At 41.0% G+C, this 72089-nt stretch overlaps 2 protein-coding genes across 4 annotated transcripts in view; one reads left to right on the forward strand and one right to left on the reverse strand.

The window, feature by feature from the left end:
- The window catches only part of NPHS2 (NPHS2 stomatin family member, podocin), a 16121-nt gene extending 14515 nt beyond the window's left edge, over positions 1-1606 (reverse strand). Inside the window, exon 1 of the mRNA XM_087726497.1 lies at positions 1301-1606. Within this exon, the coding sequence (XP_087582623.1) occupies positions 1301-1583 (283 nt within the window). The 5' untranslated portion in view covers positions 1584-1606. The remainder of the gene's footprint in view (positions 1-1300) is intronic.
- A 5997-nt stretch (positions 1607-7603) lies between these two features.
- On the forward strand, positions 7604-42609 carry TDRD5 (tudor domain containing 5). Of its 3 annotated transcripts, XM_087726845.1 has the most exons (18): positions 7604-7700; positions 9141-9265; positions 10689-10927; positions 11407-11835; positions 12373-12554; positions 15089-15172; positions 16737-16793; positions 17260-17413; positions 21048-21199; positions 23611-23831; positions 25949-26161; positions 29379-29445; positions 32771-32971; positions 34162-34320; positions 36979-37206; positions 39721-39810; positions 41079-41250; positions 42330-42609. In XM_087726845.1, the coding sequence occupies exons 3-18, from the start codon at positions 10696-10698 to the stop codon at positions 42587-42589; spliced, it is 2901 nt and encodes a 966-aa protein (XP_087582971.1). In that variant the 5' UTR covers positions 7604-7700; positions 9141-9265; positions 10689-10695; the 3' UTR covers positions 42590-42609. The 3 variants fall into 3 exon arrangements, 2 of the variants coding, with proteins under 2 accessions (XP_087582971.1, XP_087582970.1); XM_087726844.1 differs by lacking the exons at positions 7604-7700; positions 9141-9265 and adding an exon at positions 9453-9492; XR_015698240.1 differs by lacking the exons at positions 7604-7700; positions 9141-9265; positions 42330-42609 and adding an exon at positions 9453-9492 and having other exon boundaries at positions 36979-37192; positions 41079-41206.
- Positions 42610-72089: the final 29480 nt, after the last annotated feature.

Here is a 72089-nt window from a genome sequence, read left to right on the forward strand (position 1 = left end):
AGTCTAACTGCTATTGCTATTGCTATTGATATAGATAAGCGCTTGTTTATTGCTCTGCTAAGCCAAATTCATTTTGGAAAACAGAAACCAATGGCAGGTTACCAGGACCCAATCTGCTTAATCTAGGGCCTTCATTAGGCACAAAAAAATTCAGCCGCAATTTCAGTGGGGAACCTGTTGATATTAAATGATTTGAAATGTCAGCAGGAAATTCCTGGAAGCTTGACCTTCTAACAAATCAACTATTAACACATAGGTAAATCCTATTTTCAAATCATTTAAAACCAACCCAGATTGGTATTATAAGAGAGAGACAGATAAACAACCAGCAAACCACACTCTTCCACATGCTGGTGGTGTTATCTACCTTAATAATGAAACAAATGCAGGAATACAAGCAAAGTCAGAAAACACCAATAACCTAATTATTAGGCTTCTTCTGAATCTCTAGTGAATGTCTAATAGCTAGGTCCCACTGATGTCTAATTTCCTGAGGTTTCCAAGAAAAAGATTCCAGAAGAAAAATTAAACTAGAAGCGGAGACTTATCAACCTGAAGCTTTGCACTGTCTTCTCAATAGAAGCAGCATATCACAGATTGAATGGCTATCACTTGAATTTGAAGTCCGAATCCTTCATACATGCCCCATTTTAAACTCACACTAAATTTAACGTTCACTGAAAGAACTCTTCAGAACTTCTGCTTGTGCTGTATGCTACACTAATATCTGCCCATGGGAGGCTAACTATTAATATTTCTAGGTAGCTTTTGTATTTTCTCTGCAAACTGTTTGCTTTGAGGATGCTCATCTTAATAACTTTGCAATAAATTTTGTTGATTTCTTTTGGTCATGCTGTCTTAAAACGCAAAGCAACTAGGAAGTGATGATGTTTGCTACAAGATCTCCTCCCTTGGCTACATTCTCATGATGTATGACAGAATTTAATCCTTTTGCATTTTGCCACTACCCAGAGCTGGTTGCTATCTGCAAGAGAGAGGACAGAAATTTGATGTATTTAAATCACCCTGCTGTCTTTAATTAAATGTGACTTACAGGATAAGTCTACCAGGTCAGAAAACATGCAAGTGATAGACAACATTTAATTCCTCGCTGTCTTCTAATCCTTCCTGGATTTTAACAACCCAGATTGGTTTGCTTGTCTTCGTTCCTTTTTCCTCATAAGAGATAGTGTTGACTTTAAGGATTGTAGATCTAAGATCTCTTAAACTAGGCTCTCTTCAGGAGATGGACCTGTCCAGGAGATGAGTCACTGGTGTTGTGCCCAATTTCTTCCCTTACCTTCCTCCTGCTTCTCGCTTTCAAGCAAGGCCATCATCTCCATTTCTTCATCAAATGACACCACGTCATCCACATCAACCACTGTGGAGGTATGGATTTGGTTGCCTGCTTGAAGGGTGCTTTTGGTGTCCTTCTTTAATTTCTTCTGATAGGATTCCTGCCGCTCTTTGCTGGTTTTCTGTCTGTGTGTCATCTTCTCCTTTTTGTTCCCCGGAGATGACTTCTCTCTGCTTCTCGCCTGCTTTTCCCTAGAAGAGCTGCGAGGCCTTTTTTCATCACTCATTGTGTTGTGTGTGAACTGCAGAAAGCAGCTCCAGATCAGAAGGTGGGAGACTCTGCTGCCTAGAAATTTATGTTGCCAAAGGGGAGGGAGAGAGGGAGGGGAAGTCCAATGCAAGAGAAGAATTTTCATTCTCAGGCAGGGAGTTACCGGACAGTCACGCCAGTCCTGAATTTCAGAAAGTATGGGGAGAATGGAAAGGTAGACTGCAGCAATGCGCCATGATATGGAGCAAACTGAGAATGCCAGCTTACTATTGCAAGGAAAAATCATGGCCAAATTACTCTTCCCTTTATTTGTATGCAGGACATCCAGATCTCACGTGATGAGGAGTGATATGGAAGCAAAATTCTCTATAAAGAGCAGCTGACCAGATCTCCTTCTGGAGCAATTCCCAAATCAATGAATGCCAGTGTTGCTAGCATAACATAGACTCCAGAATATACTTTGGTTCCACCACAAATGCGCGAATGACAAAAGCACGCCTGACTAAACCGCGGTGACAAAACCGCGCTGACAAAACCACGCCGACAAATGAGCGCTGAAGCGCGGCGACAACAGCGCGCCGACAGAAGCGTGCTGTAACCAAACCCTAAACCTAACCCTAAACCTAACGCTAAACCTAACGCTAAACCTAACGCTAAACCAAACCCTAAACCTAACCCTAAACCTAACCCTAAACCTAACCCTAAACCTAACCCTAAATGTAACCCTAAACCTAACCCTAAACCTAACCCTAAACCTTACCTTAACTTAAATCGCGCTTCTGTCGGCGCGGTTTTGTCGGCGCGGTGTTGTCGGCGCGCTTTTGACATCGCGGTTTTAGCGCCGCGGTGTTGTCGGCGCGCTTTTGATGTTCGCGCATTTGTCGGGTCACGTATACTTTAGGAAATGAACTAAGTGTAATCACTCATAATGTACTCACAGGCATCATATACCCTTCCCTCCAAAGGAATGCAATACCATTTAACAGATATCATCATTTAGCTCATTATCTCTTTCAGGTGTGGCTTTAGGACTTCTCTCTTGTAATTATCTTACCTCTTGTAAATATCCTGATTCGATGGATCTTGATGTTAATACAGGTAAATTACCTGTATCAGGTAATTACCTAACTCACAACAATAATGGAGCCTGCCCGTCATAGTCACGATGGTTGTGAAATGGATCCCCAATTGACTGATCCAATTATACTCTCTTTTTTGTGGTGGGTCACTTCACGAGTGTGGCAGTCACAACATGGCAGCTGTGGTCATTAAGCAAACACCGTGGTCATTAAGCTATCATTTGCAATGGGCCAGTTTTATTAAAAACTGGAAGTAAAAACTGGTTTTCAGTAAAAGCATTGTAAAACAGTCACAGCAGTGCTGAATACTGCAAATGGCAATAAATATGGACTGGCTGCTGAGCAACCAACATGTGGTGAGGATGTTGCATTGCTGGAACTTCAGAACCAAGTTGTGAAAACCCTGGCAAGGACCATCATAACTTTGAAGTCGCCAAGGAACCATTGTAAGTCCAAGACTACCTGTAATGCAGGGGTGGGTTCCTGCCAGTTCTAACCTCTTCTATAGAAGCAGTTCCACAAATCTACAGTGCCGTTTAGAACCGGTTCCAGCTCCCTTCCCCCCTGGCCCGTCCGCACATCATCAAGATGAAGAGCGAGAGGAGGAATTCTGGGAGTTGAAGTCCACAAGTCTTAAAGCTCTCAAGTTTGAACACCCCTGGTTTTTTTTTTTCTAAATGGTTAAGGGTGCAAGGGTTTTGTAACTTGACCGCTTTAAGACTTGCGTGCTTCAAATGCCAGAGTTTCTGAGCCAACATTTTGGTTGCTAAGCAAGAGTTAAGTGAGTTTCACCACATTTTACAAGCTGGCCACGCCCACCCAGTCACATGGCCGGCAAGCCACTCCCACAAAGCAGGCCACACCTACAGAAGAGGTTCTAAAAATTTTTGAAACCCAGCACTGCTGTAATGTTCCAAATGACAGTTCCACCATTGTCTAGATGGAAAACCAAAAATGTTACACTTGTTTTCACACCAGTGCTTCTGTGAATATAGTCATGTATTTCATTTTTCCTGCTAAATTTGTTATCTAAAATAGCACCAGTTAATACACTGGTTTTACAATGTGTATTTAATTTAAAACTCTTGATATTTGAAAGAGCTATTCGTCTTTTGTATTTTATTAACAAGTAAATCCTCCTATTATGGGATTACATATGACTACCTGGTGTACATAAACACACTAATACTTTTCTCTGTTCTTGATACCAAATACGTTTCTCAGACAATTATATACTAAACCAATGGTGAGAAAATCTGCTAGAAATTGCTGAATAGTAACTCCAAGATATCCCAGTCAGTATGACCAGGATGTTGGGAGCAACACTCCTGTGCAAAATATTTGAGGGGGATGAAGTCTCTGTTCAGGATTAGAACTACAATTCATTCATTCTTGCTATTTCCATTACATCAAGATTCCACCGTCCATGTGTAAGATTAGGGTTTCTTTAAAAAATAATAATGCTGTTATTACTACTCATTCTGAAATGCTGATGTGAGAAGGAAGAAAAAGTGAATTTAAGGAGGCAATAATCCATGTTTTTCTTCCTCACTTGGATTCCTTTGTAATTAGAAATCTGTGCCACTAGGCTATTGTAAGCATAAGCACAAACGATTCACTTTTTAACTACCTCAAGTACTTTGTTTAAAAGCGAGTAAAAAGATACTGTTTTGCTGATATTTTTTTTATTTAGTAAACAATTAAATTGGTACTCCTTTCATGAATCTAGGCTTAATTTAATATCTGAATATCTATTTAAATGCACTAAGGAATTATTTACAAATACAGTATGGTGTACATACATATACATACTGTTCTGACCCCCCCCTCCTCCATCCAGGAACGAAAGCCGAAACCAACGTAAATGAGAAGGTTTCTTTTAATCAGTCCAGACTCTCGTTGGCTGCAAGCCACATAAACTAAGAGATAAGCACTCTGGCAGCAAGTCCTACAAAACTTGGCAGCAATGCAAACAAACTCTGGCAGCAATCCAGCCTGCCAAATTTGTTTCTTGTTAGTCCTTAACGTTGACTTCTGCAAGAAGGGCATGGCACAAGCAGTCTCTTTTATAATCAGGAGAGGATCTTAATGAGCATCAGCTGAGCGTAATCACCTCTTGTAATTACGCTGTTGTTCTTGACGCGAGTAGCCCTTCAATGGCGTGCATCCCGGAACAACTCACAGGTGTTTTCTGGATCACTCACTCTTGTCTCCTCCCCACTGATCCAAGGCTCAGATGCCACCTGGTGGCCAACCAGTTTCTCCTCGCCCTGCTCGGAGTCAGAACCCTGTCTAGGGTCCTCCACCTCCTCCAGGGCCGAGTCGTAAGACCCCTCGCTGTCGGAGTCTGGCGGCAGCTCCAACGGCTCCTGCCGGGCCAGAACACATACATACACACAAACCTCCATACAAATTATACTTTGGTAGGGCTCTTTCTCTTTTGGTGACTACTACATCAATTATTATTATTACAATAATTTTAAAGGAAAAATGAATAGATACACTGGGAAATTCCAAGGGATGAAAGCTGCCCTTGTTCTGATCATGAAGCTGGCGTTTCTCATGCTTCTTTACATGGTTGACTGTATTAGAATGTCGAGCTCTGCTATATTTTCATTTTGCTGCACAGTTACGTAGCAGGAATTTTAGAGTTGTTTACATTCACAACAGCTTTTGCATGTCACCTACTTCTAATCGTTACATCCCACCAAGCTGTCTAAATGCAACTCCAGAGTGGAACTCAGCTGTTTTCAGGAAAGAGAAACAGTATAAAGAGTAATCTAACACCCAGAAAGAGAGTTCTTGGTAAAAAATCAACATTTTCCTATGTAGTACTTATAACACCGATTGGCAATTTTGAAAAGGATTTGCAGGTGGAAACTATGTGCATTGCATTTATTTGCTGAATTATTGGAAAAAATGAATCTTAAAGGTCAGCTTTGAGATCCATAATTGGATAAAGAGCCGAGGTGGCGCAGTGGTTAGAGTGCTGTACTGCAGCCACTTCAGCTGACTGTTATCTGCAGTTCGGCAGTTCAAATCTCACCGGCTCAGGGTTGACTCAGCCTTCCATCCTTCCAAGGTGGGTAAAATGAGGACCCGGATTGTTGGGGGCAATATGCTGACTCTGTAAACCGCTTAGAGAGGGCTGAAAGCCCTATGAAGCGGTATATAAGTCTAACTGCTATTGCTATAAACATGACAAAGCAGCCATGAGGATGGTTTTTCCTTCTTCACTCTTTAACTGCGATAGAGAAAAGGTTACTCTGCAATGGCTCACAATTCCTTTAACCCAATGGTAGTCAACCTTTTTCTATCTACCGCCACTAATGGATCTTTCTTGATGGAAAAATTTCCTTACCGCCAACCAGTTTTTGTGCAGTGAGCCGAGGTGGTGCAGTGGTTAAATGCAGCACTGCAGGCTACTTCAGCTGACTGCAGTTCTGCAGTTCGGCTGTTCAAATCTCACCGGCTCAGGATTGACTCAGCCTTCCATCCTTCCGAGGTGGGTAAAATGAAGACGCGGATTGTTGTTGGGGGCAATATGCTGACTCTGTAAACCGCTTAGAGAGGGCTGAAAGCCCTATGAAGCGGTATATAAGTCTTGATATAATTTAGATGTGCTTGGTAAATAACTACATAAATATCACTTTTTAGCATTTTGTTTGTTTCATTTCACAGGTTCAGCTGTCTTTCTCTTCTTTGTTAAATGCTATTTTGTCTTGAGTGTTAATACTGTTGGCCTTGTTTCCTGTGTTTGTGATAACTGATCTATAATGGCTTCTAAAAACGGAACGAGACTGAGAACACAAGCAAGCTAATTTGGACTGGCAGAGACTTGTTGCTGTCTGAAATCCCAACACGGCAAGACATTCTCAGATATGGCCTACTGTTAAAGAGAACGAAGGAGTGATGATGCTAGAAATTATATTGACAAAAGACAGCTGAGCTGATTTTCTTTGGAAAATCCTTCCAGTAGCTAGAAAGGACTGAACTAAAAAGACTACCTGACCCATTGAACACATGGGCTGTTTAGCAATATAGAATATATCTATATATCTATATCTCTATATATCTCTATATCTCTACATATGTAGGTCTTTGGTTAAAAGACCAAACAAATATCTATATCTATCTATCTTATCTATCAATCTAATCTATCAATCAATCTATCTATATCTATTCTATATTTATAGAATATAAAAATCTATGTTCAAAATTTCTTTGTTAAGAATCAGGTTTTTTTACAAGACTGTTTTATAACTATGCAGAACATTTCCAAGGTATAATTCCTCCCTCCAGGTAAAAGCTTCAAATCATATTTAAAAAGAAAAAAGAAATATCATACTACACAGACACAAATTAGGGCTACAATGAACAGAGATCTGTTTATCTCTCAGTCAGACCACAACATTTTATATCCTTCGTCCAGCATGTCAGTGTCTTATGTCTTATCTCTTTCGAGTATACAGAATTTTTTTCCTTGCTGCTCTATTGCATTTCTCCCCCCCCACTCCGCCCCAGCGCGAGCCTTTAACAGCTGAGCCAAATGCGCATGCGACGCTCCCCCCGCCCTCCCAGGTGTCCCCTGATTGGTATTCACGGACCGGACTCTCTGGTTGAAAGAAAAGTATAGAAGGGCAAAAGCTGCACCCTTCCACTTGTTCCCCCCCACCCTCAGCGCGAGCCTTTAACAGCTGAGGCCAAATGCGCACGCGACGCTCCCCCCTCCCTCCCAGGTGTCCCCTGATTGGTATTCACGGAGCGGACTCGCTGGTTAAAAAGAAATATAGAAGGGCAAAAGCTTCACCCTTCCACTTGTTTCCCCCCAACTCCCCCCGCCCCCCGCCCCTTCAGAAGGGAAGCTGAGCGCACGTGCGGCGGCGTGAAGGCCGGGCGCGCGCGCGCTCTCGAACTGAGCCTGCGCAAGCTGGGCTTTTGGGCGCTAGTCGAAGCCCTTGCGGGAGCGAGCGAGCGAGGCCCTTTTCGGAGCGAGGCGGCGTGTTTGTTTTGTGGAGGTTCTTTCAGACTCCTTTAAAGCCAAAGGGAGCCAGGTGGGAAATCTCTTTTGGGAGAGAGGAAGGGTTGGAAGTGCTGGACCGCAAAGCAAACGACGTTCGTAGGTGGAAGCTGGCTGGGCTGAATATCCCCCCGCAGCCAGAGACACCCTCACAGATAATACCCCCCCCCCCCCAAAGGGCAGAACTGGCTTGTTTGCAGGAAGTTGTTGGCTACAATCCGAAAAGAAAACAAACGCCATTGACTTCAGTTGGGGTTGCTCGCAGATAAAATGCAGAATTGCATAAAGAGGCTTTTTGGGGGGGGGGTCAGTTATGTGGACTGAACAAACAAACCCACTTGCAGGTTTGAAAAGCAGCCTGCCAGTGCCACAGTTACGAATTCCCCCACCTCAGTAAAGAAACTCAATTATAGCCGCCTAAATATGAGCTTAGTCCGCCTAAATATGAGCTTAGTTTATCATATGAATGATTCACTTCAGAGTTTTTAGCTCACTTGGTTGTGCAAAGAACAGAAAATTAGTAAATGGGACCTAACGTGGCTGAATGGGGACACACACTTGTATTTTTTTGGCTGGAATTAAATCAGTGCAAAGTGAGGTGATTTGAACCTGAACAGGTAATTTTTTTAAAAAAAACTTTCATCTATCCTAAGTAGAAGAGTAGAAGATGAATTCAGTTAAAACTGAATTCAGGTGATTTGAACCTGAACAGGTAATTTAAAAAAAAACACTTTCATCTATCCTAAGTAGAAGAGTAGAAGATAAATTCAGTTAAAAGGGACGCGCGGGATTTCTTTTCCTAAGCATACACATAAATATAAAAAGTGTTACAAGTACAGGTTTAGGAGTAATTGTTCAGAAGGAGTGTAGCTAGTGCAGAAAAGTTAAATCAGATTTTGCTTAGGATTCCTTGTCCTTGTATTTTGTAATTTCTGTATTGCTGAAGCTTTTAAAAATTTTATTCGTCCATTTAATATAGCTGCCAATCTCACAAATGAGTCATTAGTGGTGGCTCCCAAAAGTATATGTATGCTCAGTTTAAGATAACTGAGTGATCTGCAACTTTAGACTTTTAATACATTTGTTGCATTTTTTAATAAATGATTTGGAGTCCTCTCTGAGCTTGGTTGTGCATACAGGCATTTTCATTACCTGACAAGGATTAATATCTACAAACAAACATCCAAGCATTAAAGAGCATTAAAGACGTAACAATTTAATCCTGAGTCATATACATTCTATTCTATTGGTATATATATATTTTAGATTTCTGGTTGGCAGGCAGAATGGCCAATCATTTCAGGTATGGTTGTAAAAATGGTAGTTAATATAGTGGAGATCAAAGAGCGATGTCGTCTATTTACATGGAATTTTGTGTAAAACCTTTTCTTCAGTCTATGGTCAGCTCATAGACCGCTGTGCTTGCAAACAATGTAAATAAGTTTTTTTGTTAAATATTGCCTCTCTATACCAGGCTTGTCAAACTCGAGGCCTGCGAGCCGGATGCATCACGTGCTGGCCACGCCCACATCCAGTTTAGCACTGGGGGGAAAAGTTTTGATACCTCAGGTGACACTGCCGGGACGACGACGTGAGGATGTGAGTTTGACACCCCTGCTCTCTACCAATCAACAGTGAATCAATCATGTTTTATTGCATAGCATACTATGGTAGTACAGTAATAGAGTATTAGTGTTCTAGAACCTTTATACTAATTGTTAAAGGTATTTAGAATGTACTTTTAATGGGAATATTCAACACAAATAAAAATATTTATTTTCAGAAGGAGAGAACTAAAATTTCTGAACTATGGGTGGATTGCACTCGTAAGTACTGAAAAAATAAAATGAACTTTTTTGAAGCAAATTTGGATATATTTTTTAATGGGACTTTTTCTTTAGAGTTGAGGTGGGCTTCAAAAAGATATTACTATCTTTTTGATTACTATCAAAAAGATATTACTATCTTCTGGCGTTCCTCTATTATAGTTTTGGTTTATACCAGTGGTGGGATTCAAATAATTTAACAACTGGTTCTCTGGCCTAATGACCAGCTGGGTAGGCGTGGCTCTGTGGTAATGTGACTAGGTGGCCATGGCCCTGTGGTCATGTGACTGGGTGGGAATGGCCAACTCAACATCACTCAGGTCGATAGGCACTTCGCCTTAGCTGTTACAATGTAATGAGGGTTAACCCGAGAGGCAGTTTCCGTAAGCAAAGCAATAAATATTAGGCTAGAAACAACACCAGAATGTTTCCTTCCTGCCTTCCTTACAGGATTAGCCCTGTAAAGTGGGAAAAAACAAAATGAGATTTCTTCCAACAACTGGTTCTCCGAACTGCTTAGAAAGTTAACAACCTGTTCTCCCGAATAGGTGCGAACTGGCTGAATCCCACCACTGGCTTATACTAAGAACTACTGCTTACTAGTATAGATAGTTTTCGGTTAACAATGTTAATTGGGATGAGAATTTCCATTGCTAAGCAATATGGTTGTAACTTATTAAGGGCAATCCTGGACTTCTCCTTGCCATTGTTAAGTGAAGAAAATGGGTTATTAGGTGAGTTCTAGGCAGCTTGCATGCAGACTAGCAACAGAGCTGTTGTCAGGTGTGGGCAGGTGTGCAGCTGGCTGTTGTGAGCATGGAAAGGCTGGGTGTGACTTTATTGAGTGACCTGTGACCATCCTTGCTGACTTCTCTTTTGACTTTGCTTGTGAAAGTCAGCAGAGAAGATTGGAAGTGGCCGTTGACTGGGATGCTGCAATTTAGACATGTAAGCTGGTTGCCAAGCACACAGATCATTTCACTTGAATGCAGAACAGACTGTATCTCAAGGACCAGTTCTAAGCACCATTCATTTAGCCCCATCTGTAACATTGAACAGTTGGTGAATGAGTGTTTGTTAAATTAAGGCTGTATGTATTTGTATTCTTCCATTGCTTCTTGACCACAAGTAAAGCTCTATGGCATTTTTGATTCTGCTGTCCTAGGAAATACTATTTTGTTTTTTCATTTTGTTAGTGTAAACATGACCGATCAAGAACAGCGAATGAACTCACTGAAGAAAGAAGTGCGGTCACTATTGACACCTATCAAGGAAGGTCTTACCCCTTGCCAATTAGAACAAGAATACAAGTTTATGATAGGAAAAATGCTTCCATTGCGTATGCTGGGTTACCATTCTGTTATGGAACTAGTGAAGGACATGCCTGATACTGTTAACATATCTCCACAAAGAGATGGTACTGTTATTCTCAAAGGTGGGTTTGATTTTAATCTGGTAAAAGTGATGTTTAAAAAGTATGTGAATATTTTAAAATATGTACAGTGTTTTAGACTTGTGATATCTTGCAAGCCTTGGTCATTATGACCAGCAAACAGTAGCAGGGTTCTTACCAAACTCTGTTGTACATCTATTAGATTGAAAATAGTTTGCATTTTCCTTTACACTTTTTAAAAAAATCATAATTTTACCTTCAGCTAATAAGAGCTTTCAGAGCAGCCCAAAATGTGAAACATGACTTGTAAAGGTCAAAAGCCCAAAAAGGTGGGAGAGAAAATTGCAAATGAAACAGAGTTGAAAGCTGTGGGAGTGTTTGTTTTAAAAAGTTCAATAATGCTAGACTTAAGAGTGGGAGATGATGACCTGCAAAAATTAGAAAAATATCTGTGCCCACAGAATGCAAACCGTAGGAATTAGTACTGTGATAATAAACGTTATTTTTTTTCTGTCTTTCAGCGATTGCTGATGAATCTACCAGAAGCATTGCAAGCTTGGTTGCCAGACAAAAGAGCAGATCTAAGCCACAACATTCCAAACATAACCCGAACTTCTCTTTGCCTTCCACCTTTTGCTCCCAAGTGCCTTTGCACCCCCAGCATTCTCTAAATTTGCCTCGGCATGGGGGAGGTCCTCCTATTCTGCCCCCTGTTATAAAAAGTGAGCTGAAGGAAATGCTCAGATTTTCCCCCGTTTTGCTCTCAGATTTTGACAAAGCCTTTACTCAACGGTTTGGACGCAAATTTGAATTTGTGCGTTATGGATTCTTCTCAATGTTTGAAGTGCTGAATGCAGCTTCGGATATTATCCAAATTGTGCAAACAAGAGCAGGCTCTCTGTTGATGTTAAAAGTACACCCTCTTACGAAGCAAGCAGAAATGTCCGAGTGTAAGACAGCGTTTGTTTATATTCAACTGAAATGTGAATGCTTATATTCAACTGGAATATATTTATCACACTTTGCTTATAAAGACTTTGAGAATCGCTGGAAAATATATGCTGTAGTGATTGAGGCTGGTGTTTTACCTTCTGAGAGGATGTACTTTTTTGAGATGATAAATACAAGCACTCTCGGCTGTATCTAGAGGAGAAATAGTAATAGTAGAATTGCTCAGTGCTTCTTTAGGTTGAAGCTTACAGCAGCTGGTTGGATTCACAGTAGGAAAATTAACTTACTGAGGTTAAGGCAAAGAAAGGTATATTTATTACAGTAGTCTTTGTCGGAAGGTTGATTGGTTAGATTTATGCATATCATTACAGGTTACATATATTGATACAGATGTGAATCTGCATATGTTTATTGTCCCAACTGCTTCTGGTAAAAGATTAATTTTGCTGCTTAGAACTTTTAACATTGACTGGCTTGAAATAGAAAATGGAGTTATGTGTAATTACTGCTGACATTTTTATCCTGGCTTTCTTAAGGCAAAATGGCAGTCCAGTCATGTGAAACAGAGCAAACTTTGCCTTCTGCTGTACCAGAACCTGTGGCAGAGATGCCTTCTCCAATCCTGCCAATGGATGCTCTGTGTTCAACCGCAGACCAGAAATCTGATGATTTGCAAATACAGATGAAACTAGTTGAAAGTCCAAAAGAGAGAACTGAGGTGAGGATGAGACAATAAGAAGTAAATGTATTATACCCTATGTCAGCGTTCCAAGTATCATGTAGAATTAAATCAGAGTCCAAGGCAAAACGATCCTTAAAGTTCCAATTTAATAAAGCAGACATCTTAGCACATCTGTGTTAATCCGAATTCTGGAAATTACCTCAGAATCCCACCCAGTTAAAAGTTCATGATCTTGTCCCCACACCCACAATCCATCACATGGTCCAATCTTCTTCTTCCACACTGGTGTCTCCACCCAGCTGCTTCTGGTCAGGTGTAAAAGTGCGGAGACAAAAGATGACCTTGGCTTCTAGAAAAGAATGACAACAATACATTCCACAATCCTACTCCTTTCTATTCCCCTCTCCCATCAACTATACTAAAGAAACAGCATATTGAAATAAGAGAAAGTGTATCAGGCCAAAATTCTAAAAGGAATATAATTGCAGGCCTGACACCCTACACATGACTGGAATGAAGGATGCATTTGGATCATAGAAATTCTCTGGCATGGAATGCCTTTTCATTTTATACAGCCAACATCAAAAACTGACTGGGAAATCAATTTTAAATATTACTCTCAGCCAAAATAACATTATAAGCATATCCACATACATAGAACTTTTCAATGCAGCTATAATTCAAATGAACAAGTCCCACTCTTCATTTATAATTTAATATGAGCTGCAGTGGCGCAGTGTTGGAAAGCAGTACTGCAGGCTATTTCTGCTGATCACTGGCTGCTAGCAGTTTGGCAGTTCGGGTCTCTGAGTTGACTCGGCCTTCCATTCTTCTGAGATTGGTAAAATGAGGAACCAGATTGTTGGGGGCAATATGCTGACTCTGTAAACTGCTTAGAGAGGGCTGTAAAGAACTGTGAAGTGGTATATAAGTCTGATATTTATCTGTTGGTTCATTCCTATATATCAGCATCTCTTATGTTTAAATTGGCTATTTAAAAATTGTGAAAACATTGCTTTGGCCGAGAAATGGATTCAATGACAAACCCCATCCCCTAAACTCCAAACCCTATCATTAGGGAAATTTTTTATTTTAAATGGTCTTAGTGGGTATTTCCAGGTATTTAGGACCTTGCTGCATGTACTGCTGGCTTAAGTTTTGCCAGTATGTTATCTTTGAAGATATATGGCCATTTACAAAGAAAGTTAACACTTCAAATTGGTATCAGTAGTGGAAAAGCTGTGGCGCTGTTTATAATGCTGAATTGCACCCTTAGCATCATTCACCTTCATCCATGGGATTCTGGAAGTTGTAAAGTGCATTTAATCTGTGAAGATTTAATGGTTAATGTAATGTGAGAATCCTTACGGGCATTGGATATCTAACTTTAAACATCCTTGCAGAGTATAAGGAGTTTAAATGTTATCTTTTTAAGCAATCAAGTAAAGTTCTGGGGTGCTACACAATATTCAGAGAATAAGTCTGTTTTCTAATTATTCCTGGGTCAAAAGGTAGGAGTTACTAATTCAGCTTTCAACATTTATTTTTGCTTTATTACAGACATGTTCACCTTTTAGTATGATAAATTTATTCTGGGCAGCTTACAAAAAGAAACACGAGAAATATATATCCAACTATTTAATATAAAATTTAAAAATAATTCTTGACAAAGACAATACTAAAGTAAATGGATGTTGAAATAAAATTACCTTAACATATATCAATCTCATTTGAGTAAGCCCTTCTATTGAAACTTCAGCCTAATCTACATATGCATCTAACTAATGTACATTTGATTAATACAAATAATATGAGCTTACTGTTCAATATTGTTACTTCACTTAAAAATGGAAAATTAAAAGAAACCTAAAATGCTTGAAAAGAAAAATCCTTTCTCCCAGCTTATCACTGCAATCCAAAAGTTGTACCTTACCCTTTCTCCCCTCAACCAACGAATGTTATTAATTACTAATTAACTAGTGTATTGATTTACATAACTATTTAAATTTCTTTGTATTAGCTTTGTATTAATTATGTATAGAAAGTATTTAAATGTTAACAAAGATCCAAATCTTTATTTTACAACAGGTAATTTCTTAGCCAAGTCTCTTAATTAAAAATTCCTCTCAGGGGCCTGCTTCCAAATATTTGATTTCTGTTATATAGGGTTCTGGGAGATTAATCTATCAGAAAAGTTTTCTCTTGTTTTACTTTTGAATATAAGATTATTTGCAATATATGAAATTTTAGGAACCAAGAAACACTATACTACATTAACTTTAAAAAGAAAACATCTTGTTTCTTAGTGATTAATGTTTAGCATGGAATGAGACTTCCTTGTTTCTTGACTGCTGCTGACAATTGGGAAAGATGTTTATTTCTTTTCTGTTCTGTTTTGATCTCTCTGAATCCTCTCTTGGAATCCTCCGGCTAGCCACAGTGCTGAATGCAGTAGCATGATAAGAAGATTTTTAATCCAATTCCAGCATTTTCTTCAATTTTAGATTAGTGCATAAGTATATGGACGTACTTCCTTTCACTCTGGATAACTCACTTTTCCCCCCTCAAAGCTCAAGAAAGAAATTAAGATTGCCTTGGCCCAAAAAGGACCTGGAGGAATTGTCAGCTCAGAACTTAAAAAAAAAATTAAAATTGTAAGTACTGTATTCTGTTTGGCTGTAGTTTGTATTTTGAGGATGACAACCCAGAGAACATAGATAGGATCCATTCAGGGATAAAGTGAAATGCTTTGAACTTAGTGGGGGAAAAAAAATAACATTACTGCCCACCAGCTTTGCATAAACTTTTGTGGACTTACCAAACTATCTGAGTGGGGAAACAAACCCACACATATTTCTCTACCTTCACTTCTATCTATCACTGAAAGGCTATTGAATTCCTATGTATACAATAGTGTTGGTTTGGATACAAACAATATTTGCTTGCAAATTCTCATAATTAATGTGAAGTTCAGTTTCATCATCTAGGATTGCGATGGTCTCATGGGGGTGGGGAGGCCGTTTTCGCCCTCCCCTGGCTCCAAGAAAGCCATGCGCATGTGTGGGGCAGCAGGGGGAGTCACGCGCGCATGCGCAGGGGGTATGGCGCAGGAGAGAATTAAATTATGTGGTGGGCACGCAAGTGCTTTTGGCACCTGAGGTGAAAATGGTTTGCTATCACTGATCTAGGATATCTTACATTTGCTCTTCGGATCTCTCATATCTTTTCCATAGAAATCCTATTTGAGGTCTGGAAATATTCTATAGGAGCACTTTGACCACAAGAATGCCTTGTTTAATTTTTAAGACTGGTGAAGGTGCACCAGGACTTCCAATATTATTTGTACTACCAGGAAGCTGAGATTTCCCTCCTCCTTTTATTCTTAGGAACTATAATCTGGTTTGCATTTACCCTCCAAATGAAATTAGAATTCAAAGAATACCAAGATTAGTGCAAAACCACCTAGTTTTCTTGTTTATACTTCAATCAAAGTAATAAAAAGTATACTTGCAAAAGCACAAAGTAGACAAATGTCATATTGCTATGGTCAAAGTATAGAAGTTTTATTTGAGAATAAAGAGTACTGGTATTGAAATATTTTTTTAAATATTTAGATAACATATCAATATTATTATTATCAATATAATATATACAATAATGTGAAATCACAGCTGCCAGTTCCTTAACTTTTATTGGCCTACATATACATCCAGTTCTTCCCAAGAACCTAGGATGTTGCCATATATCAAGATAGTGTATGTCTGAAAGCAGTGTGGCATTTTGTAATTGATAGAAATTTTGTCAATGCGTAAAGATTCTAAGATTCCTTTGGTATAGTCCCAGTGCTGATAATTACTGGGACTACCATGGCAGATTTATGCTACAACCCATAACAGTATTATTATGATAAGTTGCAGATTTATCTTAAGATATTTAAACTGAATTTCACATTTTTATCCACCTATTGAATCTTTCTTAAGCACCTGGGTTAGAGAGATATTATTTGATGTGATTTCATCACAGGCTGTAAACTGTTCCAAGTAAATTATCCTCATCATTATTTATATCCTACTATTATTTGTACAACTCAAAGCGGCATATATAATACTCCCATCCTCTACTTTCCTCCACAATAGCAAACTTTGTTAGATATGTCTTTTACTGTTTGGCACACAGTTGTAAATAAGCTTAACAATCATTCTGTGATTTATTTTTAAGATTATAGCCCAGCACCCAAATGGCCTCCATGCTTCCAAGTTACCTGGAGAATTTGAGGTAGTAGTTGTTCATTTATTCAGATTTATTTGTGTTTATTGCCTTTTGCACCTGCAAGTGTTCTCTTTCTCTCATTCTATATGACAACTGTTGCAACAAATAGGAGAGTGTATACTCTAGACTAAAGTAGCGCAGTGTTTAACCCCACTGCATAGATTTCTAGTATAAAGAAACAGTTAATACATACCATCACTTGACAGTGTACATGCAGATAATCCCAGGTGCAGAGACACTGAGGCTCATAATTCTTGGTTTCATATACTTCCTCTATGTTGTGAATTTTTATTTGGAAATGATATAGCATTAGTAATAGCAAAATAGGTTTGTTGTTCAGATGTCACTTTAAATCCTGGTTTGCAAATTCATTTTATAATGTTAGCTAAGTTGACTAATTTAATCATTCTTGCAAATTTAGCCATGGATTTCTGTTTTGATTTCTTAAAAGATTTTTTTTGTTTTATTTTAGGAGTATTTTCATGAAAAATTGGCAGTCAGAAAGCTGGGTTTCTTAAATTTGATGGAACTTATTGGTGCCCTTAACGATGTTCTCCGCATTGAATGCAGAGAAGGAGAAAAAGATTGGCTCATCTTTGACATTGATTCACAAAGCTTACCAGATGGTAAGTGGAAATCCTAGGTGCACAAATCTTCCAGAATAACGGGCCCGAGCATTCCCTTAGCGAACATTCAAAGTTATGTGCTCCCTAGCGTTTCCGAACAAGGCCCAAAACTACGAATCTTGCAGCCCCACAGCAGTTGTTTGCCCTTACGAACAACTGCAGAGGCTCTGCAACATTCGTCCTGTGGCTGAAATGGGGCTTCTGAGGGGTGGATTCACCCCTCAGAAGCCCTGTTCAGGCGTCCAGAGGCCTTGCCCGGCACCTTGCAGGCTGAAATTGAGCTTCTCGGGCAGATCCGCCCCTCGGAAGATCCGCCCCTCAGAACAGGGCCCTCAGAAGCCCTGTTCAGCTCTCTGCGGGCCTACCTAAGCCTGTTGCAGGATGAAATGGAGCCTCCAGGAGCTGGATCCAGATCTGGCCCCTGGAAGCTCCGTTTTGGCTTGCAATGGGCTACGGGAAGGTCCGTGGAGAACCGAAGGGAGCATCGGAAGGGTGCACAAGGCTGGAGAGAACACTGGAGAGAGCCGAGGTGGCGCAGTGGTTAGAGTGCTGTACTGCAGGCCACTTCAGCTGACTGCTAGATCAGCAGTTCGGCGGTTCAAATCTCACCGGCTCAAGGTTGACTCAGCCTTCCATCCTTCCGAGGTGGGTAAAATGAGGACCCAGACTGTGGGGGCAATATGCTGACTCTGTAAACCGCTTAGAGAGGTCTGAAAGCCCTATGAAGCGGTATATAGGTCTAACTGCTATTGCTATTGCTATCTTCACAAGGTAAGTGACCCAGCGCGGCAGGTTGGGGGGAACAATTTGGACTGAGATATTTCAGTGGGTTGCGGAGGCCCTGGGTGTTCTTAGACAGAGGCCTGTTTCATCAGTAGGCCCCTCATGGCTTTCCCCACCCTGAAATGCCTTATGTGCACTTGATGAGCCTCGCATTCGATTAGTGAATGCGTGGGCGAAAAAAGGGAGTGATCTTCACTCCCACGAATCCTCGGGTTACGAATGGAATGGGCAGGCTCCATTACATTTGTAACTTGAGGACTGCCAGTACTTAATTTAGCTTTATAGATTTATAATTATTGAAATACTTGCAATATAATTAATAAAAATAGGCATTTACATTCTTATAGATGCACTTTTCCCAGTTACTAAAGAACCTGAATTGAATTATGGTTTCAGTATGCTATTAAACTGCTTCCACTTAGTGACTGTTCTGGGTAGACAATATGTTGTGTATATGTTTACAATGGGAAGTTGCAACATGTATCCATTTGTTCTCTTGAAAAGAATTTTAGTTCCAGCATGGACCTGTACATTATTATACAAGTAGTAAAGTATATTTATTTATTTGGAAATTTTATATTGCCATCTACTTTGTGACAGTGACCCAAGGTTGCTTATAGAAAATAAAAAGACAATATAAAAGAAATAAAAATAATAAAACAATACCCCGCCACTCATACACACACTCATACCAGCCATCTAATGGGCTACATCCCTCTCTGGGTTCCCCAGGCCTGCTGGTAGAACCACATCTTTAGGGCCTTCCGAAAGAGTTACAGAGTGAGGGCCAGTCTAATTTCCGGAGATAGGATGCTCCAGAGTGAAAGAGTCACCACGGAGAAGGCCCTTCTGGGTCCTCCAGATGTATCTCTTTAGGGCAGTGGTTCCCAAACTTGGCAACTTTAAGACTTGTGGACTTCAACTCCCAAAATTCTCCAGCCAGCAGAGTTGAAGTCCACAAGTCTTAAAGTTGCCAAGTTTGGGAACCACTGCTTTAGGGGATGGGACTGGCAACATTCCTTGCCTCCCCACTCTAGTGAGTCTGATGGATGTGACTGCAAGAGACGGTCCCTCAGATTACCTGGTCCCAAGCCATGAAGGACTTTAAAGGTGACAAGGGGTTTTGTGATACTTATAGAGGCTTTGTGACATTTATTTAATATTGGAGGAGGTGTGAGCAACTGTAAAGATATGGCTTCTTTTAAATAATCTACCACCTCAAAGATTCACTGTTAACTTTACAGAAACAAACAGGGATGAGGTCATCTAGATATTGCTAAATATAACTGAACATATCCTTCATTGGCCAGAATGCTCGGAATATGAGAAGATAATGTGTGAATGGGATATCACATCACCAATCATTTGGTGAGAGCACGATTCAATGAGACTAGCTATGTCAAACTTCCCTCTGAATAGTACATAATAGTTATAATAAATTACATGGTTTTAATGATAAAGCATTTAGAATTTTATTGTTTTTGTTCTAGCCTAAAATGCTTGCTCTGTTTGGGATCATCATCAGTATTTGATGTTCTTCAAAGTATATTTTACATAAGATGCAAATCTGAATTTAAAAAAGTTTGTTTTTCCTGCAGACGATAAAGCACGGTAGATTCCAAGGAATCTAATAAATGCTATATGAAGACACTTGACAGAAGGCTTATTTGTACACTTAAATGTCCTTGCATATAAAATTGCTCTAGTTGCATAGTCTACTAAAGCAGTGTTTCTCAACCTTGGCGACTTTCAGTCCTGTGGACTTCAACTCCCAGAATGCTATGCTGGCTGGGGGATTCTGGGAGTTGAAGTCCAAAGGACTGAAAGTTGCCAAGGTTGAGAAACACTGTACTAAAGGATACTGAGTAGCAGTGAAACATGAATCAGTGCTAGTTGTAGCTTGTATTTCACTAAAATCAGACAGGTTTGGTGTAATAAAGTTTGGATATGAAACTCAACTTTTAAAGCTTTAGTAGCTTAATGAAAATAATGTTATGGTTTTATGCTTTACAGTTTTTATAGTTCAGGTTTGTTTACTGTTGTTATGAGCCAAATAATTACAAATAATTAAAAAGCTAAATAACATCCCCCAAGTATGATTTAATATGGCTTTTTCGGGGGCAGGTAAAAAATCAGAGGGCTTTTTTTCTCTGTTCTCCATTTCCGAACGCACAGAGCAGTGACATGGGGCATGGTTTTCACTAGGAAATCACTGCAGGAATTTGGAGTGTATCCCACTGAATTTACTCTAAAATTAAAACAGCCAGATTAAGCAGTGTTGTAATATAGTTCTTTGTGCAGGTGTGTGTCCTCCATGGCCTAGTTCATACTAGGGCCTGCAGAGCCACGCTGAATCACACAGGAGAAAACAAACTCCTAGAACTCCATAACATCCTGATATCCTGATAGTGCAGAACATAACATCCTGATAGTCCATAACAAAACATCCTGACCAGGATCCTGACCAGGATATGACCATATATAGACAGAACTTCCCTGAGCAGTAGATTAGAAATTGTACTTTTACAGGCTGTTTTTAATAACATGCTATTGCTCCTCCTGCCTTTGTTCTATCCCAATAAAAGGGGCTCTCAGGTTCTCATCTGGGTCGCTCCATCCCGAGAAAGTTCGTGTCCTGTCTTTTCTCAACATTGGCCTCATGGTCGACCCACGGGAACATCACATTTGGTAGCAGAGGATGGTTACTTCGCAAACACTGCTTTGTTGTTTAAATGTATCATTTATAACCGTTTTTTTTAATTTATTGTACAGCATTCCTGAATATAAAATTTTCCTTATTTTTGAATTAAAATTTCTGTGTGTTTTAATATCAACTATATTGTTTCTACAGACGAACAAACAAATGGTAAGATTTCTCAGTCTGGTTTATTAGCACAGCAGGAGGCCTCTGAAGAGCAAGAACTTCCCACTTGGGATTCCCCGTCTGAGGATTCTAAGAAACTGGAGACTCAGTTCAATGTAGTAACAATGATGTTAATGCCGGTACGGTGATACAATAATAATAATACATTTTTATGTAATAAAAGAGCATTTAACTTTAAATTTAAGTGCAATAAAATCAAAGTTGCATAGAGAGATAACAGCAATAAAATCCAAGAAAAGGCCAAGAAAACAGAAATGGCTTTGCCTGACTTCAAAGTGATATTGATGGGGGTACCAGATAAATTTCTGGGAAAGTATTTACTGTGTGAGCACCACCACTTAAAATATCAGTTGCTGTGCGCAATGCCACTCAGTGGGCCTCTAAAGAAAAACTCAAAGTCAAGTATTCATTTGTACAGAGAAGTAATCTTTTGGTACTCTGTACAAGAGATGAAGCACCAAAATGAGGAAAAGAAGGATGTTAAAATGGTTCCAAAATGGAATGGGAGCGATTGTAGTATCGGTATGGCATATTCATTTTTTTTTTCCAATTCCATTTAGTAGTCTCAACCATATTTTTAATATGACATTGCTAATGCACTTCCAAAGGCCATGTGTAGTCCAAATGAGAATGTATTAAAACATGATTAGCTGAAGCCTGGCTATAATCTGTCCTTCGATGTTTGTGTGTGTATGTTATAGATTAGATATTTTAAGCTGGGGAAAAATGCTATAGCTTACAGAAGCGACCTGTTTTCCAAGAGACAAAAATGGATCATGAAAATTACCAGACTCTGAATCTGATCCTTCAGGGAGAACACATTTTATCTATAAAAGATAGAACTTAAATGATATAGACAAGGAACTGTTGCAAGGTCCTTAACCTTATCCATGTTGAATAGCTTTCTTAGTCTCATAAAATCCATTACTATTTCCATGTACTAATTTAGCTTACTCAGTAATTAAATTAGATAAAAAGTAATAGAATTAATTATTGGGTCAATTACTGTTAAATGAAACTTTTCAATCAGGGTCAGGGTTCAATTTTGCACATTTCCTAAAATAATTTTTGACAGGAAAATAATGTGGGAACTCGAGTCTTATTGATTCATCCTCTCCTCTCTGGAATACATTGATATATTTTGAAAAATCCATTGCAGAAGTTCGGCTGTCAGAATTTTTCAGTGATTCCATTATTTCAGTTGTAAATTCAGGAAGGGATGCTGAGACGTTGCTGTTCAATTTTTTTCAATAGATGAGTTTGGGGATCTTGGAAGTATGAACTGATTTGGAGTTAAATTATTATTAGTCTAACAATCAATTCTATTGCTTCTTTGAAAAAAAAATGTGGGATAATGTTGGAGAGTTTTTAGATATTAAGATTCTCATACCTTTCAAGATTTCCACTGATTTAATGCAGATTTTTAAATTTGTTCATGCTATTTTGTCTAGTTTTTATTTATTTATTAAATGATATATAAAATGAAGGTGGGAGATGTGGAGAAACTTGTAGGAATGTCTTTTTGCAAATTATATTCAAGTTACAAAAATAGGGCAGGCGCTATATTACACTGGAGACAAATTCCTTGTGTGTCTAATCATACTTGGCCAAATGAAGTATTCAGTTCAAATTTCTGTGTACCGTATATACTCGAGTATAGGCCGACCTAAATATAAGCCGAGGCACCCAATTTTACCACAAAAAACTGGAAAAGTTATTGACTCGAGTATAAGCCTAGGGTGGGAAATGCAGCACCTACCGGTAAATTTCAAAAATAAAAATAGATACCAATAATGTTTTTGAATATTTATTTCAAAGAAAACAGTAAACTAGTGGTGTATTCAATGAAATACTTCACTCACCTCATGATGCTGATGTCCCGCTTTGATGATGATGTCCCGTGCAGCTGCGGGAGCGATGTCCCGCCTCCTATGACACACGGCACAGTGATTCCTATCATTGGATCACTGTACCAGAGGAGGTGGGACATCGCTGTGTGGCTGCTTGCCATAAAAAGGAGGAGGTGGGACATCGTTGCAGAGCGGCAGGAGGGGGAGGAAGGGGAATCGTAAGATAGCCCTGCATTACATTAGAACGTGAGGAGGGGGGATGGTGTGGTGCGCGCTGCGTGGCAAACTGACACAGAGGGAGGGGAAACTCACAGGGGCGCCGGGCTATTCACGAGCGTCACCCAGCGGCATGGCCCCGCCTCTTTTTCTCCTCCATTTCAGGCAAATTTTTCACTGACTCGAGTATAAGTCGAGGTGGCTTTTTTCAGCCCAAAAAGTGGGCTGAAAAACTCGGCTTATACTTGAGTATATACGGTATATGTGTTTTGTAGTATAATGGAGTACACGCAAGGCAAATATAATAATACGCACAGTTCAGATATAAAGAGTTCTCAAAACTCAAGCATCACAATGAAAAAAATGAAAGAATAGCTTTTATGTTTCCTTGCATTGGTTTTTTTCAGGCAAGATAATTAGTCCTGAGTTTTATGTGATTCTTTTTTCTTTCCTTGCATTTGCAGCACCTAGGCATAAAGAAAGATAACATTATACAGGAAATAATGGAAGAAGAAATACCGCCAGATGCAGTTCAAGATCAAACTCTTTATTGTCTCCCTAAGCTTGAGAAGAATGCTTTTGTTGCGTTATTCGTGGAAGACATTGTGTCCCCTTCACAATTCCACGTCCGGATTTATGGTGGAGAAACTTCTGATGAGCTGGAAAATATTATGTTTGAGATGAGGTTAAGATATATTTGGGGTGTTTTTGAGAGTTCTAGAGATACCTACTTTTGCACAAACTTTACTAAAATTGAAGGGAGGGTGAGAATTAACTTTGTTTTTGTGTATGGATGCCTATAATCCAGTGGTTCCCAAACTTGGCAACTTTAAGACTTATGGACTTCAATTCCCAGAATTCTCCAGCCAAGTTTGGGAACCACTGCATAATCCATAACTCTCAACTACTTGCAGTGCAACTGCTCTCAGAATGGTTATCCATGCACATTTCAGACTTTCAACATTTCATTTTAGAATTGTCATGTTTGTCTGAAAAATTGTGAGGAAGAACTTAAACATTGTCATCATTTTTCAACAGTTCAAATTTCGACAATTTGTTTGTATCAATTCCATAAGAAAAAAAAAAGGCAAATAAGATTAGGTAGAAAACATTTTTGCAGGCTTAAAGAAAATAGAAAATATGTCAGAGCTTTGGCAGCATGACTAATATTATGAGATAAACCCAGGAGCAAAACACAGCACATACCACACAGCGCCTTTAGACAATTAATAGTGCTTTATATGCAAATATATACAAACATACACATGTATGTTTGCTTTCCTTGTGTATTTTGTTCGTAGCTGTGTGGTAAGGGATTTCTTCATGTGTATCAGTGATGGGTTTCAAAAATTGTTCGAACCTACTCTGTGGGTGTGGCCTCCTTTGTGGGAGTGGCTTGCCGGCCATGTGACCGGATGGGAGTGGCTTGCCGCCCATGTGACCAGATATGAAGATACCGATGACACTTGTCAGAACCACCTTAAATTACCTCACACACAGCACTGGCATGCATAAGAATAGGATGTAAACTTGTTTTTTAAAAGGCATCTTTGGTTTGCGTTAAAACAACTTCAACACACGCAATGTTCTGATTGCACCACAAACACTGTAGTCATCCTTACCTTTCACAGAGGCACTGAATTTTATAAATAGGAGCATGATAGTGTAGAATAATCATATCCAAGGACCAGTGGTGGGTTTCAAAAAAAATTGGGACCTCTTCTGTAGGTGTGGCCTGCTTTCCAGGTCCACTGGTGGAACCTCTTCTAACCGGTTCGGTAGATTTGACGAACCGGTTCTACTGAATAGGTGCGAACTAGTAGGAACCTGCCTCTGATGTTTATGTTTGTATATATTTGTTTATAAACCACTATTAATTGTCTAAAGGCTCTGTGCTGTGCTTTGCTCCTGGGTTTATCTCATAACACTAGTCACCCTGCCAAAACTCTTTGACAGGTTATAGGCCCAGTCCAGACAGATGGCCAGAGTGACTAGATAACATAGCCTGCTATTATGTATAAACCCACCTGTAAAATATATCATGATATGAGATATGGGGAGATTGTTTAAGATGGCCAGCTGGGGCTTCAAATATTGGCACTCCAGCTGCTTCCTAGTCCTCATCTCAGCGTTTGTTCTGTGACTAGGAAAAAATGCTCTGCTATGTGGGAGCAGCAAAGTCAGTCCTTAAATCTATCAGACAAGATGAGTGAGCAGTATAAGATACATGTATTCTTCACAAGAGAGGAGGGATTTCCTACCAGTGGGATTTTCAGCTTTTCTCCAGATGCGAGAGAAGTAGCTCGTGGAAATGAAGCATGTTTTTGTTCTAGTATTTCTAATCTGATCACTTTATATATATATATTTTTAAAAAAAGAGATTGGTTAAAAAATAGGATTTTTAAAACTGGATACTCTTTGCCAATCCAAATAATGCCTCAGAGACCAATTTATTAATTAGACTTATATACCGCTTCATAGGGCTTTCAACCCTCTCTAAGCGGGTTTACAATTTTTTTTTTAGCAAATTGAGTCAGCTCCTGTTTACAAGAACTCCCATGAAATTCAATCCAGCGCACTTCAGTACTCATCCATGTTTATAATATTGTAGGAGGAAAGTTGTATTCGTGTACGGTAGCCAAAAAAACCCAGGTTTCTGGTAGCACCTTTTCAGACTGCAGAGCTGTAGCTCGTGTAAGCTTATGCGTTTTAATAAATTTGTTAAATTAAAAAGGTTGTACCAGACTCCCCCCAGATATATAAGAAGCTACAGTGGTGATACATTTGAATCTTCTCTTTCAGACGATGCTATTCTAGTACATATGTAGCTAATCGTTACGTCATGCCTGAAACCTTCATCCGTCCTGGCCAGCTTTGTTGCGTAAAGAATTCAAAAGAAAAATGGTGGTACCGAGTTATCATTCATCGACTCCTTAATGACCAAGAAGTGGAAGTGTTTTACCCAGACTTTGGAAATATAACAATAGCTCAGAAATCTTCACTGAGGTTACTCAAGTAAGTAAACCAGTGGTAGTCAACCTTTTTCTACCTACGGCCCACTAATGGATCTTTCTTGATGGAAAAATTTCCTTATCGCCCACCAGTTTTTGCGCAAGTGCGGAACATGAGCATATTTCTTTTTTTTCCAGACATGGCTTCTAAATTTGTTTCACAATTTAACAACTACTTTTACTCTTACGTTTTGATCTGCACTCCACACAGTGCTTTTTCCCCTCCCCTTTTCCCTTTTATTACAACCACCAAAAACAATGCTATATTAGGTGCCAATTTTTATTAAGTGTCACCATCAAAAAAAATTCCTTTTCCTTCCTTCCTTCTTCTTTACCTTTCTTATAGTATTTCACTATATCAAGGATCTCTTTTTCCCTTTTTTATTTTCTCCTTCTCCTTCCTTGACTTTTTTCTTTCTTTTATTTTATAAGATAACAAAATTTAATTTAGGGGGCCACACTAAACACTGCTTACTCTCCTCCTTTATTTTATCCCCTTTTCTCTATTTTTCTTCTCTTTTTTTGTTAATTTTTTTTATCTTTTCCTTTTTATCTCCTTTTTTTTACCTTCCTTAGGGCAATGTACAAAAGTAAGGCTGAGCTAGTTAGCCCGCTTCTTATTATTAGCCAACAACAATTCTCTCCTGCCTATAACTTTTCTTTCTCCTATTTTACAACCTTCATTATCAAAGCACGTGTTCTTACATTCTCAAAAGCATTGCAACACGGAAATACTTAACTCATTTCTTAGTGGTTACCTTGAGGAGAAAGCCTTATAAGGAGATGGGGTCTTACTTCTCCTTTTGTTTCAGGTATGGCTTACGTGTTATTAACGAACTTTAATTGAACCTTGGTCTTTTGACATAGAGACATCTTGTGGTTGGGCACTGGCTTCCTGTTTCTTTTGCAAGCTCCAACTCTGTCTATGTGGCTTTTAATATAGAAGTAAAGGAGCCCTAAGAGGCTGTTACAGCCTGACCTAGTAGGTTTCACACTTAATGTCCAAATCTCACTTTATGTCTGCTTTATCCCCCCCTTCTAGACTCTATTAATACCCACAATTGAGTCTAGCCTGTTAGATTAAAAATACAAGCATGCAGAATACAGAATAGCAAATTAAAGCACATTTTATAGCACATCTGGCTTTTGGCAAACTACATTCATCACAAACCATTGCTTCACTTAAGAACTGCAGCGTTTGCTTAATGACTGTAACATTTGCTTTATAATCAAGGTATTCATTTAACAGCTCTCAAAAAAGTCATAAAATCATTTTACGACCATTACAAGATACTACCCTAATGGGCATCATATGTCAAGAACTATTTGTACTTCAGTTTGATTTTAGCCTCCCATTTTGTTCTTGATAGGCTGATAAGTTAGCCATTAATCTGACATTTTAGACCATGTTTAAAGTAAGAGATATAAGACAGGTAAGTGATATAGCTCATCCTTGACTTACGATGATTGGTTTAACCATCGTTCAAATTTATGATGACACTTAAAAAAAATCATGACAGGTCCTCACACGACCATTGCAGTGTCCCTACAGGCACGTGACCAAATTTGGGCATTTGGCAACCAGGATGTGTTTATGACCATTGCAGAATTCCAGAGTCATGTGATGGCAATTTACAACATTCCCAGATAGCTTCCAACAAGCAAAGTGAATGTGGGAAGCTGGATTTGCTTAATTACTGTGTAATTCACTTAACAATCATGTTGATTTACTTCACCAAAAAGGATAGTAAACTCAAGATATGACTCACTTAATGGCTGCATCACATTGATCAAAATGCAGTGGTCATAAGTTGCAGATTGCCTGTATTTACATATTTGCAAGGGCTGAATTTGGGCAACATGTAAACTAAAATGTGATTTGTTTTTATCAAAATTGGGTAATAATAATACCATCAAAACATAGTCTCCAGAAATGTTGCTACTTAGTTTGAGGACTGTATATCATTTTGTAATTTTGTGACATATTTGTAATACTTCTGAAAGTTAATTTATATGTTTTATTTTGTTTTATTCAATAATAAAATGGTGTGTTCCTTGCCTTTGCAAACACTCAAAGACCATCAAGCTTGTGTTCCAACCCTGAAGAATTTTAATAATTTAGTTTATCCACCCAGTTAAAAGTTTAAAATATTTATTTGTGTTAAAGTGTGTTTCAATCTGAAAATAAGATCAAAGATTAGAGAAGGCTGTACTCATACACTCTAATGTCATTTTTACTTTGGGGATTCTGTTCCATAGTTTGCCAGAACATCTAAACATGGTAAACTATTATGTACTATTAAAGCAAAAGAATATTAGAGATGACCAATACCGTAGTTCATTAACACAGATAAAATGGCAGGTATAGACACAGTCCCTGTCCAGTTTCACATTTGATGCTAATCCTAATGTGGCTTGTTTGTTTTGGCTTTTCATGCTCTGAAAACAAAAGCGAATGAAGTGTGGTTCACTTCAGAGAAGTGAACATCAGCAATAGCAATAGCAGTTAGACTTATATACCACTTCATAGGGCTTTCAGCCCTCTCTAAGCGGTTTACAGAGTCAGCATATCGCCCCCACAGTCTGGGTCCTCATTTCACCCACGTCAGAAGGATGGAAGGCTGAGTCAACCTTGAGCCGGTGAGATTTGAACCGCTGAACTGCAGATAGCAGTCAGCTGAAGTGGCCTGCAATACTGCACTCTACCCACTGCGCCAACTCGGCTAAAATCAGGTGGAAACAAGATTGTGGTTTATTTGCCAATTGCATCTATTACTTAGTATTATATGTGAATGGAAATGAATGTGATGGTTTTCTGAACTGTTTGTATTGCAGCTTTTCCCAGCATCTAACCAGTTCATAGAGGCAATATAAACATTTTTTTTAAAAGGAAGAAAACAAAACATTTGTTTTACAAGTTTTGATTGTTTTGCCAACCTGTTAAGCTGTGCTCTGAATCTTTCAACAGAGTATTCTGTAATGTGTGTATGTGATGTGCGTATGTAGTTTAGTGGTGGGATCACTCACTGAACCAAGCTATCGTGAAGTTTTGTTTGGTTGTGGCTTAGTAGTGTATGCATAAAGGCATAATGGTTTACAAAATATTGTTTATTGCTTGAAGTGTTATATGAATCAAAAACATATAAAGGGATTGGAGAACAACATCAAGTCATCTCTTGTTGATAAATCTGAATTAGCCTATTATAACATTCTTCCAACAGACAGTGCTATGCAAAACTTCCTGCCCAAGTTATCCCTGGTTGTTTAGCCTGGGTGAAGCCAAGCAAGGTATGTAATTTCCTATTTGTTTGGTTCTCATCTGGGGAATAGATTGGTGATAACTGAAGAGATCATCACAATTTTTTGAGAAGCTCAGAATGAAGAAACTCCCGAATGAGTCAACCCAGAAAATGGTTAAAGCACAAGTTCTATAAAACTAATGGTGAGGTTAGTCACATCATATATTAGAATACATTATTATAAGATTTATATCTAGCACAGATTGTCCCAATGATTTGGAATTTATAATCTAGATATATTTTATCTAGTACATTGTATTCTATATGTACGTCTACACACACACACATACACTGTGATCACTCAGTGGTTAAGACACAGCAGCCCAGGTTTGAGATCCGAATGCTGTGCGTGGGGTGAACTCCATTCTCACTCCAGATCCTGCCAACCTAGCAGTTTTTTTTAATTATTATTATTATTAAAGTATTTTTATTAGTAAAAGAAAAATACAACAACCAATAACTGGTAAAAGACAATACAACATCCACTGTTTCGCTTTACATTTGACTGCGTTTCAAGACATTCCCATAATATCAAAATCATTATAGACATCAAAGGTTAGGTATCTTCTTCCCTCCCTCTTTCTTTCCCTTGTTTCTTCTTTCCCACTCCCCTTCCTTCCCTCCCTCCTTCCCTTCTTCCCTCCTTCCTTCCCTCCTTTCTTTTCCTTTCCTCCTTTCCTTCCCCTTCCCTTTCCTCTCTTCTTCCCCCCCTCCTTCTCTCATATCTTCCCTCCCTCCTTTCCTCCTTCCCTCCTTCCTTTCTCTTCTCTTCTCCTAGCAGTTTGAAAGCATGCAAATTCGAATAGAAAAATAGGGAAAGTAATGGCGCTCTATGACTTCATGCTGGCCATATGACCATGGAAGTGTCTTGGACAGCACTGGCTCAATGGCCTTGAAATGGAGATGAGCATCTCCTCCTATAGTCAGCAACAACTAGCAGAGTAAAATCTGCACGGACTCCTTTTATATTATGTGTATAGAAGTGATTGCATGACCTCTGTAGATGCTACATACTAAATAAAAATAATCTGTTGTAAGGAAACTTGTTCTGACACCCCCCCCCCCCCCACTTCGCCGTCCAGGAATGAAAGCCAAAACAGACGTACAAAAGAATGTTTTAATCAGTCCAGACTCTTGTTGGCTGCAAGCCCAAAATAAACAAAGAGATAAGCTCTCTGGCAGCAATTAAACAAGCTTCTCACAGCAAACCACTTATCCAAGTTGGTTTCTCTGAATCATGAATGTGAACGAGAACGTTGACTCCTGCAACCAGGGCGTGGCACAAACATTCTCTTTTATACTCAAGAGAGGATCTTAATCAGCATCAGCTAATCACAATCATCTCCTACAATTACGCCGTTGTTCCTTCCTTCGAGTAGCCCTTCGTCTGCATGCATCCTGAAACAACTCCCAAATATTTTCCTGAACATTCCCTTTGATCCAATGCTCTGCCGCCACCTGGTGGCCAATCAGTCTCTCCTCGCCCTGCTCGGAGTCGACACCCTGTCCAGGGTCCTCCACCTCCTCCAAGTCCGACTCATAAGACGCCTCGCTGTCGGAGTCTGGCGGCAGCTCCAACGGCTCCTGCCGGGCCACAGCAGAAACCTATGTTGTAGCCCTTGAAATTTGCTGTAACAAGCTTGATGTCTGATCAAGAATTGACCTGTATCTTTCACATAGTTTGATTGCCTCCTGGAATATGTTATGTACCAAAGTATTCAAGACAACATCTTATCTTTTTCTGGGATCTGTTTCAGTTTAGGTGAATTTAGACGCAGTAGTAAATACATACCGTACTTACATCTTGAAGCATGTTCATCTATTCCTGAAAAGGCCTCCCCTCAATCCAGAGGTCTGTGCCTTATTTAGCAGAAAGGAAGATAACACTGAACTTAAGAATCCTTCTTGAGAAAAACAAGGGAAAAAAATGATACACATACATCAAAAAATCCTATGCAATCCCTCTTTGCCCACTATATTAACTCACACTTGCCAGGTTAAATTAACCTAAATCTACATTGTTCTGTCAATGAATGACATATGTGTATGTGTATCAGAAGTCACATTTCAAAATGGGCAGGGTCAGGATAAAACTTTTGAGTAAATGAAAATAAAAAGTATTTGATTCCACATCTGCCTGTATTAGCTATTGTCTCATACGTAGGCACATTTTTTCTCAGCATAAAAATAGAAAATGATTAAAACTAGAGGGCTTTGGGCTAGCTGCATTGGTTAAGGGGTAAGAATTGGGTTGATATTAAGTGAGGGAAGGAGTCAAGGGGGAACAACAGAGCAGGGAAGTACTAGGTAAGATTCTGGAGTAATTTCATATAGTTTGTGTATTGATTTTAATATTTTGCTTATTGTATTAGTGTCTGGATTTTTTTAGATTTAAATAATTTATAAACAATTGAAACCGGGGTTCAAAGAAAAAATAAGTTGCAATATTGGGAAAGAATAAGGTTTGTCTTGCTTACAGAGCAATGTTAGCATCAGAATTTAAATATTGGAACTGTTGACTAAGTCAGGGAATGAATACATCACTGAAAAAGCAGGTGAAGAGAAGAAAAGTTAGTGTCAACGTTCCAAATATCATGCAGAATTAAATCAGAGTCAAAGGCAGAGCTATCCTTAAAGTTCCAATTTAATAAAACAGACATGTTGGCAACCATCTGTGGAATCCCAATTCTGAACACTTCCTGGGATTCCACCCAGTTGAAAGTTCATGATTTTATCCCCACACCCATAAACCCATCACATGGTCCCATCTTCTTCGGCCACGCTGGCATCTCCACCCAGCTGCTTCCGGTCAGGTGTAGAGGTGCGGAGACAAAAGATGACCTTGGGCTTCTAGAAAAGAATGACAACAACACATTCCACAATTCTACTCCTTTCTATTCCCCCCTCCCAACTACTACACTAATGAAACAGCATAGTGAAATAATAGAAAGTGTGGCAGGCCAAAGATCCTAAAAGGAATATAACTACAGGCTTGACAGATGATTTATTAACAAGGAAAGAAATTAAATTTAAAATGCTGATTTTTAAAAACAGACTGGCAAAAAATCAAGAAAAACAAAGCAAATATAATTATTTTTTAAATTTGTACCCCTTCCCGCCCCGGGGTCGAATGTAACATACATAGCACAAGATTCTTCCCTCCAAATTTTCCGAAAATAACAAGAGGCTGAAAAATAGGGATTATTCTGAAGGCTTCCATGACTGTGAGAATACCTGAATTTGTGCTTTTCTGATTCTAAATTTAAGCTTTGGTTTATATTCTTCTTTGTCCTCTCTTTTTTTCCTGCATAAAGGGTGATTGGTCTGTCGATGCTATAAAGGAATTCCGAAGACTCTGTGAGCTGAAATTGCTGGTGGGATTGGTAGATGAATATATAAATGATGTCCTTTACCTCTTCCTTTGTGATACCAGTTCCGATGAGGACGTCTACTTGCACAATGTTTTGAATTCAGAGGGTCATGCACTCATTTGTAGGGAGAACATTCCTTCCAAGGTAAAAAGAAGACAAGTTATGATGGGGCAGGGTCTCAGTGCTGAATTATGGCAAGTAATTCTCAGACTGGCTTGAGCTGGACCGAAAAGAAAAGAAAAATGGAACAAGACGATCATAAGGGAAACTGAGATTGTGTCAAAGAAATCCATATTGGAAGAGGGAGTTAATTTTTTTACAATTGCTAAAGCGATATAATCATACAATTTTTTTAAACGTATCAATTATCTCTCTAAAAAAAGTTTTTACATTTTTTTAAAAAAAAGTTTTAAAAAGTAATCTGGATATAAAGAAATAGGTTCCATAAAATTACCTTTAAAACAGCCTAATTTTCTAATCGGACTACAAATCAAAAATCAATAATAGGAAAACAAGCCTATTGATGGATTGGCATCATACCTAATTAACAAATTAGTGTTCTGTTTGTAACTCTACCTTCAGGTACAGATAGCATCATATAAATAGAACTGAAGTCCTCAAGCTGAGCTGTATGAAAATAGCAAATGAAAACAAGTAATGTTTCATCCTGACGACCTCGTATGTTAAACAGATAAAAATCAGAACCAGATGAGTTAATTCTATTTTGTTGTAAGCTACCTTGACAGAACCTTGCAAGTCTGAAAATGCAGTCATCCTCTTCCCCCGTTTCTATTACAGCTGAAGAAATGGCAGAGGCTCTCTTCTGAGCCTCTTGCCCCAGCTACTATAGTTGTGAGCTACCGTGACCCGACAAAAGCGCGCACAACAAAAGCGCGCCGACAAAAGCGCGTCGCTAAAACCGTGACATCAACGCGCCGACAACAGCGCGTCGACAGAAGGGCGATTTACAACAGCGAGTTGACAGAGGGGCGATTTAAGTTAAGGTAAGGGTTAGCATTAGGGTTAGGTTTAGGGTTAGGTTTAGGTTTACAGCGCCCTTCTGTCAGCACGCTGTTGTCGGCGCGATTCAGCGCTCATTTGTCGGCGCGGTTCAGAACTCACAGTTTTGTCACCGCGGTTTAGTCGGACGTGCTTTTGTCGGTCGCCCTTTTGTCGGTGAACCGTGAGCTACACTATTTCTTATGTGGCCATCCCCTGGCAGCCACTCTTTGCCCAAGGCCTTTCCCACATACCATTAACCACCCTGGGTTGCAGCTTGTTTCTAAGATCAGGCTGGAAGCTATTAAATATTTCTTTGTTTTTACTTTTAACAGGGCTTCAACGAGCTAAATCCTTTTACGCTATACATGAAACTGCACAGAAACCAGCCTGCTGATTTCACAGAAGCAGACCCTTCATTGCTTCAGGAGGATTTTCTTGTGAACTTCCCAGGAACAAATTCAGAGACTTGCAATAATGAAGAAGTTTCACAGGTGGGAAAATCTGAGCATCTGATTATTGCTCCTCATACTATTTACGTATTTTTTTCTCTGTTCCTTTAAAATCCCCAGAAGACTTGAGGAAATTTTTCTTCTAAAATTAGCATCCAGTAAATATGGCTGTATGGTTGGGTGAATCCCCAAAATATTACATTGAGCCAGATGGATTCTCTAAAGTCAAAAGCAAACAGTTTTTCTGGGTGGCTTGCATTGTGCACTGCAGCACTTGACAATTGTTTAGCATTGATCTGACTTTCTTCACAATCTGTCTTCATGTTTTTAAATTAAAAGGAGTGTTGGCACGATGCGTAACAGAACATCAGCCTCCAACATTACCTCTGTTCCCAATAGTTATTCTGGACCCAACATGAAAATGATGGGTAGCCGCAATTGGTTCCACCACAAAACCGCGGTAGACTAAAGCGCGCTCGACGAAAGCGCGTACGTGACGTCATCACAGCGCGACGAAAACAGCACGCTGTGAGCGGTAAATTTAAAATTAACGCGTAAATCTAAACCTAACCCCCCCAAACCTAACCCTTAACCTAACCTAACCCTTAACCTAACCCTAAACCTAACCCTTAACCTAACGCTAAACCTAACGCTAACCCTTAACCTAACCCTAAACCTAACCCTAACGCTTAACGTAATCCTAAACCTAACCCTAACCCTTAACCTAACCCTAAACCTAACCCTTACCTTTATGTGAATCGGCTTGCTTTAATTTAATTTTAATTTAATTTATTTTTAATTTTATTTGTCGCGCTGCTGATGACATCAGGTACGCGCTTTAATCGGGCGCGCTTTAGTGGACCGCGGTTTTGTCGTGCCACGGCCGCAATCTAGTGTTTTCTTTAGATGTACACTCGCTTACCTAGAAGAAGAAAAAAAGGAGTATGGTAGTGAACAGTGTAGGGGGTAATGAAAGAGTATCCTTCTGGTTTACTTTCTAGTAAATGGGTGTTTTGTGGTTGCCCAAACCAACTATAGCACTCATTTGCAGATGGGAAAGCCACAGCAGGAGACTGCACTGTCCAATGCCCCCTTTTCTCCTTTCAACTCAAGTCTGGTGTACGTACAATATTCTACAGCCACATAATTTCCTTGATTGGTAGATTCTATCAACATAATTGTCATTATTTGACTGGTCTTCCTCTCCATAGCTTTATCATTATTATTATTATCACAACAAGAGAACTGTATCACAGCAACCAGTTGTTTTGCCGGATTTGGCATTGGTTACTAGTCGGGCCCCTCCCAGGGGCCTAGGACGTCGTAGCGTACTTTCGTAATATGCGTGCAGATCCAAGCAGTGCGGCTTCTTGCATTTGACTGATGGTGATTTTGTCAATTTTTAACTGTTTTAAATGTGATTCCAGTGCTTTTGGAATAGCACCCAGTGTGTCGATTACCACTGGAATTACCACTGCTGGTTTGTGCCATAGTCGTTGAATTTCGATTTTTAAGTCCTGGTATTTTGCGATTTTTTCATGTTCCTTCTCGGCGACCCTGCTATCACCTGGTATTGCGATGTCTATGATTGTGACCTTATTTTTCTCAACCAGTGTGATGTCTGGTGTATTATGCGCCAGTATTTTGTCCGTTTGTATACGGAAATCCCACAAGATCTTGACCATCTGATTTTCGGTGACTTTTTCAGGCTGATGTTCCCACCAGTTTTTTGCTGTTTTGATATTATAATTTTTGCACAAATTCCAATGGATCATTTGTGCTACTGAATTGTGCCGCAATTTATAATCAGTCTGCGCGATTTTTTTACAGCAGCTGAGTATGTGATCAACAGTTTCATCAGCTTCTTTGCAAAGTCTGCATTTGGCATCATCAGAGGATTTTTCGATTTTGGCCTTAATGGCATTTGTGCGGATAGCTTGTTCTTGCGCAGCCAGGATTAGTGACTCTGTTTCTTTCTTTAATGTACCTGTTGTTAACCATAACCAAGTTTGTTCACTGTCCACTTTATCTTTTATTTTTTCCAGAAATTGGCCATGCAGTGCTTTGTTCTGCCAAGTCTCCATTATTATTATTATTCTTACTATTTTTATTTTTATTATTATTATTATTATTATTATTGTGGAATGAGATAATCTTACATAAATATTTCCTCATAATGTTTAAAATATTTCTGTGGCAATCAAATGTTAATGCCTCTTGATACATTTTTCAGTGTTCTTCCTTTTAAATGAATGAATGTGAAATTACATAATTAGATATATTAGTGGGGTTGAGAAATGAAGCATACATAAAGAAGTCCTTAAAATAAGATAGTTTCAACTATTTAGCATTTTCTATGTGTATACTGAAAAGATAGTAAATAGAAAAATACATGAATAAAATATTGCAAAGTGATAAAAGTTAAATATGTGGGAGTATTTATTCAGTTGCAACTTTAAAGATTGTTCATAAATCTCCTTTTTCAGTGCTTTTGCAACTTTGAGTGATTGCTGACCAAGCAGTCAATAAGCGTGGACTACTTGTAAAGTGTAGGAATTGAACAAAATGGCCAAAAGTGTGATTGTATTTACTTTTAATAAATGGAATTTGTGCAGGATTTTCCAGTGAACAAATTCTATAAAATACTGTATTTGAAATTAAATATATAATTAAAATGACAGTGTTGTAAACGTTTTTTAGCATACAACAAGCCAGTCCTCAGATCCTGAAGTACCATACCTGGAGCCGGTGTATTTTTGCCAAGAAATTTGGGATGAGAACTGGTTGCCTTCATCATCTTATGAACAAAAGAAAAATGAGGATGCTTCTGATAATTTACATCCTGATTTTATGGTAGTTTCTGACCAGACTTCAGGCCATGAAAGCAACAAAAATAAGATCCAACACAACCAAGGTGTGATTCAAAAGGTAGATTTTGTTACTGGTTTTTCGTGTTACTAATCCGAAACTTCAGTTGAGATGCAATGCTCTCTTATCCCAAAGATTCAGAGTTTGTAGTATATAGATTTTTTTAAAAAAGAAAACCATAATCTTATCTGTATGCATAAACATTAAATTGGTGAAAATAGATTACAACTAAAAAGGGTAAAATACAAAAATACTAAAATAAGGAAACCGCATGGCAGTAAAAACAGACTAGGAAATTATTACCAGCCAGCAAGCATACCACATGGAGTAGAATACCAAAATATTTTGGAAAATTTAAGGGAATGATAAATGCCTGCTTTAAAATGCTTTCAATTTGAACTTGGGAACAGCACATGTATTCTCTGAAATACAACTGTAATTGAGCCCAAAATCACTGTCATAATTTGCGCCAGTCACTAAGCTGGTCATCATGTGACCAACCTGATTTTATAACTTTTCTTGTGGGGGGTCATTAAACTCTGGTCGTAAAGTGAACAGTGTCTGTTAAGCGAACCACTTTTCTACAAAGTAAATGCAGGTTTCTGGCAAGCAAAAGTTTAATGTTAATTGTGGTTACATGACTGGGAAGTCAGACAAAGAGCCATAAATGCAGGCCCAAAATACGATCACATGACTAGCTGGGTTGCCCCGCTCTCAGAACTTTGAATCTGGTTCAATAGTATGTCCACCATAACTTCAAACAGTCACTAAGCAATCAATTCAGAGGTGGGTTCCTACCAGTTCGCACCTATTCGGTAGAACCAGTTCGTCAAATCTACCTAAGCGGTTAGAAGAGGTTCCACCAGTGGACCCGGAAAGCAGGCCACACCTACAGAAGAGGTTCCAAAAATTTTTGAAACCCACTACTGGTCCTTGGATATGATTATTCTACACTATCATGCTCCTATTTATAAAACTCAGGGCCTCTGTGAAAGGTAAGGATGACTACTGCGTTTGTGGTGCAATCAGAACATTGCGTGTGTTGAAGTTGTTTTAACGCAAACCAAAGATGCCTTAAAAAAAAACAAGTTTACATCATATTCTTATGCATGCCAGTGCTGTGTGTGAGGTAATTTAAGGTGGTTCTGACAAGTGTCGTCGGCATCTTCATATCCGGTCACATGGACGGCAAGCCACTCCCATCCGGTCACATGGGCTGCAAGCCACTCCCACAGAGGAGGCCACACCCACAGAGTAGGTTCGAACAATTTTTGAAACCCACCACTGAACCAATTGTAAGTAAAGATCCACCTTTATTTCATAACATGAATGCCACTACTAGAAAAACCTTAAATGTCCTAAAAGTTCTGTTCAAATAACAGATGTTAAGGTCTCACAGAGCAGTAAGAAGCAGGCATTTAGCTACATTTAGAACATTGTTCCCAGATTGGGTAGACCCAGATATGAATGCTTTCACATAATATCAGAACTTTAATGTTGCTACAATAATGCTGATTTGATAACGGGCTTTTGCTTCATTCAAAATATCAAATTGCTTTTTAACAGCAGTTCAGTGCCCGTCTGCTGATATCTGGGATTAGAAGTTGGACAGGGTCAGGGCTGGCGAGTACCTAGACTGGGTTTAAGTTAGGCTAGATTGGGATGTCAAAATCATCTAAGAAGAAAACAAAGGCAAACGATTTCTACTGTTGTGTTGTCAAGAAGACAGCCCAGATATATCCACGAAGTCCCCAGAAATTGTTCTGGACTTGAAGGAGACATTGATTACCTTCAAAGCCAGCCCCATGTTGAATCCCATAATCAAGATTTGGAGGCTATGGAGAAATTGATCTGACTTCTCCAGACAGGAGTACTGTTGAGAACATAGCAGTGTGTGACGCACTGCTTGTTAAAAGCTGGAGTTGAATGAAGAGGCAGGACTCAGGATGGTGGCTCCAGCTCTTTATTGCAGGCTTGGTACATTCTGCGTGCCCGTTGTCAGACAGCTCTCTCTCTCTTAAAGGGAGCTGTCTGGCAGCCCATCCCACTCAGGTTGCTCAGCCAATAAAATTAAACCTTCCCACTTGGAAAGCGGACCTGAGTGAAGCCTATATCCCATGCTTCACTATAGCAATAGCAACAGCAGTTAGACTTATATACCGCTTCATAGGGCTTTCAGACCTCTCTAAGCGGTTTACAGAGTCAGCATATTGCCCCCCAACAACAATCCGGGTCCTCATTTTACCCACCTCGGAAGGATGGAAGGCTGAGTCAACCCTGAGCCAGTGAGATTTGAACAGCCGAACTGCAGAACTGCAGTCAGCTGAAGTAGCCTGCAGTGCTGCATTTAACCACTGTGCCACCTCGGCTCACCTTCACTCCCTATTAACATATCTAACACTGCTGCTACCATAGTACTTTGAGTCCCAGGCAATTCCGTTATGTAAATTGTTTTCCTCTGTTCTCACCATTTTGGTTCTTTGGTCATCACTTTAAAGGTTGGATCTCCCTCTAAGACCTAAAGGTTGGAGGGAGGTCATTTTCTGCTTGGAATAAATGTCCTTTTTTTGGCAGACCGGGGATGTGTCCAGTGCCATTGAGATAGCAGATGATCCAAGTCTGGAACATCCAAATGAAATTCTGAGCTTGGCGACAGAAACCAAGGTAATTTGATTTGTAATATTTCTGTTCTGACTCCCTTTCCTCCATCCAGGAACGAAAGCCAAAACAAACGTAAAAGAGAATGTTTTTTAATCAGTCCAGACTCTCGTTGGCTGCAAGCCCAAAATAAACAAAGAGATAAGCACTCTGGCAGCAAGTCCTACAAATCTAGGCCAACGCAAACAAGCTCTCACAACAAACCAATTCTCCAAGTTGGCTTCTCTTAATCGTCAACGTTGACTTCTGCAAAAGGGCGTGGCACAAGCAGTCTCTTTTATAATCAGAAGAGGATCTTAATAAGCATCAGCTGAGCGTAATCATCTCGTATAATTACGCAGTTGTTCTTGCTGCCGAGTAGCCCTTCGATGGCGTGCATCCCGAAATAACTCACAAGTGTTTTCCTGATCACTCCCTCTGATCCAAGGCTCCGGCGCCACCTGGTGGCCAACCAGTCTCTCCTCGCCCTGCTCGGAGTCGGCACCCTGTCCAGAATCCTCCACCTCCTCCAGGGCCGACTCATCAGACCCTTCGCTGTCGGAGTCTGGCGGCAGCTCCACCGGTTCCTGCCGGGTCACAACATATTTCTATTTAGGATAAATGTTTTTATTAGACTGGACAGTTGTATGCTCTACAGCAACTCCAAAAGAAGAAAATATATATTAGCTGAACTGGTCAGACTGTGGAGTCCTTGGTGCTCTCTGAGCTTGTTTGCTTGCAGACATTTCAAATAGGTAACTATACTCCTCAGTCTATAGGGATTGTTAAAAGATATGCAAAATATAGGGGTATTGTTAGAGTTGTCAGATCTTCGCCGTATTTGCCATTCCAAATTTATGTGACCACCTATGCCCGTGATGGGGAAACTATGACATGCGTGACACAGGTGGCACGCAAAGCCATATTTGCCGGCACGGCAGCCCTCAGCTGCGGTACACATGTGCGCTCCGCCCCTCTGATTTTCGACCTTCCGGAGGGCGGGGAAGGCCATTTTCTCCCTCCCCAGGCTTCAGGAAAGTTTCCTTCAAAAAACTCCCGTCCTCTGTGTTGGGGGGGTCATGTGCATACATGAGGGGGGGGGGTCATGTGCAAGCGCGGTAAGCGCATGCGCAGGTGGGTGGGTACGCATGGTCACAATTTTGGAACACCTATAGAAAAAGGTCAGCTATCACTGACCTGTGCTTCATATATTTTATTTTATTGTAACAATGTCCGTCAAATGGATATCCTGTGTTTTAAAGCAGGTTTCTTTTTTTTTTTTTACTTGACTGCAGACAGAATCCTCTGTTGGAGATATGCCTGATTCTTTTTCACAAACATTAGAAGAGTTTTATGTTTCCATTGTTCATTCCAAGAAACCAGAAAAGCCGAGTCAAAATGAATCAGATGTAAACAAATCGTCTGTTTGCCATTCCCAGCTTCCTCCGTCAACATCAGTGTTGCATGGTATATTTACTCATTGATCTTCTAATGATCCTAACTTTGCTACTGTTATAGTATTCTTAAATTTGTTCCTAAAATATCATGCCCTTTTAAAATTTATTTATTTATTTATCTATCTATTTATTTATTTGTCTGTCTTGTATGCCGCCCACTCCCGGAGGACTCCGGGCGGCTCACAAAAGACAAGGGAAAGGGGGGAACAAGACAAAGACAACATATTAAAAACAAAACCAGCATTCACAATTTCCATGGAGGTAGATGCTTCTCAGCTCCCCCCAGCCTGCTGGAACAGCCAGGACTTGGTGGCTTTGCGGAAGGCCGGGAGGGTAGTAAGGATCCGGATCTCAACAGGGAGCTCGTTCCAGAGGGCCGGAGCTGCAACAGAGAAGGCTCTCCCCCGGGGAGTCGCCAGCCGACATTGGCTGGCAGATGGAATCCGGAGGAGACCCAACCTGTGCGATCTAATTGGTCTGAGAGAGGTAATCGGCAGGAGGCGGTCTCTCAGGTATTTGTATTTGTAGCTGAACTGGTACTACACAATCAGATTCAGCAGAGATTACAAAATGATCAACTTTTGAACCATAGGAAGTCTCTCTTGAATCCCAAGAAGAGCTAAATTCTGAGATATCAGGAATGGTGGCTAACCAGAATAGTATGGAACATATTGATTCTGAAAGAGTTAACATTTAAAGTGAAAATTTGAGAGAGCTAGGGGAGGAAATGGGGAAATATTGTGTACTGGTTTACACAGCCGATTCTATTGGTCTTCATGTTTCAAATAAGAAATCATCATGAAGTCTAGACAGAGGTTTCCTCTAGGGACATGAGAACAGCTTCCTCTACTCAGCACTTCCTGTTCATGATGAAAACTGGGTTTTGTTGAGTAACTTTATATGACCTCATGTTAGTTTAATCAAAAGTGGAATTGGAATAATTTAAGGAGAAGATGTGGGAAAGCAGAATCTATACTTACATTATAGAAATGTGAACCTAGTTAAAAGTGAGATCGGTCAGGGCAAAACAGGATCTAAGACCTATAACAAATAAATTTCTAACCACTTTTTCTTCTCTTCACTACGTAGGAAGACCTGCTTCAGAGAACACGGTTAATGGTGCTCCTGGAACTCAAACAATTTCTGTGTATAATGCGAATGATTACTTTGAACCTTGTGCCCTTGGTCACAATGCCTTGGTCTTTACTGCTGAGCTTCAGGGCTCTTCAAAATTTTGTATTCCATGCAGTCCAACTGTTGCCTTGGGAGCATCTGCGCGATTACTTTCCTCTGGCGGATATTTTCCCCTTAACTTTAGGAAGCTGAAGCTATCAGAAACGTCAGTATGAAAGATTTCCTAAAGACTTCAATATTCATCTAGTTCAGTGTTTCCCAACCTTGGCAACTTGAAGATGTCCGGACTTCAACTCCCAGAATTCCCCAGCCAGCGAATGCTGGCTGGGGAATTCTGGGAGTTGAAGTCCGGATATCTTCAAGTTGCCAAGGTTGGGAAACACTGATCTAGTTAACTGGACAATAGCAAAAAAAAATGAAAAATAAAAATCTTGTAATTTGAGCCTATGAGAAATTATAATTTAAAGCCCAACTAAAATTTGGGCAATTTATGCCATGACTTTTCTCCATATTTTGCTTTTCTTGTTGTATATTACTGTATCTTGTTGTATATTACTGTTAACATTTCTACTCTTAATATAATAGTTTTACAAATAATCAACGAACTGTCTTATTTAAATTGTATGAATATTTCTATAGGCTGGGAGAGTCATTGAGTTTGAGGGCAGCATTTACAACAATGTCAAACTACAGCTGCCAATTCCTTATTGATATCGGCCTTCGTACATATTGAGTTCTTGCCAACCTAGGATATTGTAATAGTGTAGCATGTGTGCACAGATATGAAGTGTGGTACCAGCCTTAGTAATAACCAAGCAGTGTTATTTCGCTTTTTTTTTTAAGTGTATGCAGTTTTCTGGGAAAGAGCTTAAATTAATATGAATGCTACACATTTGGTTTTCTCAGCATTTCTAATGACATGTTCAAATATTCAGTCTCAATATTTTCCTGCAGATGTACAATGTGAGTGGGAGTGAGTTAGAATTAGGGAGGAGGGTGAAAAGAGCTCCCCTCCCCCCGCCGGAGACCCTCCGGAGGCTTCAGGAGCTTCCCTGAAGCCTCCGGAGCGCAAAAAAAACAGCCCTATGGGCAAACAGGAAGTTCAGGAACGGACTTCTGGTGTGCTCGTAGGGTCGGTTTAAGCCCTCCGGAGGCTTCCGGGACCTTCAGGAGGTTTCCCTGAAGCCTCCGGAGGACTAAAAACCACCCTACGAGCAAACTAGAAGTCACAACGACATAGAGTTGTTTTTTGCCCTTCGGAGGCTTCAGCCCTGAAGCCTCCAGAGGGCCTTGGTGTGTGTGTGGGGGGGCTGTGTCTGGGCCCTCCCCAGACTCCTATAAATTATTTTTGGGAAGTACTCTCTTCTCTCTCTGTGCTATTATAAGCTCTTAAGGAATTATCAGTTGGATTCTTAGTATTTATTGTTATTGTCTTTTCATTGATTTTGCTTTCTTGTAGCTTATTTTGATTTGTCTCTTCCACCACTCCTTCTGATTTCTCATCTGCGTTCTGAATATTTTGTTCATCTTTTCCCACCATTTGTTGAGGGTCTTCTACACTCAGTTCTTTATCTTTGGACAATCCCATCATCTCCTTCTGATTCTTTGTCACACTTTCATAAAAACTTTTAGCAATCATTAACATTTCTTCATAGAACTTTATTGTCTCCTGCTGAGTCATTTTGTACCAAATTAATAAATTAAAAATTACTTGATGTATCTCTAATATTCATTCCAATATCTAAAAACTCCCAAAAAAGTCAATTATTAATAAAACCTATCCCAGAATTATTCCTCCAAGTCCTCTAGCTTTCTAGTCCTTAAAAGCTATAAATGTATACGTTACAGTCTTTATAGTTTCCAGTTTACACCTTTCCAATTATCCAAATTTTAAATTCATTTGTCTTTTCTTATTATCTTTCCCCCCCTTTTTTCTCTCTCCTTCCCTTCTATCTTTTTTCTTCTTTTGCCTCGTAGGATGATCTATCAAATAATGTCAGTAAATCAAATCCAGCTTGCCCTACCAGGTTTCCTCAAATCTTTCAAATCCACCTTTCAATAAACTGTTCAATACGTTTTAGTATTTATAGTTCAGTTGCTTTAAAAATCTTCAAACAGCTCAGTAGATATTTCCAAGCCTCCAAATCACCTGCTAAGATAAAGACAAGGTCAAATAGCCTCCCAGGTGTTGTTTACATTCTCTCCTTTCATCACTTTAATTCAGATTTCCCATGTTTCAGTCATCTTCCTCCAGTAGATGGCTCCCCTCCTCCCAATTCCAGCATTCAACAGAATGTAAAATCAAAACAGCTGTCAACTATTCAGGGGGGTTAAAAATAGTGCTTAGAAAAGCAATTTCTACCAATAATCACTTTTCACAATGTTATTCAACTTTTTCCAGGCTTAAAACATCCTTTAAATATTTATTTTGCATCTGAATCTTTAATTTTTAGTCTTTAATCCTTTTCCATAAATCCAATCGCCGCATTCTTACTATTTATTTATTTATTTATTTATTTGTTTATACGATTTATAGGCCGCCCAATCCCGAAGGACTCCGGGCGGCTTACAACCAAAAGAAAAAAGAAATAATAGAAATAAAAAGACAGGTTTAAAATCACCACTCATACATTCGTTCTGATCGGGGCTGGGCCTCAACAATGAGGTCAACAGCCCCAGGCCTGCCAGAATAGCCAGGCTTTAACAGCTTTTCTGAAGGCCATGAGAGCGGGTAAGGCCCGGATTTCTGGGGGTAGCTCATTCCAAAGGATCGGGGCAGCCACAGAGAAGGCTGTCCTCCGGGGAGCCGCCAGCCGACATTGGCTGACGGCATGTGAAGGAGGCCCACCCTGTGGGATCTCACCGGCCGTTGGGAGGTATGTGGCAGTAAGCGGTCTCGCAGGTATGCTGGCCCTAAGCCATGTAGGGCTTTAAAGGTAATAACCAAATACTCCAAATACTATTTGGAGATTGTTTTTTGTAATTTTTAACTTGGGTTAAATCTTTTTGGCAGAAGTTGTAAGTTATCCCACCCAATTTCACTGCTCTGTTCACACACCGCTTCAGCACAAGATCTTAGTGTCCCAGTTGTCCCAGCTTGTGGCAGACCAAAATGGCCGTCATCCCTGCTGCCATTCAGGAGAACTTTCTTCAGATCCACGAGAAAATTGCAGTTTCCTCATGATCAATGAAATGCCACCCCTCCAGGGTGACTTGACCCCATAGGGTCTCCTGGCAAGCAGTTGCGGGCTGCATTTCACAGAGCTGGCGGAGCGCCGCTATTTTTCAGAAGTGTTCCAATATTTGAGAGGCTGCCACAAAAGAAGACGGGGTCAACCTATTTTCCAAAGCACCAGAAGGCAGGACAAGAAGCAATGGATGAAAACTAATCAAGGAGAGAAACATCCTAGAACGAAACTTCCTAACAGTGAGAGCTTGCTTTCAGAAACGGGTGCTCCATCACTGGAGGCATTTAAAAAGAGACTGGACAGCCACTTGTCTGAAAAGGTAGAGAGTCTCCTGCTTGAGCAGGAGGTTGGAATAGAAGACCTCCCAGGTTCCTTCCAACTTTATTATTCTGTATATGTGGACCTATTTTTCTACTTCCATTTTCACATGCTTCCAAACTGCTACATTGGCAGAAGCTGGGACAAGTAACAGGAGCTCACTCTGTTATGCAGCGCTAGGGATTCGAACCGCTGAACTGCTGACCTTCTGAACGACAAGCTCAGCGTCTTAGCCACTGAGCCACTGCCTCCCACATAGACTTACTTATGATCCCACCTTTATTACTTTTATAAATAACTCAAGGCGGTGAAGACAACACTCTTTTTCCTTCTACAATCCTATGAGGTGCAGATGGCTGAGAGAGAGCACAACTAGCCTGAAATCACCCAGCCAGCTTTCATGCCTAAGCAAGGACTAGAACTCACAACTTCCCGGTTTCTAGCATGCTATCTTAAACACTATATCATTTATTTATTTATTTATTTATTTATTTGTCTTGTATGCCGCCCACTCCCGGAGGACTCCGGGCGGCTCACAAAAGACAAGGGAAAGGGGGGAACGAGACAAAGACAACATATTAAAAACAGAACCAACATTCACAATTTCCGTGGAGGTAAATGCTTCTCAGCTCCCCCCAGCCTGCTGGAACAGCCAGGACTTGGTGGCTTTGCGGAAGGCCGGGAGGGTAGTAAGGGTCCGGATCTCAACAGGGAGCTCGTTCCAGAGGGCCGGAGCTGCAACAGAGAAGGCCCTCCCCCGGGGAGTCGCCAGCCGACATTGGCTGGCAGATGGAATCCGGAGGAGACCCAACCTGTGCGATCTAATTGGTCTGAGAGAGGTAATCGGCAGGAGGCGGTCTCTCAGGTACCCAGGTCCGATGCCATGTAGGGCTTTATAGGTAGCGACCAGCACCTTGAAGCGGATTCGGAGACGAATAGGTAGCCAGTGCAGCTTGCGGAGGATAGGTGTAATGTGGGTGTACCTTGGTGCACCCACAATCGCTCTCGCGGCTGCATTCTGGACTAATTGGAGTCTTCGAACACTCTTCAAGGGCAGCCCCATGTAGAGCGCATTACAATAATCCAGTCTTGAGGTCACAAGGTCATATTGTCTTCCCAATATGGCAAGAGTCTAAATGTAAATGCAGATGTTGATATCTTCTGACTGTAACCCTTGTGTCATTTTGCAGCATAATTTCTTTTATCTCCATGAGTTGGAATTTTAGTTCAGTAGAGGGAAGAGGAGTAGTAGGAGGAGCCGAGGTGGCGCAGTGGTTAGGGTGCAGTACTGAAGGCCACTTCAGCTGACTGTTATCTGCAGTTCGGCTGTTCAAATCTCACCGGCTCAGGGTTGACTCAGCCTTCCATCCTTCCGAGGTGGGTGAAATGAGGACCCAGACTGGGGGCGATATGCTGACTCTGTAAACCGCTTAGAGAGGGCTGAAAGCCCTATGAAGCGGTATATAAGTCTAACTGCTATTGCTAAGAGGAAGCCATATGACTTGCAATTCATTGCTTTTTTGATATGCTTGAGATGGCAGGTGGTATAATATTTCAAACTCTTTCAGTATTCACTCTTGAGTGACCAGGACCTTTACCACTCAGCCATCTTTTTTAGCATAGTGAACAGGTTTATACTTCGATAAGTCTACCACCATGTTCTCCAGCCTGACATCTTTCAGGTCTGTTGTATATAGTTGCTGGAAATTTTTGGAATTGAAAGTGTACCATGCTTGGAAGCTACTAAGACTCATAACTCACTGTGGTGCATTAGCAGCAGAAAAAGAGGCGGGGGTGGGGGGTGGGAACCACCTAAAGTTTCTAGGATTGCTAACAAGTGATATATTAGCAAGATGGATTATTACACAAGAGTACCTGGAGGTAAGGGGAATGTTTACAACGAATTAAAAATTGAACTTCCAAAGAATGTTCCTTCTCACTCCAGCTGTTCCTGAAAGCTAGGCCATACTCAACTGCAGTGCGGGATGTACTCTGGAGAGCTTCTAATGGAATCCAGTGAAGTGGAGGTCACAGTTCATTACATTTATATTGATGTAGCCTTAAAACAAAAGTACTCAAATACATAGCATTACTATATCTAAAAAGTAGATGTTTGAAAAGTCTTTTTGGTCTAATGCCCGTGCATTGTAAAAAAAAATGGATTCCTCCCCCCCCATATGTAGACCACTTACTATCTAGGCATCCAAGGCAACTTTATAAAGCAAGTGGGTCTCCTTGCACACTCTCCTCGTGGTAGTAATTTTGTGAGATAGGTTAAATTGAATGAATTCATGGCCAAGTCACAAAGTCCAAGGTCATACGGGGACTTGAGCCAAGGTGGCGCAGTGGTTAAATGCAGCACTGCAGACTACTTCAGCTGACTGCAGTTCAGCAGGTCGGCTGTTCAAATCTCACCGGCTCAGGGTTGACTCAGCCTTCCATCCTTTCGAGGTGGGTAAAATGAGGACCCGGATTGTTGGGGGCAATATGCTGACTCTGTAAACCGCTTAGAGAGGGCTGAAAGCCCTATGAAGCGGTATATAAGTCTAACTCCTATTGCTATTGCTACTTGTACGTCTGCAGAGACTCTTAACGTGCACACATTTGTTCTCTCCGCTATTGTCCTTCTGAACCCCAACTCTTTACGGCTCATCTCCTATAACATTAGCAATGGCAGGAAGACAGGCAAAGTAAGAGAGATCCCAGGCTGAAAGGCCCAAGAGTAGGAGGATTAAGCCCTGGAATCTGCAAAGTTAAGCTATGAACAAGTAGGCCTAGGATGCCCCTTCTTCAGGATCATTCTATAAAATGCAAATTTTCAGTGGCGCCATCAGTCAATGCACCATATCCCCTTCAATCAGCACTGGGTATAGTGATTGAGAGAATTACTCATTCTCTGAACTATAAGAGCCAAGGTGGCGCAGTGGTTAAATGCAGCACTGCAGGCTACTTCAGCTGACTGCAGTTCTACAGTTTGGCTGTTCAAATCTCACCGGCTCAAGGTTGACTCAGCCTTCCATCCTTCCGAGGTGGGTAAAATGAGGACCCGGATTGTTGGGGGCGATATGCTGACTCTGTAAACCGCTTAGAGAGGGCTGAAAGCCCTATGAAGCGGTATATAAGTCTAACTGCTACTGCTATTGCTATTCAAAATTCTCTTCTCTGCACTCTTTCTAGAGTCTCAGTATCTTTTTTACATCGTGGTGACCAAAACTCTATGCAGTATGCCAAGTGTGGCCTTTCCAAGGATTATAAAGTGGTATTAACACTTCATGTGCTCTTGATTCTATCCCTCTGTTGATGCAGCCTAGAACTGTGTTGGCTTTTTTGGTAGCTGCTGCACACTGCTGGCTCATATTTAAAGATGTCCACTAGGACTCCCAACATCCCTCTCACAGTTACTACTATTGAGCAAGGCACCACATATACTGTACCTGTGCATTTTGTTTTTCTTGCCTAAATGTAGAACCTTACTTTTTTTCACCATTGAATTTCATTTTGTTAGATAGTGCCCAATGTTCAAGTCTGTCAAGATCCTTCTGTATCTTAAGCCTGTCTTCTGGAGTGTTGGCTATTCTTGCTAGCTTGGTGCCCTATGCAAATTTGATGATTTCCCCATCTATCCCCTCATCTAAATCATTGATGAAGATGTTGAAGAGTACTGGGCATAAATATGAGCCTCAGGGTACCCCACATGACACTAATTTTGTCATTTTGTTGACAAAAAATGAAGAATGCAATAAGATTAGTCTGGCATGATCTGTTTTTGACAAACCCATGTTGGCTGTTGGTTATTACTTTGTTTGCTTCTAGGTGTTTGCTGATTCATTGCTTGATTATCTTTTCCAGAATCTTCCCTGGTATTGAGGTCAGGCAGATAGCCCTGTAGTTTCTTGCATCTATTTTCCTCCCCTTTTTTGATGATGGGAACTATGTCTTCACCTCTTTTCCACTCCTCTGGCAGTTCCCCTGTGCTCCAGGATCTTTGAAAGTTATAGTTCAGTAGTTCTGAGATCTCATCTGCCAGTTTCTTCAAAACCTTGGAGTGTAATCCATTTGGTCTGGTGATTTGAACTCATCTAGGGTAGACAGGTGCTCACTTACCATTTTCTTCCCTATTTTAACTTGTATTCCTGATTTGTTTTTGTGGTGCTATTTTTGATAGGTTGGACTGTTTTTTTCCCTTTGTGTAAAGACAAATGCAAAAAACGAATTAAGTTGCTCTGCTTTCTCCCTGTTGCTTGTCACCTTCTTGCCACTTTCTCCCAGCAATGGACCTAATGTTTCCTTGATTTTTATCTTGTTTTTAACATGTTGGAAAAAGCTTTTTTTGTTATATTTTACTTTTGTGGCAAGCCTTTGTTCATTATGAGCCTTAGCTTTCCTCACTTCATCTTTGCAGGCTCGGGCTATTTGCTGATATCCTGCCTTAGTTATGTGCCCCTCTTTCCACTTTTTATACTTCTCTCTTTTTTCGTGTTTCATTTTATCAAAAATCAGCCATGATGGTTTCTTTTGAGAGCTGTTATTTTTCTTCTTCATTGGTATTATTCTAGACTGGGCTTTTATAATCTCACTTTTCAAAATTTCCCAAGCTTCTTGAGTTGTTTTCCCTTTGAGGATTCTCATCCATGGAATCCTCCCCAAGCTCTCTCTAAGTTTATTGAAATTAGCTCTCTTAAAATCCAAGACTCTAGTCTGACTTCGTTCTATTGCTTGTGCTTGCCTAATGTTGAATTCCAATATTTGGTTCTCTCTTGTCCCAAATTCATGCCATATTTTTCCACAGAACTGAATTACAATCCAGCAAGGACATTTGGCTCAGGTGAGCTTCGTCAAATTCAGTGGACTTTAACATGCATTACTTCAGTTTGAGTGGTGGTCTTTAGTGTTTGGGGAGAGGATGAGCAGTGGAGGAAGAATGGAATTGCACCCAGAAAGTCATGCATGATTATCTTTACAAAGACAGGCTGGCAATGCTGTTACAGAGTGCCACATTTCTCAGAAGACTGGAGGCATAGAGATCTATCCCTCCTTTATAGCTTTTGAATTCCCCCCATCTCTTGCTGTTGTGGTCAGCAGTTATTACAGAGTGTAAATGAAAGTGCTTTGAGTTTTAAATGGGCTGTCAGAAAGCGTTTGGCACTGGCAGGAGGAAGCTGGAAAATGACAGCTCATTTCAGTTTTAACAAAGTGCTTTGAAAGCTGCCAAATTTCCAGGCACAGATTAGTCCTTGGCGGTTTAGGTTCCTTTTTCTGGTTTGCCTGTGGGAGGAAAGCAGAGGGAAGGATGAGGGTGAGGAGATTCTTCCCAGAAAATGAACTACTACTCCTCCCTAATTCTCACAAGAGTACAAATACAACTTAGTGATAAGAAGAGTCAAAGATTTTATTCTGGACAAGTGCTGTTAACAGCCGTGGCACGACAAAACCGCGCTCGTCAAAATAGCGGTGATAAAATCGTGTCGCTAAAGCCGCGATGTCATCACCGCGCGTCATCACTGCCGCGACAACAGCGCGGCAACAGAAGGGCGCTTTAAAACAGCGCCGCGGCAGAAAGCCGATTTCAATTAAGGTAAGGGTTAGCATTAGGTTTAGGGGTTAGGGTTAGGGTTAGGGTTAGGGTACTGAGTGCTTGGGAATGCGCGGATTTGCCCTCCACGATTATGTCATCGCGGTAGGGTCGCGTTTTTCCTTAGCACTTCAAACGGCGCGAATTAGTCTTCGCGCTTATGTCTCCGCGGATAAGGGCTTCGCGGATTTGTGGTGGAACCGTTAACAGCACCCCTCAAGGCTAAATGCTTATATTGTCACAAAAGGAATTAGCAAATGGCATAGGAAAAAAGTCTCCAAATATCAGCAGAGTATTTATTTAGTCTATGTTCCTTAAGATTTTCACTTACACCCCTCAGAGAGGGCGCGCAATTTGGGGGTCCTCCTGGATTCACAGCTGACACTGGAACATCATCTGTCGGCTGTGACCAGGGGAGCCTTTGCCCAGGTTCACCTGGTGCACCAATTGCGGCCCTACTTGGATCGGGAGGCACTCCAAACTGTCACTCATGCCCTAGTCGCCTCAAGGCTGGATTACTGCAACGCACTCTACATGGGGCTACCCTTGAAAAGCATTCAGAGACTGCAACTAGTCCAGAATGCAGCCGTGCAAGCGATATTGGGTGTACCTAGGTACACCCATGTTACACCTATCCTCCGCGAGCTGCACTGGCTACCCATTGGTCTCCGGACACAATTCAAGGTGTTGGTTATTACCTTTACAGCCCTGCATGGCTTAGGACCAGCATACCTGCGAGACCGCCTACTGCCACACTCCTCCCAGCGGCCGGTAAGATCCCACAGGGTTGGCCTCCTTCAGATGCCGTCAGCCAGACAATGTCGGCTGGCGGCTCCTCGGAGGAGGGCCTTCTCTGTGGCTGCCCCGACCCTTTGGAATGAACTACCCCCAGAAATCCGGACCTCGCCCACTCTCATGGCCTTCAGAAAAGCTGTCAAGACCTGGCTTTTCCGGCAGGCCTGGGGCTATTGACCTCATTGCTGAGGTCCAGCCCCGACTGAAATGAATGTACTTGTGTTCTTATTTTTATTTATTTATTTCTTTTCCCTTCTGTAAGCCGCCCGGAGTCCTTCGGGATTGGGCGGCCTATAAATAAACTTAAACTTCTCCTTTGCAGTTTTGCCAATAGGTTTTTGGTTTTATAGGGGAGTGAATTGATGCCAGACCAGAAAGTTTCATTGGCTATCTTAAGAAGCTAAATAGGACCTGTTGTGTAATTGGAAGTCAGAAAATTGCAAGAAAACAGCTCTTATAGGAAAAATATCACCTGTCCCTGCACCAACATCCAATTCCATCTCATCCCCATGATGTTTCTTATACCTTGTCCTGTTCTCTGATGAAAAAAGAAACTGTGAATGTGCCCACATCTCCATCCACTATTGTTACTCAGGACAATTTTGTTGAAAAACACTCTTATTTCATTATTCAGTTCTGCTTTGATCATAAAGAGAGAGATGGGAAACCAGTGTTTTAAACAAATAAATTAGGAAGCAGAGAACGATTTTGCATTTATCAGTCATTGAATGAATTCTTAATTTCAACAGGCTGAGATTCAATATTTTCTTAGCATTGCTCCAAATGATTCTTTCCTTCTTCAGCAGCTTCAATAAGCCCATAAATACCCGACTCCTTTGTTGGATATATGAACATTTTGAACAGAAGATGAAATTAAGGCAGAAAAGCCATTTTGGCCTTCAAACATAGTAGCCAAGTTCTCATCACCTCTTAGATCTCCTCCTCCTTCACTCCGAGTCTGGTTATATTCCAACAAGAAGATGCTGAAGCCAAAGAAGATAATTTTAGTAGCTCTTCAAGGGCTGCCAGGTATCTTCTCCTGGTCACGGTCCTGATTTGGTCTGATCAATATTCTTACAAGCATTTTGAAAATTGAAATGTGCGTACGGTACTTCAGTCTTACCCGGTGATAATTTTGATATTTTTGTAGGCATGGAATACATTCCAGAATCTGTTATAGTTCTCACATTCTATATCCCACTGCTTTTCTCAATAAGATTTGAAAACCATCTAGGTATAGGACTACCAGACCTGGGTTGAAGAAATCATGGCAACAAAGACTTGGCGTTTTCTGTATCCTTCTGCATTTTTGCCAGGGCCCTATTCTGAACTGACATTGAGTATTATTTCATATAATCTCTTGGATATTGCAACAAAGTAGATGCATTGAGTAGTACAATTGTTTTTTTTCTTTCTCAATGTAGAATCTAGATCAGTGTTTCTCAACCTAGGCAACTTGAAGATGTCTGGACTTCAACTCCCAGAATTCCCCAGCCAGCATTTGCTGGCTGGGGAATTCTGGGAGTTGAAGTCCAGACATCTTCAAGTTGCCAAGGTTGAGAAACACTGATCTAGATAGATCGTAATGGTACCGGATCAAAATAGGTCTTGGCAGCAGAGGAAGAGGCAGGTGATGAAATGCACATGATGGTGCCATGAAACAAAACCTAAAATGTAGGTTACTTGCATCCCACATTGGGATTTAAGTACAAAAAGGTGGTGTCTTGTGTTGCTTGCATAATATTTTATTTCCATTTCATTCTATACAATCACATGTTTACTGTGCATAACCGGGGCATATAACATTGAGTAATAAACACAGCCCTCACTTATATAGAAAATGCCCCCTACAATACAAACCCAATATACCACCTCGGCCCACCATACACCCTCTTTCAACCCCCTCCAACTTTCATTCTTCCTTCTCACATACCCCTCTACACCTACTTCCCCTCCCCCTCTATCTAACCCTAACCCTATCACTCCCTCTCTTAATCCATTCCCTCCCTTCCTTCTCCTCCTCTTCTCTCTCACCCTCTCCACCCTCCTTCCTCTTTCACTCAGCTCCTCCCTTCGGTATACTTCTATTACCTTCCAATATATTCGGTTTGTTTTGTTTTAACACTAACATTAAGAAGCCACAGTATACAAGTGCAATCATGTACTTTAGAAGGTGGTGTCTTGTGTTGATTTCACTGCTTACATATTGTTGTTTCTCCACCATCTGACAACTTGCCCTCAGCAGCTAGTAGGACAAAGAATCCTACTGTTTCTGCCTTCACCAATGTTTTCAGATACATCCAGTAGAAGAAAACTCCATAGCATTGAGTGCTAGGTTTTCCCCCCCCTCTGGAGAGTAGTTTAGGATGTAGATTTTCAATCCAAATCTATTTTTAGTATTACAATTGTTTTACCTACTCGGGATAAATAGGAGCTTATGATAAAGAGAAGGAAACTTTACTAAACCCGAGGTACGAGTTAGTGGAACAGATTTTGTTTGTAATATGGGAACCGTTAGAAGACACGTGACCCGTCAAAAACCGCGGTCCACTAAAGCGCGCCCGATTAAAGCGCGTACCTGACGTCATCAGCAGCGCGACAGAGAAAAAAGGGCGCTTTAAGAAGCGCTTTTAAAGCAAGCCGATTCACATAAAGGTAAAGGTTAGGGTTAGGGTTAGGTTAAGGGTTAGGTTTAGGGTTACGTTAAGCGTTAGGGTTAGGTTTAGGGTTAGGTTAAGGGTTAGCGTTAGGTTTAGCGTTAGGTTAAGGGTTAGGTTTAGGGTTAGGTTAAGGGTTAGGGTTAGGGTTACAAAGAGCCAAGGTGGCGCAGTGGTTAAATGCAGCACTGCAGGCTACTGCTAGATCAGCAGTTCAGCGGTTCAAATCTCACCGGCTCAGGGTTGACTCAGCCTTCCATCCTTCCGAGGTGGGTAAAATGAGGACCCAGATTGTTGGGGGCAATATGCTGACTCTCTGTAAACTGCTTAGAGAGGGTTGAAAGCCATATGAAGCGGTATATAAGTCTACTGCTATTGCTATTACTGCTATACGTTAAACGTTAGGGTTAGGTTTAGGGTTAGGTTAAGGGTTAGCGTTAGGTTAAGGGTTAGGTTTAGGGTTAGGTTAAGGCTTAGGCTTAGGCTTAGGTTTAGGGGGGGTTAGGTTTAGATTTACCCTTTAATTTTAAGTTTACCGCTCACAGCGTGCTGTTTTCGTCGCGCTGTGATGACGTCACGTACGCGCTTTCGTTGAGCGCGCTTTAGTCTACCGCGGTTTTGTGGTGGAACCTAGAAGACATACTGGAATCCTTTGCTTGTAATGATGGTGTCTGATGATACATCACTCAAGCTTAGCTGCTGTGCCTGGCAGCTCTTAGAAACCATCTTGTGGAACAGAAAGAAGTAGGCAATGTGATGGCAAGCTATGCAAAAGGAAATGGATGTAACATTGGCCAGCCCTATAAGCTAATTTTTAAAAGACTGAAGTGAAATTCCTGGAACATACGAACATCAACAGCTTTTAACTAGAATGCTCAAGGCGTCTGTCCTAATGCACTGGGTGTCCCAATTACCTTAAATTGCTACAAGCTAAAAGTGGGCAGCAAGAGAAAAATGTACTAAAGTGTAAAAGACATCCTGGCATACACAGAATTATGGAGATGGGGTTTAGGGGTATCTTATGAATTTGCTATGAGGGAATCTTCTCCACCAGATGCTTCATAAATGCTGAGGAGAAGATAGCAATAGCAATAGCAGTAGACTTATATACCGCTTCATAGGCCTTTCAGGCCTCTCTAAGCGGTTTACAGAGAGTCAGCATATTGCCCCCATCAATCTGGGTCCTCATTATCCTGCTTTTTCCAACCCATCCAAACTATGAGCCGGTCTCACAGCTAGGCTCAAATACAGTAGTACCTTCAGACATTCTCTTCGTTTCTGGAATCCCTTCTCTGCCGGTCCAGAATCCAAATTGCAGCTAGAGCTTTGCAGGCATCTGTGTGCATTTCTAACATGCTTCCTGTTGCCCGCCGCGGCTGTGCTGGACCCTTCCCGCGGCCTGCTGCTGCTGGGCAGCCCGCTTTTCCGCTGTCAGCTGGAGGAGGAGGGCTACCTTTGGAGGCAAAGAACGAAGCATGTAGAACGCCCTTCTGTCGCCGCGCTGTTGTCGCGGCGGTGATGACGCGCGGTGATGACGTCGCGGCTTTAGCGATGCGATTTAATCTCCGCTATTTTGCGTAGCGCGGTTTTGTCGTGCCACGGTGTTAATCGTGTTTCCATAAAACGCGTTCAAACCAGTGGTGGGATTCAAGAGCCAAGGTGGCGCAGTGGTTAAATGCAGCACTGCAGGCTACTGCTAGATCAGCAGTTCAGCGGTTCAAATCTCACCGGCTCAGGGTTGACTCAGCCTTCCATCCTTCCGAGGTGGGTAAAATGAGGACCCAGATTGTTGGGGGCAATATGCTGACTCTCTGTAAACCGCTTAGAGAGGCCTGAAAGGCCTATGAAGCGGTATATAAGTCTACTGCTATTATTCAGCCAGTTCGCACCTATCCGCGAGAACCGGTTGGTAACTTTCTAAGCAGTTTGGAGAACTGGTTGTTGAAAGAAATTTTAATTTGATTTTTCCCACTTTACAGGACTAATCCTGTAAGGAAGGCAGGAAGGAAACATTCTTGTGTTGTTTCTAGCCTAATCTTTATTGCCCTGCTTACAGAAACTGCCTCTCCGGTTAACCCTTATTACCATTGTAACAACTAAGGCGAAGTTCCCCATCGACCTGAGTGACATTGACTTGGCCACGCCCTCATGATCACATGACCACCGAGCCCCGCCTACCCAACTGGTCATTAGGGCAGAGAACCGGTTGGTAAATTATTTGAATCCCACCACTGGTTCAAACCTTGGGCTTGATTATACACACGATCCTGTCCTGAGTATGCATTGTGCATATCTCTAGTTCCATTTTAGTTGGATGAGATTGGACCACATTGTCATACCTATAATCTTACCCTGTAAGAAAGCTGTAGATCAAGATGGGGCTATGCTATTCAACCATGCTTTTGCTGCCTAGATATCAGGTCAGTCAGGAGGACCTGATTTTGTGCTATGACCTTCCAGTAAAATAGCTTTGCCTGTCTGGTTTCTTGACCATCTGGTCTTAGTAGCCTTGAACCTATACTGGCTGTGATAATGGGAATTAGAGTCCAATAAATCTGGAAAACATTTGGTTGAAGAAAATTAACTGTGCATCTAAATTATGTATGCTGGGGCTTCAATCTCCATCCATATGCTGTGAGTCTAAACATGGTCTTTATGCTTTCTGCTCAACATGAGCATTTACAAGCTATTTTTTTTTTACTGCTAGTTAGCAATGAAGTATTGCTAAAATAAAATTTAAAAAACGACCAGCCGGGAGGTATATCTGCAGATTCTGACCGTCACCACCATTAAAGCAGCTTGCAGCCTCCCTTAAACCAATAAGATCGCACAGGATGGACCTTCTCCGGGTGCCTTCAGCACAGTGGTGGGTTTCAAAAATTGTTTGAACCTACTCTGTGGGTGTGGCCTCCTTTGTGGGAGTGGCTTGCCGCCCATGTGACCGGATGGGAGTGGCTTGCCGCCCATGTGGCCGGAGATGAAGATGCCGACGACACTTGTCAGAACCACCTTAAATCACCTCACACACAGCACTGGCATGCATAGGAATATGATGTCAACTTGTTTTTTAAAAGGCATCTTTGGTTTGCGTTAAAACAACTTCAACACACGCAATGTTCTGATTGCACCACAAACGCAGTAGTCATCCTTACCTCTCACAGAGGCACTGAGTTTTATAAATAGGAGCATGATAGTGTAGAATAATCATATCCAAGGACCAGTGGTGGGTTTCAAAAAAAATTGGAACCTCTTCCATAGGTGTGGCCTGCTTTTTGCTTCCACTGGTGGAACCTCTTCTAACCGGTTCAATAGATTTGACGAACCGGTTCTATCGAATAGGTGCGAACTGGTAGGAACCCACCTCTGCTTCAGCAGGACAGTGCCGGCTGGCGACGCCGAGGAGTAGGGCCTTCTCTGTTGCCGCTCCGGCCATATGGAATGAGCTTTCCCCGGAGATCCGGACCCTCCCCACTCTCACGGCCTTTCGCAAAGCCATTAAAACCTGGCTTTTCCGGCAGGCCTTCTGATTGGGTGTTTGTTGCCTTTTTTTTTTTAACTTCGCGTGTCCTATTGTTTTTAAGCCTTTTTTTTCTTTTAATTCTTTCTATTCTGTAAGCCGCCCGGAGTCCTTCGGGATTGGGCGGCATAGAAATCAAATAAACTCAACTCAACTCAACTTCTCTACAATTCCATTTTAAATTCAAGATGTATGCACCAATTCTGTAATACTTCAAGCTCCATCCTAGGACTTCTCATTTTTAATCCAAGTGCATTTTATTATTATGAGGATGGACAGAAGAACATAATAGAAAGAATTGACACACTGCAGAAAAGAAGGGCCGACCCATTGGCTGAGATCACAGATAGCCTCCAACAACAATATTCAAGATGACTGACTTTCCTAGTTACTGAAAATTATCAACTTGCAAGCAATTGATATTAAATGTGGATCAGGATTGGGGCACACTAAAAGAAACCACGAGGTGCCACATATTGATAGCAATAGCAGTTAGACTTATATACCGTTTCATAGGGCTTTAAGACCTCTCTAAGCGGTTTACAGAGTCAGCATATTGTCCCCAACAACAATCCGGGTCCTCATTTCACCCACCTCGGAAGGATGGAAGGCTGAGTCAACCCTCAGCCGGTGAGATTTGAACTGCAGAACTGCAGTCAGCTGAAATACCCTGCAGTGCTGCATTTAACCACTGCGCCACCTCGGCTCTATTAATGCTTCGTAAATTTCCTTGAACAGATGTGGTACTTTTTCTGATACAGTACTGGCTTGTGAATACCTTGTTTTTGATTTTCCTAGTATTTATCTGAACGACTTTGATGGGAATGAAATGATAGATTAGCCAAACCTTTGATTTAATTCAACAAGTTTATCTCCAATGGTATTTTAGTGGCATTAGTGCTTCCCAGTTTTTACCTACAATCAACTTTGTGTTGTTTAATGTAACAATAATGGCTTATGAATGTTGAGGTCTAATCTCCGCCGAAATCAAAACAAGCAAGGACAACCCAATCAGCTAGAGCCGTGATGGCAAGCCTATGGCACGCAAGCTAGAAGTGCCACGCAGAGCCCTCTCTGTGGGCACGGCACCATCGCCAGCTGCTCTTAAGCCTTACATGGTATCGGACCTGGGTACTTGAGAGACCGCCTCCTGCCAATTACCTCCCTATGACTGATCAGATCCCACAGATTAGGCCTCCTCCGAATTCCATCTGCCAGCCAGTGCCGACTGGCAAATCCCTGGGGGAGGGCCTTCTCTGTGGCTGCTCCGGCCCTCTGGAACGATCTCCCCGTGGAGATCCGGACCCTCACCACCCTCCAGGCTTTCCGCAAAGCCACGAAGACCTGGTGGTTCCGGCAGGCCTGGGGCTGATGAATTTCCAGCCCCACTTGAAATGTTGTGATTGCTGTTGTTTTTACTCTGTTGTCTTTTGTCTTATTTGTATCCCCTTGCCCCCTTTGGTTGTTAGCCGCCCCGGGTCCCTCGGGAGTGGGGCGCCATTCAAATTAAATAAACATTCAAACATTCACTCTTCTGATTTCCGGCACGTCCATGTGTGCCAGTGCTGGAACCCCAGGGATGTGAAGACCAGTGTGCATGCATACTCCAGCCACCTGGTCTTCGATTTTCTGGGTCTGTGGCGCACACATGTGTGCTGGCCGGTTGGTCTTTTCATGCGCTGGAAACCCAAAGAGAGCAAGTGGCTGGCGCATGCAGTTTGGTGCCGAAAAGTTTCTCCATCACTGAGCTAGAGCATATAGATTCTGTGGCCCAAGCTGCTGTTAAAAACCGTGATTTCCAATTCAAATGATCTGTTTCATAATTAAAAGTTTCAACTTCTGAGCTCTTTCCAATGTATTCCTATTAACTCCACTGACGAAGTTCTAAACATTATGAGCAGAATTGCAAAGTCCAGAAGGTCTCCACCATCCATTCCTTTGTGGTTCTTTAGAGCCTTAAAAAGGAGATTTGTCTCCCGCACTTTTGTTCTTTCGTTGTTTGTCTTCTCTGCAGTGAAACATGTGCACCACCCCCAGAGTTCCATCTTCCCCATTGCTCTTTAATTACTTGCTTGAACTTCTCCATCCCTGGCACTTATCCCAACCAAAAGATTTCTTTTATGGTTCGGCTCTTTAAAAGAAGAGGCTGATTGCAGGGTGATGATATCTTATTTACTGCCTTTTGGATGCTGTGTTGTGCTTTGAATCCCACTGCTGTCAAGCTCCATTAGAAGATTTGGCCATCAACTTCTACCTTTGGGGCCCAGCCTCCTACTAGCCAAGCTTGAAATGAGGGCAGCACTTTGGCCAGGGAGCGGGAAAGATGCAGAAAACAGCTTTAAAGAGACAACACCTTGCGCCTTTTTTCTCAGTAGACACAAGTAATCCGGTTTCAGAGACGTCTTGCCTGGACTATTCGTGGTGCTAAACTGTAATGTTTGATTACCTGTTTATCATATTTATGTGCTGCATACTCCCAGTAAGACAGAATGACTTAGTTTACAATGCTAAACTATAAGCCAGCATAGCACTATTTGAAGGTGGAAGGTTGTAGCTAAGCTTCATTATTTTCAGAAGAGCTATAGGAGTCTCTCCCAGTCTCTCTGTGATATCACTAGAGAAGCCAACATTTCTGATTTGTTTTCAATGTTAAGGTTTGGAAGTGGTCTACACATAATTTCCATTCCATCCTTAAAACAACTCCTCTTGTCTACTATTAAATTTGGATCCTCTTTGCAACCCCAGCCTGGTTGCTGGGGAATCCTGGAAGCTGATGTGCACATATCTTAAAATTGCCAAGGTTGAGAAACACTAATCTAGATGCTTCTACCTATGACCTCAATCATCCCCAGTCAAGCTGACTATGGCAATAACAATTGTAGTCCATAGCTTCTCGAAGATGAATAGTGGAAGGCCCAAGTTGTATCAATTAATGCTAGCCACCAATGTTTTGCTTTTGGGGGGCATTTTTTCCACTAGAATTGATGCAGATTGAAAAGATAAGCATTTTTTGCTAACTTGTGATCCTCTCCCAAACCTCCAGTACAAGATTTACTTTGTATAGTTATGATATATTGACCCCGTATTTATATACTCATTAACTTAGGAGCCGAGGTGGTGCAGTGGTTAGGGTGCAGTACTGCAGGCCACTTTAGCTGACTGTGATCTGCAGTTCAGAGGTTCAAATCTCACCGGCTCAAGGTCGACTCAGCCTTCCATCCTTCCGAGGTGGGTGAAATGAGGACCCGGACTGTGGGGGGCAAGTTGCTGACTCAATTTGCTAAAAAAAAATTGTAAACCGCTTAGAGAGGGCTGAAAGCCCTATGAAGCGGTATATAAGTCAAATAAATAAAATAAATAAATAAAATAACTGAACTTGAGACCAGCTGTAGCCCGTAGGAAAAAAAAAATGTGTTTTGCACCTTTCAAATCCTATTGCCATCCTTTTATCCAATATTTCTGCCTTAAATATTACAGGGATAAGATGGACCGATGGTTATTCCCCAGTTCACAAATCTATACTTTCTGTAACTGAACTGAAATATTATTCATCCTTTTCTGGCCATAGGAGATACCTTTATTTAGGCTATGTGAGGTTGAACTTTGATTTTCCAGCCACATTAACTTCCAATTGCTTGTGTTCCTCAAGCCTGCCTTCCATTTGTCTTACCGATGTTCTTTAATCTGGTTTTCCATTTGTGGGGTTCTCTTTTGTGAAATGAAATGTTTGTTTTTAATTTTTTAAAGTAATGTTTATCATGCTGGAAAAATTTTAAAACTATAAATAGAAATGAAAAGGGCTTAGGAATACTGGTTTGCAATGACGAAACCAGGATCTGTTAGGACAGAAGTGCATTCTGGGCATAGCAATTGAAGGCAGATTAAGCACATGTTCCAGAGGATATATTGACCATGGATGCTGGAGCTTCAATTTCTACAAGTTTCTCCATGATAGATAGATTATTAATAGTAGGTAGGTAGGTAGATATGTATGTGTGCGTGTGCCACCCATGTGACCGGATGGGAGTGGCTTGCCGCCCATGTGACCGGATATGAAGATGCCGACGACACTTGTCAGAACCACCTTAAATTACCTCACACACAGCACTGGCATGCATAAGAATAGGATGTAAACTTGTTTTTTAAAAGGCATCTTTGGTTTGCGTTAAAACAACTTCAACACACGCAATGTTCTCATTGCACCACAAACGCAGTAGTCATCCTTACCTTTCACAGAGGCCCTGAGTTTTATAAATAGGAGCATGATAGTGTAGAATAATCATATCCAAGGACCAGTGGTGGGTTTCAAAAATTTTTGGGACCTCTTCTGTAGGTGTGGCCTGCTTTCCGGGTCCACTGATGGAATCTCTTCTAACCGGTTCGGTAGATTTGACGAACCGGTTCTACCGAATAGGTGCGAACTGGTAGGAACCCACCTCTGGGGGAAGGAGACATTCAGAAAAGACAGGGTTTTGATCTCCATGTCAGTATTACTGGCCATCTGGATATATATGGGGAATGTGTATGTTGCTGTCTTGACCTGACTAAATATTCCAAGAAGATGCAGAGAATTCCTTGGTTATTCTTATGTCAGAGGTTCCAACTTGACAGCTTTTGTTGTTTCAAATTAGCTTTTTACTTAATCCTAGGGGAGAGGCTGTGATAAAATTTAAGGGGACAAAAGGCTATTCTTCTCTCATTCAATTTCTCTATTTTAGTCCTCTCTGAGAGTTAGAACAATAGTAGAGTCTACTATTGTTCTCACACAGACAGAAATGAAATAAGGCTGCATTTTAGCCCCATTACTTTTCAAATTGCATATTAATTCAATGATCTGGGCTCACATGGTTTCTAATCACTCTCCTGAATGATTCCAAATCCTTTCTGTGCAAATGATGCTGTAATCCTATCTTTCCAGTTTGGAATGAGAAGGTCACTAAGGGTGTTTTTCGGACCCCCCTCGTCCCACACCAACACACACTCCGAGCCAAAGATAAGTTACGGCATTTAATAAAGAGACAGACAGGTCCTTGGCAGCAAACCGGCACAGACAAGCTTGGCCAGCAATCCAGCACAGATAAGCTGTGGCAGCAATCCAGCCTGCCAAGCTCACAATAATGTTCTCCAACATTCGTTCCTGCATTGACTTCTGCAAAAGGGGCGTGTGCACAAGCAGTCCTTTTATAGTCTGGAGAGGAGCCTAATTACCACCAGCTGAGTGTAATTACCTCCTGTAATTGCGTAATTCTTCCTTACATCTATTAGCTCTCTGGTGCCGGGCATCTAAGAACAACTCCCTTGGCTCCTCCCCACTGCAGACGTCGGGATCACACTCCCTTTTGTCCTCCCCACCGGTCCAAGGCTCAGACGCCTCCTGATGGTCAACCAGCCTCTCTGCACCCTGCTCGAAGTCGAAACCCTGTCCAGGGTCCTTCACATCCTCCAAAGCTGACTCATAGGGCCCCTTGCTGTCGGGCTCTGGTGGCAGCTCCAACGGCTCCTGCTGGGCCACAACAGGTGTTGACCTCTTTTTTCCCTGAAGAAAATTTTCTTTTTAATCAGAAAACTGAAGTTCTACTATTATAAAATTACCATAAAATACACAATTGGCAAATTAATGAAAATTCATTTGGGGTAGAGACTTACGGATAAACAGCTTAGAGTACAATTCCAGGTCTCAAAGTTTGGAAAGACTTTCCTATATGACTGATATTCTTTAGCTATCCTAAGAATTTTCCACTCAAAAGGAATGGAAGGAGTGACTTTCAAGGTCTTTATAGCCTAAGGCATATCTCTGCTTCTTTATGGCATCCAAATCTGTACTTTGATTAAACTCAATATCCTTGAAGTGGTATCCTCTAAGTTTCTTTGAGGTATATTCTGGACATCCCAGTATATATTAAGAATGCTGAGATTGGCATGGTCTCTAAAGATGCTAGAATTTGGTAGGACCTGCTTAATTTCTGTTTAAAGCAAATTTTCTTTTCAGTGAGTTGGACTTCATTGGTTCTTCATTTTAAAGCAACCTAGTTAAAGAAGGCTATTGGCAAGCTCCATCCATTGGAGAGCCTTAATCCATTAGGGTTTGAAAGCCCCAGTAATGTTTTAAAACTGGGTATCTAGGATAGTGATATTCCCACTATCCCACAGATGTAGATATAATCCGTAAGATATAATAAAGTACAATCAAAAACATAATAGTCCTAGTAAAATAAGAAAAAGACATGTAGGATAATAAATGGGTAAGGAACATTTGCGAGGTGGCGCAGTGGTTAAATGCAGCACTGCAGGCTACTTCAGCTGACTGCAGTTCTGCAGTTCGGCTGTTCAAATCTCACCGGCTCAGGGTTGACTCAGCCTTCCATCCTTCCCAGGTGGGTAAAATGAGGACCCGGATTGTTGTTGGGGGAGATATGCTGACTCTGTAAACCGCTTAGAGGGGGCTGAAAGCCCTATGAAGCGGTATATAAGTCTAACTGCTATTGCTATTGCTATTTGTAGAATATGTGCATAAAATGTTAATATAAAATAAATTCAACTTCTAACATATTATTAATTCTAGTAATACAGAGTAGTCTAGATTGCTCCATCGTCTCAATTTAAGTACTATACAGTATGTTATTTCAATGCAATGATATTTATATAATATGCTTAAATTTTTAATATTGTATTATATAACTGCCTTAGAGTTGTAAATGTAAATAAGTGAAAAGGAAAAAAAGAATAGTGTATAAATACGAAGTACAATTTTGAATGCCGATGTTCTGAAGCATTATGATTATTCAACTTTTCTTCAAAACTAAATTTATTTTACATAAATAATCATTTAAAATAAATAATTTTAAGTTATTTATCTATTTATTAAATTTATGTGCCACCGAAGCAAGTCATCAAATATAATGAATATGTAATAAAATGAAAAAAAAAAAAAGGAAAATGAGCATAGATCAAAACAGTGTATTGTTTTACAATAATAATTTGGTTTTAAGGTAAGTTATTTGTTATTAAAGTTTCCATCATGTTGTTGTATGGAATACGTGTGTGTGTGTGTGTGTGTGTGTGTGTGTGTTTGCTTAAAACCATCGACATTCAAAATTGAACTTAATATTTATACAATATCTATCTATATCTAGCTATCTAGCTAGCTGTTCCATTTTTTTTTCATTTTATTACATACTCATTATATTTGATGTTATATAATGTTATGTAGAAATGACCTTGGAAGGCAAGAGAAAGGGCCTTAGCCAGGGAACAGTTAGATAAAAGGCAGCTTAGCCTGCAAAAGGAATGTGGCCAGATGTATCTTTGCCTTTCTCCTTACAAGGAATCCAGGATTATTTCTGTCCATCGCATTCTGATGAAACTCCCAGATAGAGAGCATAACATCTCTCTCTCACACGTACCCTTGTGTTGCTCAGAGTTATGCCTTTATATGACCTTTTGTTGTGACTGCAGAACGGTAATCGTTTTTACCATTTGCTCTATCTTACAATAAATAGTGATTTATTTTAATCACAAATATTAATTTCCATGACAGGGAATGACAATGCTTGCAAGCCTTTGTCAGGTGCTGCTTCATTTAATAATCAGGAAAGGAACCACTCAACTCCATTTGTTTGAAATTAAGTGTACTTTTACTAATTACAAACGAATAGTAGCAAAGCTAAGCTGAGTCTGGTTAATTGGGCGCGAAAGCAATGAATATCATGTATAGGTCAATCCCCTCCCCTTGGCAGTCCATAGTCCAATTATAATTCACTCAACTGTCAGGTGGGAGATATCTTCAAAAAACATCATCAGGGTGGAACGCTGGAGAGTTAACCTTGGCGGGAAACTCCCTTCCTCCACATGCGCAATGAGATGGTCAGGACAGCTTCTAGAATGTTCCTCCAGCACATAATGATTCCCCTCCCAAATACCATGCCCCCCCTCCCCTGTTTCAATGGCAGCCGAAGCAGCAGCAAGGCAGAGGCTGACATCCTTCTTTTCAAAATTAAAAAAAACAACAACAATAATGGGCAGACTGTTGATATAATGATTTAATCAGAGAGCTAAAGCAGAATTGTTCAGATCATTATGCAAAGATAATAGAAGTCACAAAAGTCTTCTCTTCCGCAAGGGACAAAAACGGGTTATAATCTGACATTTGAACCACGCAAAAGTTTAATACATCCACCTTCTTTAGGTTTCCCCCCCCCTCCCCAAATCCAATTGTTATTCTCTGTCGTGCTGGATATCAGTGGCATTGTCAGCTCATCCAAAATGCAGCCGCGCGAGCGATTGTGGGTGCACCTCGGTACACCCACGTTACACCTATCCTCCGCGAGCTGCACTGGTTACCGATTGGTCTCCGGATACGCTTCAAGGTGCTAGTCGTCACTTATAAAGCCCTTCATGGTATTGGACATGGGTACTTGAGAGACTGCCTGCTGCCAATTACCTCCCAAAGACCCATTAGATCACACAGATTAGGCCTCCTCCGGGTTCCGTCTACTAGCCAATGTCATCTGGCTACTACCCGGGGGAGGGCCTTCTCTGTGGCGGCTCCGGCCCTTTGGAATGAGCTCCCCGCAGAGGTTCGGACCCTCACCTCTCTCCAGGCCTTCCGAAAAGCCGTTAAAACCTGGCTGTGTCGGCAGGCCTGGGGTCGATGAGTTCCCTTCCCCTCTCGAATCGTGTGGCTGTTGGTTGTTTTAAATGCCCTGTACTTTTTGTAGTTTTTGTGTTTTTCCCTCCCCCCCCCCCTTGGGCTTGTGCGCCGCTCTGAGTCCCGCAGGGAATAGGGCGGCATATAAATAAAATGAACCTCGAATCTCGAACCTTGTCTGGGGGCTCTGAAGAGTACCAACTCCTCCCCCACCTTGAACAACAACAACCACCCACTAACAGTTAGAAGCGGTTCAACTCTGCTCTGCATGAAACATTTCCTTCACAGTATGAGAGAAGGAAAGTTTAAAGATGATTGTGCATTGTCACTAGTGTCCTCCTGGGCACCAGAAAACTGAAGGAAACCCTCTGTGGCAGCTGGTTCTTAGGCAGTTACCGCTGTCTATCTGGGGGCAACCTAATTACGGAGGTCTAAGCTGTCATCAGAATTGCTTTCTCCTGATCCCAGTTGCAGCTGCTGAGACGCACTGTGCAAATCTACATGCATTTTGGAAGGGAAACGATAGGAATTGAAAAATAAAAAGGAGCCTTAAAATGACTCGTCCTCCTCCTCCCATTCTAAGATGATGGCCACAGGTCAGAGAGCAGACTTCACATCAAATCAAGAATTTGCCTGTCATCGGGATGAACCCATTTCACTTCTGTTCAACCAGCAGTGAGTTGGGCAGAACAAAACGAGTGAAGATTGAGATGTGAGTTTTCTCTCCAGTGGCATAGAAGGCTTCTTAAAAATAGTTCCCATCTTGCAGCATGGCAGTCTGTTTTTAACACCAAAAGGCTGCAAAAGATAATTTGGGGTTTTTTTTCCCTATCATTTTTATTTGTTATTATATAAAATACGAAGAAGAAAAGAAAATAGTAAATTATGGGAGAGAAAGGGGGTGTGAGATACAAGGGGGAAGAGAAGAAAGAAAAGGGGGCATTGACTTCCAACTCTTCCTAGCACAGTACAAGATAAATAAATTCTGTTGTGGCCCAGCAGGAGCCGTTGGAGCTGCCACCAGACTCCGACAGTGAGGGGCCCTATGAGTCAGCTCTGGAGGATGTGGAGGACCCTGGACAGGGTTCTGACTCCGAGCAGGGCACAGAGAGGCTGGTTGGTCACCAGGAGGCACCTGAGCCTTGGACCAGTGGGGAGGAGACAAGGGAGAGTGAGCCGGAGACCAGTAGTGAGTTGTTCCTGGATGCATGCCATCGAAGAGCTACTAGGCGTCAGGAACAATTATGCAATTACAGGAGGTGATTGTACTCAGCTGGTGGTCATTAGGCTCCTCTCCAGACTATAAAAAGACTGCTTGTGCACCCCCCTCTTGCAGAAGGCAACGCAGGAACTAATGTCGGAGAACATTATTGTGAGCTTGGCAGGCTGGATTGCTGCCACGGCTTATCTGTGCTGGATTGCTGCCAAGCCTTATCTGTGCCGGTTTGCTGCCAAGGACCTGTCTGTCTGTTAATTAAATGCCATAACTTATCTTTGGCTCGGAGTGTGTGTTGGTGTGAGATGAGGGGGGGGGGTCAGAACAAAATTCCAACCTCAACTTTTTGCTTTTACACATAAATATATAACTAATGATTTCTATAACACCAAATATAGGGAGATGGAGAAAATGAGGAAATTCATTGATAAAAACTTGGAAAGGGGATTCATTGAACCAGCAAGGCCCAAGGTAGCGGCCCCAGTATTGTTCAGAGAGAAGAAAGATAGCTCCTTCAGATTATGTGTGAATTTCAAAAACTTAAACTGCATCTCTGCTCAGAACCTCTACCCCTTACCACTGATGAAGGACAAGCTGGCCCAACTGGGGAAGGGCCGGATTTTCACTAAATTGGACCTAAGGGAAGCGTACTATAGGGTCAGAATTAAAGAGGGGGACGAATGGAAAACTGCTTTCAACTGCCCCCTTGGTTGCTTCCAATTTCGAGTAATGCCAAAGATAGTCATTGGATGTGCACGGGTGTAGCACGGGTACGCTGAACAAATGAGCCTATCCGGTGGCTTCTGCCCTTTGCGATTGTGGTGACATGCAGGTAACAACACATGCATACCTGCCTTTTGTGTCCTGAACAGTGTATGTTTGTTTATTGGATGTATATGCTGCCCTTCTCCCAAAGGACTCAGGGCAGCGTACAACATAAAAAAAACACATATTACAAAAGTTAAAAAAAAATTAGAGTATCCAAAAAACAAACCCAATTAAAATTAATGATAACATTTAAGAAATTCGATTAAAATTCACAATTATCAATCATTTATTTTATTTTGTTCAGGCCAGGCCGGCTTGCTGGAAAAGCCAACTTTTTAGGGCGCGTCGGAAGGACCGGAGGTCAGGGATTATACGAAGCTCCGGGGGGCAGCTCATTCCAGAGGGAAGGCGCTCCCACAGAGAAGGCTCTCCCCCTGGGGGTCGCTAGCCAACACTGTCTGGCCGACAGCACCCTGAGGAGGCCAACTCTGTGGGATCGCACTGGACGATGGGAGGCTACCGGTGTACACTTGAGGACCTCATGGCAGCATGACAGAACACAATATTGCTAGTTTCTGGGAAAGATACGTTTAACTTGTACATATTACAATATTGTATTTTATATTTTATGTTGTATGGCGTGCCTCATTTTAATTGTGATGCTTCTGACACAAACAAACAAAGGCTAATATCTATTCCAATTAGAGCTTTTTTAGGTGGCGGCGGGAAAAGAGACTAGCATGGAAGTATTTGGACATTGCATTCATCGTAGTGTCAAGTTATGTTTTCCATTTAGGTTTCTAGATGACAGATAATATACAATTCCCGCAAGGGAGAAATGCCAAGATGGAAAGACAGAGATGGGATTTGAAGTGAAAAGCTGGAGGGAGAAAGAAGATTCTATAGCAAAAGCAATATTTAAAGTGTGGTGTCTATAATAATTTGTTTTTAAAATAGCAAAAGCTGTAACGATCAAACAGCACTATAATTATATCACATTGCAATATTTAATATTGTCTTACATTAGAATTCCACTATGCAAACTTTCTGCCTGCAGAAAGTTTATTGCAACAGTTATTGGATTCTCAATGTAATTTGACGCTTTAAATTGTACCTATGGTATGTATTGTTAATTTCTTTATATTTCCATGTCTCTTTTTGAGAATTATGTTTATGTTGAGACAAAGATTGACTATGGTAGATAAAAATGTGTACAGGCCATTTGTTTTTTCCTCCAACATCCCCCTCTACCCTACTTCCCCTCCCCCTCTACCACTCCTCTCTCCCAGTACACTCCCTCCCTTCCTTCTCACCCTCCCTCCCATCCTCTCTCCCACCCTCTCTACCCCTCTTTCTTCTACCCCTCTACTCCTCCCTTCGGTGTATTTCTACTATCTATTAATATATTTAGCTTGTCCTATTTTTACAGTGGAATTAAAGAGCAACAGTATACAAGTGCAGTCGTGTTACTTTAAAATCTAACACATACTATATATCCCCCCTCCCTCCCTCCCCCCTAACACCCCACCTCCCTTCCCCCCCGACTTTCCAGAGCCCGTACACGGTATGGATTTCTAACAAACACAGTCTAAAATCTATTGAGAAAAAAGAAATAAAGAAATTAATGACATCTCTACATTGATCTTAGCTTCTTCTGGCTGAACTAACTTTAAACAATTTAAATCATTTCTGATCTTAAGCATAGGCTATCTGTAATTTCTTGGTCCCGTATTTGTTTTGTATATAGTCAATCCATTTTTTCCAGTCTCGTTTATATCTCTCATTTGAATGGTCTTTAAGATATACCGATATTTTAGCCATCTCGGCTAGGTTTGTAACTTTCAATGTCCATTCTTGAGTTGTAGGCAAGTCTTCCTTCTTCCAGTATTGCGCCACCAACAGTCTTGCTGCCGTTATTAAGTGCAGAACCAAATTAGTCTCTACCGCTGTAAATTCAGTACATATACCTAGTAAAAATAACTGCCTGTACAGGCCATTTGTTTAATAATGGTTAGAAGTTATAATGGCCTCAGAAAAAGCGACTTGCAACTTGTTCTCAAACTGATACATCATCCATCAGTCATGTGATTGCAATTTAGCAATAGGCTTCCATTAATGATGGTTGTAATGTCTTGCAGTCATGTAACCATGATTTCTGACCGTCCCAGTCAGCTTCTAACAAAGTTAATTGCAGAAACCGTAGTCATATAACCACTGTGTGATTCAATTAATGGTCATGTGATTTGCTTGATGACCGCAGTAAAAAAAATGATTGTAAAATGGGATCTGGTCACAATTACGACTTGCTTAACAATCACATTGCTTAAGAGACCAAACTTCCTGCCTCAATTATGATTGTAAGTCATCAGACTTCCTATATAATAAGATGATATTCTAGTTGGTTGTTGGGTCAAAGTTCCGAATTTGTGCAAAAGTTTGAAACAATGCTGAAGAAGCAAGTGACACATCTCAGCATGTACGATCGGAGTTCCCCTTTATGGGGCTGTTTGAAAACATCTTATTCATGAAATTGAATACATGGAGCAAGAGGCTGTCATGCTTGCAGAGATTTTCTATAGTGTGGGTTTTGTTAAGAGCCGAGGTGGCGCAGTGGTTAGGGTGCAGTACTGCAGACCACTTCAGCTGACTGTTATGGCTCCACCACAAAACCGCGGTAGACTAAAGCGCGCTTGACGAAAGCGTGTACGTGACGTCATCACAGCGCGACAAAAACATTGTGCTGTGAGCGGTAAATTTAAAATTAAAGCGAAAACCTTACCCTAACCCCCCCAAACCTAACCCTAAACCTAACCCTAACCCTAACCCTAACCCTAACCCTAACCCTTAACCTAACCCTAAACCTAACCCTTAAACTAACCCTAAACCTAACCCTTAACCTAACGCTAAACCTAACCCTTAACCTAACGCTAAACCTAACGCTAAACCTAACCCTAACCCTAACCCTAACGCTAAACCTAACGCTAAACCTAACCCTTAACCTAACCCTAAACCTAACCCTTAACCTAACGCTAAACCT

Source organism: Thamnophis sirtalis, unplaced genomic scaffold (assembly GCF_051295495.1).
Source record: "Thamnophis sirtalis isolate CommonGarterSnake01/CBP01778 unplaced genomic scaffold, rThaSir2_p1.2 scaffold_12, whole genome shotgun sequence".
Taxonomy (NCBI): Eukaryota; Metazoa; Chordata; class Lepidosauria; order Squamata; family Natricidae; genus Thamnophis; species Thamnophis sirtalis.

Bases quoted from the DNA above. Each gene is read 5' to 3' on its own strand.
- TDRD5 (XM_087726844.1), top strand. The intron at 17,414-21,047 runs GTAAGTGGAAAT...TTGTTTCTACAG, and splicing joins TTCACAAAGCTTACCAGATG to ACGAACAAACAAATGGTAAG. The intron at 21,200-23,610 runs GTACGGTGATAC...TTGCATTTGCAG, and splicing joins TAACAATGATGTTAATGCCG to CACCTAGGCATAAAGAAAGA.